This window comes from Eutrigla gurnardus, assembly GCF_963514095.1.
Source record: "Eutrigla gurnardus genome assembly, chromosome: 20".
NCBI lineage: Eukaryota > Metazoa > Chordata > Actinopteri > Perciformes > Triglidae > Eutrigla > Eutrigla gurnardus.
The window spans coordinates 4,676,482-4,748,570 of record NC_139931.1 but is presented as its reverse complement, the minus strand read 5'-3'; the positions used below and the strand labels follow the sequence as shown (position 1 = coordinate 4,748,570).

The 72,089-nt window shown below is 43.5% G+C and overlaps 2 protein-coding genes across 7 annotated transcripts; both read right to left on the bottom strand.

Annotated features, from left to right (window-relative positions):
- Window positions 1-52,300: 52,300 nt before the first annotated feature.
- atf7ip2 (activating transcription factor 7 interacting protein 2) lies at window positions 52,301-57,003 on the bottom strand. 6 transcript variants are annotated; one of them, XM_084037589.1, is made up of 14 exons: window positions 56,692-57,003; window positions 56,450-56,514; window positions 55,847-56,114; window positions 55,255-55,327; window positions 55,007-55,138; window positions 54,394-54,459; window positions 54,282-54,304; window positions 54,170-54,198; window positions 54,035-54,081; window positions 53,753-53,798; window positions 53,450-53,529; window positions 53,252-53,350; window positions 52,946-53,133; window positions 52,301-52,706 (listed from the first exon to the last, which is right to left on the bottom strand). In XM_084037589.1, the coding sequence occupies exons 3-14, from the start codon at window positions 56,080-56,082 to the stop codon at window positions 52,499-52,501; spliced, it is 1,227 nt and encodes a 408-aa protein (XP_083893715.1). In that variant the 5' UTR covers window positions 56,083-56,114; window positions 56,450-56,514; window positions 56,692-57,003; the 3' UTR covers window positions 52,301-52,498. The 6 variants fall into 6 exon arrangements, with proteins under 6 accessions (XP_083893715.1, XP_083893716.1, XP_083893719.1 ...); XM_084037590.1 differs by having other exon boundaries at window positions 56,450-56,511; XM_084037593.1 differs by lacking the exon at window positions 55,847-56,114.
- A 3,589-nt stretch (window positions 57,004-60,592) lies between these two features.
- On the bottom strand, window positions 60,593-69,362 carry emp2 (epithelial membrane protein 2). Its single transcript, XM_084036351.1, has 5 exons — window positions 69,189-69,362; window positions 61,610-61,857; window positions 61,407-61,515; window positions 61,179-61,319; window positions 60,593-61,056 (listed from the first exon to the last, which is right to left on the bottom strand). Exons 2-5 carry the CDS (start codon window positions 61,685-61,687, stop codon window positions 60,887-60,889), a joined length of 498 nt encoding a protein of 165 aa, XP_083892477.1. The 5' UTR covers window positions 61,688-61,857; window positions 69,189-69,362; the 3' UTR covers window positions 60,593-60,886.
- Window positions 69,363-72,089: the final 2,727 nt, after the last annotated feature.

Here is a 72,089-nt window from a genome sequence, read left to right as displayed (position 1 = left end):
GTGTGTGTGTGTGTGTATGCATGTCTGTTTACTTCCTCCCACTGTCTTTAGAGTGAACACAACACTTCTATCTCGCATGCGAGGGCACACACACACACACACACACACACACACACACACACACACACACACACACACACACACACACACACACACACACACACACACACACACACACACACACTGGTCATCGCCACTGATTTGCTGTGACAGGGCTGTAATTTTAGCTGTGCTGACTCTCTGGGCTTCTCCCCCTCACTCCCCCCCTCCCTCCCCTCCTCCTCCCCCTTTGGCTTACGATCACAGAGTGGTGTACATCAACCGCTGCCTCCAGCCATGTCTGTTAGTTTGTGTGTGTGTGTGTGTGTGTGTGTGTGTTTGCCATTTCACCACGCATCCTTTCTCCCAGGGTTAGGTCACAGAGTCAAACTAGGGGGATAAGACTCCTTCACTAATACATTCCAAAATCTCCTGGTAACACACGGACCCGGAGTACTGCAGCGTTGCTGCTGTGAGTGCAAGCGCATTCAAATCTCGCTTTACACAGCTGCACTCTTTAGATACGTTCCCCTTGAGCATTTCTCTCCATTTATCGAAGCTTTTCACCCGAGTTTATTTTTTGCGTTTGCTGCATAAACACAGTTATTTTTTCAGAAATGTTGTTTTGTAGACAGACAAGTCCATGTTAAAACACTTCAAAACTTTTTTGCCGAGTCATTGACAATATAAAATGTGTGAAATAACATTGTTTATTGAGAGATACAAATACCCCTTAACATGATATACACACTTTATAAGCAACTTACTGGTTGACATGAACCTGTTGTAATGATGATGTTCATTTTTTCCAGTAAAGTGAAATACATTGTGAGTGATCTGTAATCCCTGCTTGTTTTTTTTGTTTAGCATTAGAATCGTGTGCTATGGCATCAAAATGAATATTTTCATGATTTACAATTAAAAGGATTCACACATTTGTCATGATGGAGCTACAGTTCAAACAAGCCGCTCTACCCCAGAAATCAATTCCTCCGGTTCAGGGTTAAATACAGTTCTCTCCAATATGGTGCTTAATTATAAGATTATAAGAACCCTGAAGACCCCTTTTGAACATCACAGGAATTACCATACGACGCATGTCAAGGGCATTGGAGGTGTGTGCAATTAGATTTTGTGCAAAGGTGTAAAGGTCCTTTATCTGAAGCCACGTTCTTCTCGTGGGTCATTATAGTGTTTCACGTCTGAAGAGAAGACATCTTAGAGAGCTTTATTATTGATTTGAATGTTCTCTTACACGTGGCCTGAGGGAGCAATTTGCATGCATTTGTACTGCATTGTATGAATACTTAAACCACCTTACTTTGACAGGTAACAGGTAAATCTCGACTGTGAGATAGTAAAGATTCATCTAATGTTTTGGTCAAAGGTCTGTAGGTTTATTTATTATACAAGAAAATAATCTGACTTAATTTATCAGCTTTTGTGATCAGGGAGCAGGAAAACAGGAAAGGGCTGCAGCAGGTAACGTTCCTGATGTTTCTCATGAAAATTCACACACCTCAGGCCTTTGTCGATGTGTGTGTGTGTGTGTGTGTGTGTGTGTGTGTGTGTGTGTGTGTGTGTGTGTGTGCTTGTGCACATTTTGCAGTCGCTGTTAAGTCTACGCCGTCATCTGTGTGTCACTAAATAATGACTCTGTCTGAGCTGCCTGCCCTCTGGGCTCTCCGGCCTGCACACACACACACACACACACACTGGCCATGGCTGGCTGACTCTTAAATGTCAGATGACTTTACTCGTGGAACAATATTTATCGAGCCCAGTTTTTCCCCTCCTTCTGCCTTTCTTTCTGAGTTGCTGAAAGAATCTTAATGAACCACATGTTGCGTCTCACAAGCATGCACGCTTATTAGCTTCTCCTCTCCAGCATCGCAGCTACAAACATTCACACCTGGGAGACGACGGCGGGAACTCTGTTACTTAAAGGGCTGTCGGGTCCCTCGCTCACCTCCCACACACAGTCTCTCTCCCAGCTGCTGCGAGATAACATTATGGCCACTAGATTGCTTTCTTTATGGACCCTCTCAGCTACCGCTGTACCTCGTGCTTTGCCGAGTCAGATAATAACTGTTGATAAATTTCATATGAAGGCTGCACTGGGACACTTCACATCTTGGTGCAGTCATCACACTTGCAGATGATTTATACAAAAGGACAAAAGGAAGGGACGAGAGAAGAAGATCTCATACCCCCAAAAACATAAAAGCTTGATCATTTCCAGCCCGGAAGAGAATTATGTGTCTTTAAAGCTGGTTGGAAGTCGCGGTTTCTGGTCCATTTCAAAATCTCTGGAACAGAATAATATTAAGTTGGCTTTGATGGATTAAAATATAACAACATTTAAGAGAATAGAATTATTCAGCTTCTCTAATTTCAAAGATCTAATTATGGAAACTCAAGAAATGACCTGCAATTCCAGGGATTTATCTTTCCCTTTTACTTTACGGTTTCCAACACATTCCCACACACACACACACACACACACACACACACACACACACACACACACACACACTCACACAGAGGCATTAATGACAATAATCATTCTTAATCATACTTGTGGGTATACGTTGATATTAGTGCTGGTGTGTATAGTTTCCCATCATCTCATCTCGGGAGAAACATTACAGAATTAAAAGTAATTAAATTAAACTAAATGAGACAAAGCAAAGCAATAGAAACGCTAATCATGGACTGACCTAAACTACAGATCTACTACAACTGCTGGCGAGACAGAAAGACTCAAACATATAACTTTCCATTTTCATTAGATTTGAAATGAATACCTCCTCACAGAGTTTTGGCCAAAGCTAAACCCGCTGCCGTGAATTCAACCCGGGACTGATGTGTGTATCTCGACACTCGGCAGCATCACTTGAAAGCATCAGCCTCAGCAAGCTGACAAACCTGCTGACCGTAACAGTAAAGTGCTCATCACTAGCTCATTCATAGCTTAGCATTGATTCCCAAGATCCAAATCTGATTGGTTATTAATTACAGTGAACTGTGGAAGCTAGCGCCGCCTGCAGGAGACGTAAACATCTCAGGTGGAGACCAAAGTTGAGAAACACAGATCAGCACGTTAGGACTTTAAAATCTGTCTCTGCGTGTGTGTGTGTGTGTGTGTGTGTGTGTGTGTGTGTGTGTGTGTGTGTGTGTGGTAAGGGGTAATGTGAAATGTTAAATTCTTCTGTCTGGGACGCCTCGGGTCATTACAACCTCACACCGGAGGACAAGACTGGAGTAAAACTGACAAATGAACCTGCCTATCTGAGCATGCAACGCACACGCACACGCACACGCACACGCACACGCACACACACACACACACACACACACACACACACACACACACACACACGCACACAGATGATGGGACAGTCTCATGTGTCAGCGACCTGATGGTAATCTGGCCTGGGCTAACCAGCTGGAAAAGTGACCCTCCGGTTAATGGAGTGGCCAAGGGAATGAGAGGATGAGAGGGACTGGAAGACGATGAGTGAGCGAAAGTTGCAGAAGCAGAGAGAGTGTGTGTGTGTGAGTGTGTGAGGCAGAGAGAGAGAGAGAGTGTGTGGGGGGAGGAGGGGTGGCATCAAGAGAAAAAAAATGAGAGCAGGTGGAAGATGAATATTGGAAGAGACATTAAAATCTGACGTTAGAGGATAATGGCGGTTTATTGGTGTAAGAGCCATTAATCAATTTGTGTTTATTTGGGTGCAATACACTTTTTGTACACTGGGTGGCAGCTACCTATAATACCCTTTAAATTCAATCCCTGAGAGAGATTTTCTTCATCTTTTTATTACTGTGGCCATGGCGTCTAGTTCAGCTACCTGACTGTGTGATTGATGACGCAGATGCAAGAAACATTGTGAATACCTGTAAACAATACATGAAGGGGCAAAGAGCAACGGTAAACACGTGGACGCTGGAATTGCTTTGTGCTTCAGCCACTACACTCAGGTCTCAGATATGACAGCCGGCAGATGATGACGGATGCATACATGAAATGTCGATAATACTGCACATAATATTCGTATCTGGGTGCAGAGCTATGGTAAGTGCTGCACATCGCAATTCGACCTTGAAGTTGACCATCGAGTTACACAAAAAAAGTGTAAACTCTGCCTTGTCAGACATCTTTATGTAGCTATGCCATTACATTCCTAGGCGTTCATTTATAATAAAAAACATTTGCCTTAAAAAATCTACCTAAACTCCTGGGGCCTCATGTATCAATGTTGCGTACGCACAAAAACATGGCGTACGTAATTTTCCACACCAACGTTCAGATGTATCAAAAGTGAAATGAGCGTGGAAATGTGCGGTGTCCCACGGCAGCTTCATGGCTGGCGTACGCACGTTTCTACAGCTATTGTTCCTTTGGCGACACTCTGAGGTGATGCTGTGAAACTGTTAATTATGTGAAAACAATTAGTCCTCAGAGTAATGTGCACATCAGAGACACATTAATGGACAATTAACACACGTGTTTGCAATCATATGGATGGATATAAAAGCATGCACAAAGTGATGAAAAAATGGCATTAACAATGGCAGCCTTGGCCTTGTTAGAAGACATCGCAAACGGTAACATCAGACGTGAGAGGGTGTTTAGAGAACGGGAGGATATGTTAGCAAATGACGACAACTGAGTCGTTTAAGGTTGCCGAGGCCAGTGTTAGGGCTGCGGCTGGCCCTAGAAAGAAACACAGCCAGGAGCCAGGGGTTGTCCGTGCCCACACAGGTGCTGACCACTCTGGGGTTTCTGGCAACAGGAGCCTTCCAGAGGGAACTGGCCGACCGGTCAGGAGTGTCAGTCCACTCTGAGCCGAGCCATGCCAGCTGTGTGGAACGGGATCATAAGAATGTCATCCAGGTACATCAAATTCCCATACAATGCTGTTGAACAGGCCAACATTAAAGCGCAATTTGCAGCAAGAGCCGGTTTCCCTAATGTAATCGGAGCTATTGACTGCACACATGTTGCTATAAAAGCGCCATCACAGGATGAATTTGTTTTTGTCAACAGGAAACATTTTCATTCAATAAATGTTCAAATAATATGTGATGCGCAAATGCAGCTCACCAACATCGTGGCAAGGTGGCCTGGTTCAACGCATGACTCGTTCATAGCATGGTTGGTAACAGGCTGGAGGCTGGCACGGTGCGCGATGGGTGGCTTCTCGGTGAGTAAATGTATCCGTTTAATTGTGCCCCGAATGTAAACCAGCACAATGCCCATTTGGGCACGTGCATTCAAATATGTGCATTTGTTTTTCCCTGGTGAAAATAGAGCGGCAGAGCTATCTAACAAGCCCTTTATTGTCTCCTTGTGTTCAGTATTTGTGTCGATAAACGCGTGCGTTAAGTTGGAAATGTCACACACTGCAGTAGCCACGGCGCACTTCTGCAGTCATTAATATATATGATAATATAATATATAATATATTAATATCCTCCTGTCCCCCCGCCCGTTGCGGTCACGCTTCGGCGGTGGGCCGAAATCCTCCGCTTCACCTCCACCTTCACGTCGGACCATTTCTTTTTTATTTCAGGGAGTGTGCGCTGCTCCGACCCCACAGTGTTCACTGCCTCACACACACGCTCCCACTCACATTTCTTTTTTTGTGTGTTAATGCCTGATGAGAGGCTACCAAATAATACTGGTCTTCGAGTCTCGACTTCGTTTAAGAGCGTTTCGAGCTCAGACTCGGTGAAGTTGCGCTTCTTCCCTTTTTCATTTTGTAGATCTGATGGTGCAGAGAGGGGAATCCCCGGTGCAGGCCCTATTTATATTCATTTGCATATTTAAATGGAGGCGTGGACAGGGAGGAGTTTAGCACTTCCACATGTGCGCTCAATTCCACGTTGATTGGGATGTACAAAGGAAAAGTGCTTGGATCCATGTGTACGCACACTTTGATACATCTGATTTTTTTTGTGCGTACGACAGTTTCTGGATTCTAGCGTACGCCATGTTTCAGTAGGAAATCCACGCAATTCTTAGTACATGGGGCCCCTGATGTTTATGCATGAGACGCTTTAACAACCAGTCTCTAAGCTCTCTAAGCACACATTTCTATGCTCAACATACTTAACTGTATTAAACTTATTAAAATACTCATTTTATTTTATGTGGATGCTGACAAAAACCTTTTTAATAAAACTTTTTGTCCTAATTCTAATACATTTTAATGGCTACAGTGTTCATAAGTAGCAGCATGAGATAATCTCATGATTAAACCATAGACTGTGCATAAGAAGTGGGCGTAGTCATGCTGACGTCACCCTTCGGTTTGTGCACTAGCCTCCAGTTTGGCATTTTGGGGGCGTTGCCATGTTGGATTCTTTTTTTTTTTTTTACCAGTGAGCAGAAGTGACCATATTTGGACTGCGTTGGAGCGACGTGTGGATCTGATGAATACAAAGAGCAGAGCGGTAACTTTACTGACACCATCTGGTTTCTGGTAACAAGCTGTTAACAAAGTTCAGCAAACTTTCAAAGTCATCTTAGAAGCTAACTGCATTGATAGCATGGTAGCGCCGGTAGCAAGGCCATAGTAGCGACCTGTCAGTCACAAGGTAGCCACACCCTAAATCATACCCTGCTTTATCGTCTATTTTATTCTAATTCAAATTATTTGGAAAATAAACATCATCCTGTATTGATGAAGACTTGAAACTAGTGATTGAGAACATAAACTAAAGTTTACAATGTTTACTGAGATAATAAATCAAGCGAGAAGGTCATTTCTCATAGACTTCCATGCAACCAGAGGAGTCGCCCCCTGATGGCCAGTAGAGAGAGTGCAACTTTAAAGGCACAAGGTGCTACTTGTATATGTGTGTGTGTGAGGGATAGAGGAAGGACGCTGATGAGAAACAGTGGGCAAAGAGAAGAAGGGAGGTGTGAAACGTTTGTCCTGTCAGCACTCCGCCTGCCATCAGCCATCAGCTCTATTCACCACGGAAAACACACACACACACACACACACACACACACACACACACACACACACACACACACACACACACACACACACACACACACACACACACTCTTCATCAGGTCGCTGTTGCTTCACCTGAGCTACAGCGACAGAAAGGCGAATGAAGAACGTCGTATAGGATTCCCAGTAGAAGTAGAAGTTTTTTTTCCATCTTTCCTCTAAATCCTGCAGTAAAAAATAATTTGCGTCTGACAGATTCCCAGTAAAGCGGTCCCAGGTGTTTACCTCTGCACCTCAAGGTCAGACCTTTTCATGAGTTATCTCTCCATGTGTTCGATGGTATCAGCAGCAGGGGGTAAATAGTCTCAATGTGGGCAGTGACGTTGTGCCCCGAGGGCAGCAGAGGGTGGAGGTTCATCTCCTTTAGAGCTGCCAGTGCAAAAACTTCCATCAAAGTCATTCTCAGACAAATTAAAATTGCCATGAATCAACCATCACTTTCCGTTAAACCATTAAGCTATAAATCTGGTGCTACTTTTCCCACTCAGCATGGCATTTTATACATTTTCAAATCAAAGTGGACTGAACATGCTCTTTATTAATCATAGTTGACACATGTTTTGTGTTTGTGCTGCATTACACAACGACTACCTGCAGGTTGTCAAAATAAAATGTGCTTAAATGTTCAATTTCATATTTTGGCTTGAAAACTGCTTCTTATATGCAGTCTATGGATTAAACACAACATGCAAAGTGCACTTTGACAGGCCCAAGCGACATCAGAGAAAAAACAATATCCATATGTATTTCAAAAACCAAATGCCTTCTTTCACTCACAGCAAACAAGGCAAAGTGATCCAAGGGGAACCTTTTGGTTTCGTCCCAAGAGATGCATTTCAATACCACTTTCTTGTGAAATGTTGCACTTGGGGATTTGTGTGCCGCTGTTCTTGGATCAGCATCCATTTCTCTAAATCCAGCTGCACTATTATGTGGAGTGCACATCCATGGAGGAGTTAAGAAGTCTGCAAACAAAAAAAAAACATCGTTTTTGGCATTTCGATTTTTGCCAGACATAAACAAAACCTCGCCCACACACACTTTCTACTCCACAATTAGCTTGGTAAATTCAATCACATGCATGATCGACAGTCACTAGCTAATGTTTAAACATTATTTCCTCCATGGCCCAACTGAAGATCATCCCGAGCTCCACATGAGCACTGATAGGTGTGTTTAATGCATGAGATGCAGGGCTGCAGCTCGCCTTCGCCACGTCGGGAATCAAAAGAGAGCGATGGTTTTATCAGGAAGAGAGAGTTCTGATACTGATACAGAGATAATGTGAAAAGAGAGTGATGGATCGCTAGAAAGAGTAAGAGAAAGACAGATACAGAAAGTGACACCAGTGATTAATAGAACCTTGAAGCAGCTCGGAGCTGAAAAAACATTCATAGGGAGATAGATTTGTCTCTGCTGGAAACTGGATGGGGTCGCGTGTAATCTAATGTTCAGTGCATCCAAAACTTTTTTTCTCCAATTTCTGTTTTCCTCGTTCTCCTCATTCCTCCTCTGCTGTATCTTTCTCTAACTGACACACAGCTACTCACGACATAAGCGATGATACCACAAGGCAAGGAAAGAAAAACGACGCAGAGAAAAGTGGAAAAAAGTCGGGGCAGATGGGGAGGAGGGAACGAGGTATCATGCCTTTTTTTGGGGGCAGGACAGTGAGTATAAATAGGTGGTCACCGTGAACGCAGCTTGTACCCTGCACCCACCTAAATACTATTCTTACACACACACACACACACACACACACACACACACACACACACACACACACACACACACACACACACACACGCACACACACACTGCAGCAGCAGACGGTGGTTATAGGTGAGACACTGTGCGTGATGACCTAGATGGTCAGAAACTAGGTTGGTGTGTTTTTCCCAGCATGTGGTCAGTTCTACTTGTGAGTCTATATTAAAGTGCAGGGTAACAAGGCTCACTTGTAACATTTCTAGTCCATTTTTTTTTAGGATTTGCTGACAAGATAAATTACTGTCAAATTACCAGGCAACTTTTTTAAAAGTGTGAAAATACAACTCTGCTGAGTATGAGGCTAACAAACGTAACAAACTGGAGGTGTGGGGGTTTAAAAGAAGCCCAACTCTCCATCAAAATACATATTTATTAGTGCGGCTTTAATATATGCAGAGGTATCCCCGTCTGTGTGTAAGACACTTGAGAAAGATTATAAAAATCCTTTGGTTGTAGAGTATTATTCAGTAAACCTGAAGACGTGGAAAAAGACTAAATTGCTTTCTGTGTCCTGCAGCCGTCCTCTGGTCCTCGTCTCCCTGGTCTACCTGGCTGTCAGGTCGACTCCGTCCCATTGGATGACCTGCTGTTGATGTGTCAGTCTAGTCGGCGTGGCTGATGAGCCGTTTGCCTGTCGGCTGCCAATTTGTCTATCTAGATCACAGTGTTTGTCTATCACTTCCTGGAAAACTCACACACACACACACACACACACACGTTTTTTTTATTCAGTGTCAATCAGTCTGGTTGGACAGCCGACCTTGAAGGAGCCCTTTGATTTTGACCATGCAAGTGTTTCTGCTCCGCTGGGGATTTGGACTCCAAACCCTCCTGATGCACTGTAGTCACTCTCTCCTCCCTCACTGCAGTGCTTCTCTCCTCCTCAGATACAGCAACACAAACTGCCATCTACTGCTCAGAAAGCAGTACTGCACCCCTGCTATCCACCCCCCCCTCTCTCTCTCTAACCCTCCCACTCCTCAAACCAGTAAACAGTTCACGTTTTTGGAAAGTTGCAGCCAATTTAAAATGCTTAATGGTTGTTGTGTTTCATTCTGCTGCATCCTCATTGATAACAAAGGCCTGGACGGAAAAAACCCGCCGGACCATTTAGTCGACTCTCCCATTCAAATAAAGCTTACTGTGCCAGAAGCAAAATGTACGGGGGAAATCAAACACACCTCGCTGTCTATTCACCTGAGATCCTTTTTCTAGGATTTATTTTTTTTGAGAATTCACCAATTGAAGGCGTTGCAACAAAAGCAAACTTGCTTGAAATCAAACCACATGTTGCCACACAATAAAAACATGGGGTCTTTTATGTCGTCGCTATTAACCAAATGTTTTTTCGGGTGATGTAAACATACTGTGTGCATTTAGCCGGAGAGGGGAATTAGGAACATGCAGAGACGCATAAATGGGATTTACAGATGGGGGAGCAGAGAACAGCTGCATGTCACGGCCACTCCAAACCCTCCATCATTTTCTGACAGGGCAAAGGTCACAGCAGGAACATGAACCTCCATGAATAATGATGAATATTAGGATATTGATCACTCCGCAGAGTGACTCAGCTGCACACGGAGCTGGTAGGGGCGCAGTGTCTTGCTCAAGGACACTTCAGCGGAGCAGATGTTCCCTCTCCTGGGACTGACTTTTACCACACACAAAAAAAAAACAACCCATCGGGTGAAACCATTCCACCCTGCTGCCCGATGAAGAGGAGCGGATTGCTGCCTCCAGCGAAAAGGGGGAACGATACAGCTGTTCCCGTTTGGGATTCGCTCGGCTTCAAAAAGGTTCAAGAGTGGAATATTCTGCCAAACTCGCTCTTCTTACATTCACACGTCTGTGCCTTTCTTTCTCATTCATGAGCCCGCTGGTGGATTAGTGCAATTGAAAAGCGAAACCATTAGCCGTGTCGGAGCGGGATAACTTTGACTGGAAGGGGGTCAGGTAATGTTATTTTCACGGAAGTAACTCATTGATCTTTTTCTTGAATCGTGTGAAGAGATTTCTGCATCGAACACAGCAAATATCTGTTGTATTTTTGCCTCAAGTAGGAGCAGAGCCATGGACATGACTATAGCTTGATTTATTTTTTTTAGCTGAGAGTGGGCGTGGAGTGGAGGGGGGGCTCTGGGACAGCAGAAATGACTGTTGAGCCTTCTGGAGGTGTTGTGAGCCTAATTACATGAAACATCTGTGATGTAAAGGATAACCTCGGTGTCACACCACAACGCTGGCACACTCAACCGCGTAACGTTAAAGGGATAAATAAATGTGCTCAAACATCAATTCATGCAAAAACATGCACTGTATTCAAACAGCTGACAAAACAGTTTTCTATCTTCTGCTGGATTCATTGTGGAAGACTTCACCAAAGAGAACATTCTCAGACTATAAAGGAGACGACAAGGGGAGCAAACATACTGTGCAATATCAAAGCTTCGTACCAACCATGAAATCTGGGCGAAGCAGATGTAACCCACTCACATGTCCATAATGCAACAGTACAGTACTGCAGCTTTACATCAGGATCTGCTGCTTTTTACTGCATGACAAATGAGTTGCATTAGACCCGTCAACATGCAAACAGGATTTTGGTGCAGCCACTGAAACTATGACGAATACGTTTGCATCTTCACACCTATTACACTCTTCCAGAGAGCAACAGCCTTCAGTGGATAATAAAAAAAACTGTTCTCCACTTGGTGATGTAACGGTCCACTTAAGCAGCTAAGAAACACATACAAAACCCCTTCTTTTTTGTCCTTCCTTTTGTATTTTATTCTAAATGATATATGTTGCGTCTTTCGCAGAAGCTTCGGTGATGTTTACGTGTGTAAAGAAAAGAGCTCCATCCCTGGCGTCTCAAGCTGGAGTGAGGAATTCAAAGAATAAACTGCCTTGTTGTCTAATGTGTTTGTTCATGTGCACCTTTGGGTCCTTCGCGATGATGAAGTGCTTCTACTACAAGCCATGCAGAAAGGGAGAAGAAAAAGAAGATGAGGGTAATTCAGGGGATGGAGTTTAACTAACTGAATGCTTATAGCTTGGAGGGACACGCAATAACAGCAAAATGGGCCAAAATGCTGTAAGTCCTTTTTGAAATATGGCGTTTTACTTGCAACAAACGTGTCAAAGCAGACAATAAAATATGATGACATGAATTAAGAATGGATTTAAGGGAGAAAAAAGGCAATTAAAACAGGGATTAAAGACGTGCAAACGATTTAAAAAAGCCGGTTTTATATAGTTTGAGGGTAAAATTTGAAAGACTTCAGACAGGACACAGGAAGTCAGAGAGACTACAAACATGTCTGGATGATCTGTTTTCAACATGAAAACACTCTCACACACACACGGGTAACATACATTCACACACACTGTCCCAAATCTACTTCTGCTTTACAGAACAAACACGTTACACACACATCATGTCTCTGCTCACTGAAACCACTCACTGGTGCAGAAACTCGGCTCTGTCTGTTCCATCTGGTAAAACTAGACAACAAGACTGTTTTTTCTTTGGCTCCGTGCTGCAGAGAAAACACTCAGCTCAAAAAAAAAAAGGGCTGAGGAAGCACAGGAGAAAACAAAAGAGCCGTAATGGCCTCGTGGACTACAAAAATGCTTGATCAACTTCACCACAAAGACGGCCGTGTGGCAGTTTGTGCCTTGAACCGATGTCGGTGCCAAAACCGCTCTGCTCTTCTTGTTGCCACAGGAAACAGCAGCCGTCGGCAACCGAGAAATGTTGTGTCTTTGGAGGAGAAACGATCCGAGTTCAGTTAAATCAGTCGCAGCTGAAGAACGGAGCTACTTTTTCCCCAACAATTAGTAATCCGGACTTTAGCTCCCATGCAAAGATCAATGAAGACACTAGAAGAGATAAAGAAAAGATAAAGTGCAGTACTTGCCAGTTGATAAGGGGTGAAGTATAAAGGTTGTAGTTAAACTGATATTATGATTTGAAAATATACTGCATACCCACATATCGAGGCGGCTGTAATTCCTGAGCTAGTGAGCAAAAGAGTTAATAAAAACAAATTAATAAACAGTTAAAAGTTTGTAATGGATGCTTTGAATAGCTTAAAGTAATGAAAAGTTCTGAATCATGGCTGTTAATGTAACGCTTAACAACCCAGTCACCAGAATAAAATGTTGGCATTGCACATTTCAGCAAATAATGGGATGCTCTGGATGTCGATGTTTCACAACATGACCGACACAGTCTAAACATTGACAATTCTATTGTTTAAATAGCAATATTGCAACAATATCCACATTTTTCTAGAATGAATGAGGTATTTGTAACTTAACGGCTTGCTGCTGATTTCCTCACCTGGCTTAAATTCATTGGCTTAAATTCACATGAAAGTAAAAGTACAATCAATGAATCAGCACATTTCATTGACATAAACACGGTTCAGTCAGTTTAAAATTTCGTGTCTGGATGTAATTTTGGCTGACAGCTCATATCAGCTCTGAGGCAACACGGTTCTGATGGACAGCTGACGGAAATATCATCCCTGTACTTTCCTCTAACAAGCCTAAAAAATAAAAGCACCACAGCTCAACCTCAAATATATGCACATAAAAACACTTTTACAGCGTTGCCTCTCTCAAAAACAAGACGTGTGATTGACTGAAGTCTTAAATGTTTCAACGTAATTTAAATTGGTCTGAATTTAATCTGCTGCTATTGAAAATTGCATTTTTGATTCTCTCGGTTTGAGCATTTCGCAACGCTCCTGGACACATGGATAAAAAAAAGCAGGTCTTCCCAGAAGTCCGGGGACCGGTCATCGGTAAACGAGTTTGCTGTTGGCTCAATCAGCTTTCATCACATCTGACTTTCATCTCATCGCACGTCCGTCTCACTGTGTCACACTCTGAGGCTGAGGGAAAGAGACGAGGGAGCCGGAGACGGAGACAGATAGACAGCAACAACTTCGGCAATTTGGAGAAAGGGTGTGTGTGTGTGTGTGGGGGGGGGGGGGGGGGGGGGGGATGATGAAAGTCAACAGGACGAATAAGTGGTTTTTTTTTCCATTTATAAGTTGAAACGTCATAACCACCATTCAGTAGCCTAAAGCAGATTCAACTAGATAAACTCTGGATGGATGGATGGATAGATAGATAGATAGATAGATAGATAGATAGATGGATAGATGGATAGATGGATAGATGGATAGATAGATAGATAGATAGATAGATAGATAGATAGATAGATAGATAGATAGATAGATAGATAGATGGATAGATGGATAGATAGATAGATAGATAGATAGATAGATAGATAGATAGATAGATAGATAGATAGATAGAGTTCCCGTGGCCTCATTTCAGACTCTCAAACTGCTGGCTTTGCTGTTCAGTCGGAGGTGCAGAAGGTGCAAAAGGACGGAGAACAACTTGGGCCCATCGCTCAGAGAAGCTCGGGGTCGGTCATTTATGATCGCCTCCTCCGCCCCCGCCCCCCCCGTCATTATTACTTCCTCCGTCTGTCAGACACTTTTTAACCCTGCCGGACTAATAAGAAAGCGTGGGAGTTGACGTCAGCCTGAATTTTAAAGTATAGCTGACCGTGTTCAAGCTACTCGATCCCCACAACAAGGCCACCGCTGCAGCACGGACCGACTAATTAGAGATGGGAATAATAAATGTTCACATGTTCACAATATGTTGACGATGAGGCAAAAACACACACATGCACGAACCCGAACACGGTTCGTCTCCGAGGACGAAAAGAGCTAGTACACGCAGAACGGCGTTATTACCAGAAACACTTATTTGAACAAGGAGGAAGAGGGACGGAAAGGAGAGGGAGAGAGATTTTGTGAATGCAATAACACTCCTAATGGCGAGGAGAATATTAACAGGGCGTGGAGGCGCTCTCAAGGGCATATGCAAAATTCAAATCCAAAAAAAAATGCAACGAGGTGGCGAGCCTGTCTGTGCGCGTAGAAGAGCGGAGCTCCCCTCGGAGACGAAGTTAAGCATGATGCACATTAGCCCGCATGCTCGGTCAGGGCTTAAACGCATCACCTTGACAACACTTCATGGGCTATTTCATTTTTCCAGTCTGCTGGCTGTTTATAACCAGTCAAATGAAAAATAAATATACCAGAGCATTAAGTGCACTGTTAAGTGCAGCTCCAAAGTGATTCGGTTTGCGGTGTGTGCGGATTGTCTCCGGCTACTTCGAGGGCCGTTGAATTTTTTCCGACCGGCTTGATGAATCATACGGAAGGCACATTGTAGCCCAAAGCTTACAGCTTCAGAGCTCCACCTCCTAATTTCTTAATTTGCTAAATGTTTTCATGGCCCGGCTCCCAGAACTCATTTGGATTCTGGTCTGAGATATGATTAAGGTGCACATTATGAAACACATCTGAGCAGGTAATTCAGATAATACATTTACGTGAAACTCTGACATCCTGGAGTCCGTCCGTCAGTTTTATCTTCCCCGTTTTCCATTACGTGCCAGAACCTTCACCCCACCTTAAACAAACACTCCTCCACTTGTCAAAAAGAGGAAGTGATGGTTAAACAAATAAATACAACTATGCACTTCAGGTAAATTAATTCTTTTTGGGCAAATGCTGTGTTTTAGAAAATTGCCTCTTTGCGGTTGACGTTTTGAGTGCAATAATATTTGCATGCGCTTGTTGGGATGAAGGTTATACGAGCTCCGGTACAAGATAATGGGACACTTTTTTCTAACGAAGGGAGGAACGGTTTTTGATTGGAGGATTAAACTTTAATGAGCCTTCACATGGGCGCCTCCTCGTGGCCTCGTGATGATCAATAAATATTGATGGAGGGATCATCAATCATTTATTAAAGTCCTGGAATTTAGAAAGTGACAGACAGCACAAAACCCTTGAGAGGATAAAAAGAAAAACCGCATTGTGACTTTTCCCTTCATTGAGGCTGCGGTTTAAGGATGTTATCATGTTTGGGAAAACAGAAGGATGTTTCAAAAAAAGCTAATTTCAAATATTCAAACTACTTTTTGTCACACACACAAATATATTGACCTCTGTTGGGGTTTTGTTTTTTCTATGTATTTTTTTTTAATCCCAAATGCTGATAAGAAGGTACTGACTGGGGAGTCCTTATATCATCCATTTGTTTTTCTCCATTTTTAGTGATATTTAGGTCCTTCAATGAACAACCTTTTCATCAAAAAATATATATCTCCATATGAGGCTGCAGAAACATAAGATAATCTAGTCTGATAATGATGGCGGCAGATCTACGACTTGAAAGTGACCTATAATGCATTTGCTTGGTGATATAACACACCTGATATCACTTTCTTATGCTCTCACTCTGTTGTTTATATACATCATATGAAACCTAATGTAACACCTAAGGTATGAATGATTATACATTTTGAAAAAACAGTCAGTAACCTCATCAGTTCATGACATCACAGCCTGCTCGTTGGCTTGATATCAACAGCAGCAGGTGAGGCAACATGTGGGACACAACAATCTCTGGCTTCTCTATTAATTGTTGGAGTTCGAGGGCTTCAACTTGTGGGAAGGTAAACAATAGAGCACGTCTTCAGGTTGTGGGTATAATAAGGCCTTCTCATAGCCACCGCTTTGACGGGTAAACACGGGTGCAGTTGTTCTATTTATGATGTCGAGGTCATTCCAGTGAGTCGGCATGCAAACCTACCAAGGCCCACCTATGTCGAACCGGGCCATAATTTATGTTATCAATTACACCTGTGTCTATGCAAGGACATGTCAGAATGGCTGCTGTGGAAAAAAAAGGGGGGTCCTACCGCCACTTTTGCACCATTACAAGGTAAGTTATAAAGTCATCTGCAGAAGGTTGACATCATAAACTCCGGGAGCTTGTTTCATGGCGTGGACTGGTGGTGGAGCATTAGTTAACATCTGCAGAGACCAAATCTATCATCCAGGGGTTGTCGGCAATATGTCACTGTGTTTACACCCCGAGGCCCGCAGCCACCACGGGGATTGGACAGATTTGTTTACGTGTGTGTGTGTGTGTGTGTGACTAAGGGAGAGGTCCCATCAAAGCGCCCTCACCTTAAATGACCTTGTATCAAAGTGATGTAATGACACAGAAGATTGATGCCGCAGAGTAACAATGTGGACTTGCCTTGTGCGCCCGCCGTCGTGTACATGCACAACTATCCATCTATAATGAGATGTCTTTGTTTAATGGAAGGATAGGCAGTCCTGCCAACTCTGCTCAGCAGTAGGCGACGTCCCGAGGGGCTGCACTCAGAGGGAAAAAAGTCGCCACTTCAGCAACACGGACGCCGCCATGGATTTATCCATCGGACGTGGAACCGGGTCGGAATCACAATCAGCTCATATTCAACCCCTACTGCTCTCTCTCTCTCTCTCTGCTGCTAAGGGGGCGGCAGGTTAACAAGAAGGTTAATTTTGGTCATTTCGCTAACATGGGGGATGCCACGCCCCCCTCAAATCACCTCCTGCTGCCAAGTCACCCACTAAATGACAGATAACTGCCTTCGAAGACACACAGCAATGCAAAACTACAAGTTTACTTGCAAAGTCAATGATGTCGGGAACGATCTCAAAGCATATGTTGCTGCATTTACCTAAATCAGGACAGTGTCACTCCACCTGAGTCCATACTGGTTTGTTGGGGCACCTGCACAGCGTGGAACGAGGCAGTCGCACGGACCTCCCGTGCTTTACATGGCTGACAACACCATCTGTTGTGGAATAAACCGGATATAATTTGATTAGATTTGGATCAGATGTTCCATACAGCAGGTCGGGTCCAGATGACAGCCGATGTAGACAACCTGCTTCTGTTCACCCTCGTTTGGTCGAAGGGGTGGGGTCACTTTTCAGCAGGTTAAACAGCGGGAGGTGGGACGCTTGTTTTTCACCGGCAGCATAAGCAAGAATAAAGAAATCTAAGGTTAATACAATACAAAACGGATGACGAGAATTTACTGCACTGGAATAAACTTCATGCGTTACCCAGATTCCCCTGACAGGTGTGTGAAGTGTGGCTCTCAAGACTCCCATATGCATTCCTCCTGGCTTTGTACTGAAAGGGGAAAAAGTGTGGGATGAAAAAGAACTACTTGTAAAAACAAAAACTCAACCCTCGGCTGAGCTGTGTGTTTTGCAGAATGCCCTACGGGACGGCAGATTATGTTTTCCTCCCTCGTTTACAAGAAGCTCATTTTAAAAACCCTTGAAAAAAAAAAAACGAGCAGAGGTCCCGACTTTACACATTTGGAAAGAATTGATTAGATATTATTTGACCGTAGAGAAGACATTGTCGGGGAATAACAATAAAAAATGAAGCAATTAAATGAGATGTGGAGTATATTTATGACACTTTAAAGACATTTATGGCACTTTAGGACTTAAAAATTAACTTGTGGCGTGGCTGAAAGGGAGAATAGAGGACACAGAACTCATTTCATGTGTGAGATGAAGGTTATATAATATTTGTTAGTTGGAATTAGATGGTAAGCTAAACCAAATGGTGTAAAGCATGAAATTTAACAATGATTATAATCCAAAAAAAAAGAATAGAATAGAATTTGGGGTGATAAATCATCTTTTGTGTGTGTCTTTCTCTATATCCACTTACTGCATGTCTCGGCCCGAGGTGGCAGAGAAGAAGCCAGAGAACGACAGCTTGGTTTTGAAAATTAAATCAGTTTACTGTAAGCGGCCGACATTTGAGCTTATTCTGCATAACGGCCTGAAAATAGTTGACTCTGAGTAATTCCAGCCGGAGACAGAGAGGCTGGCAGGTCGGCTCGATGAGCACTCGTCCACGGCGCAGCGACACATCTCGCACAGTGAAAACAGGGAGTTAATGAAACCACTGGCGCGCAGACAGACGAGGAGTGATTCACACATTGCTGATAAATGTAATTGTAGGGAAGAGTTCAATTGCTGCTTATAAAATATGAGATTTTGACAAAAGGCCTCCGACACCAGCGGCTTGCATTACACTTGACTTGTTATTAACACCCACCCTTTCCACCCTGTCTCTCTTTAAGCTACAACTCTATCCGCATAGCTGCTTCTTTTTCCTCCTCGTCCACATTTTTTTTTTTTTATCTGCTTTCTCCTTTCTCCTGCTCCCCAGACCTGCCCTTATCCCATTAGATCAAATATAAATCTCTCCGACAACAGTTAATTAAGTAGCTGGTAAGGTTGCAAAAACATGCATAAAGAACCGGGCGGAGTGTCCGGCCATTTAATAATTAGCCCTCAGCGGGCAATTCATTGATAAGAGACCTGAATGTGTTGTATGTGGAGGAGAGACACGGCGTCAGAACGGCGACCTTGGCAATCAAAAAGCCAGCCTCGCTGTCCGTCTCTCCGGTCTGCTCCCAGCATATTCAGCCCTCCCTCCATTGGTTGTCATGGTGATTAATAGAGACCTTAAGTCCGCAGTAGGGTCCAAAAGCTGTGATTAGAGGAGATTGCACCTGTCACACACACACACACACACACGCACACAGAGGTGACCTGAACATGGACCCGGCCATATCTCTACTCAGATAAACACAGAGACCCCGGGTCGTCAATCGAGCATTGACAGCAGCCCCACTGAGGGGTCAGAGCCTCGGTTATAGATTACACAGGAGCTCTGCACACCACACTGTTTTGCTTTGTAAAGCCCGACACAGATGCTGGAGGTTCAATCTCCGAACCATCAACGTATGAGTCCGACTGGCCCGTTCTGCATGGGGTCCCACAGGATGGTGAAATGTTAAAGTAAAAAAAAAAGAAGCAAATTAACATGGAAATATAGGAATCCGCTAAACTGAATATATATATATATATATGTTTCAACTCATAAACGTCGTAGTTAGAAAGAGAATTTGTAAATCAGTGAAAGAAAACTTTTAATTGCTTCCTGAGAAGCAGCCTCCTTCAAAATAAATGATGAAATAAGAAATTAATTAAAGAAAGAAATTTAAAGAAAGTTGAATTTGAGTAAATGTAACTCTGAACAGAAAACATAATGTATTTTTTGTTAATATTGAAGTAAGGCCCTTTCCCCAAGCTTGTCAACCTAAACAGAACTGATGGAGGTGGAACCTCAAACCACACCTGCACTATAATCCACATTTCTGACGTTGACATCCACAGATGTTTGACATGGCATATAAATATGGAAGGATAGGCAGTCAGAGTCAGTGGGTGTGACATGGAAATGGTTTATTTCGCCGTTATGATGTGGAAACTCCACAAACGTGTTTGACACTGCAGGTGAACAACCGAGACGTGGAATATACTGGAGGAAAGGTTTGAATCTATGGACACATTTAGTTTAAGATTCAAATGTAACTGTTATTAATTTAGGACTACAGTTTCTGATACAATAAGAATGTTACAAACCGATCAAAGCACATTTCCAGCCTAAGTGAAGGAGAGCAAAGACAGATTTTCAATAGTGTTCCTTTAAGAAGCTTCTATTTCTCCCGTTGGCTTAGAGGAACAATGTTCATTCTGAAAGTTCAGGAAGTGTAAGCTACTAAATGAACATGAATGGATCAACAGAGCTTTTTAACAATCAATCACTCTTAAAACATATGCTCATGCATCTGTATATGCATTTTTTTCCTATGTGCTTCCATGTGTTTAAGGCCTTACCCTGTTTCTGTTTCTTTATCCACATGTGTATGATTAAGCATGCAGCAAAGCATGGAGATTTTCAGAATAAAACAAAATAGATCTCAACCGCTTCAATGTTAATCTCTGTGAGGTGCAGGACCCTCTAAACTTCCACCATGATGAGCCATCAGCCGCCACGCTCCACAGACAAGAGCTAAGGCGTAGAGTCACCATCAATGTGTGTGTGTGTGTGTGTGTGTGTGTGTGTGTGTGTGTGTGTGTGTGTATGCGGGGTTATTTTATTCATAAACGTACACCACCCTAATTGAAATGAATAAAAAGCCGTCTGAGAGACAAATTGGATGACAAAAGGAACATAAAAGATGAAAACACAGAAGAGGAGGGTGCATGTGTTAGAAGTGATAAAAAAAATAAAAAAAAGTCTGATGTGAACGGACAGGATAAGGAAAATGTTTTTTTAAACAGAGAGAAGAAGAAAAGTGGGGTTCATGCTTTGGTTCTCTGAAAGAAGAGGGAGAGGCGGAAACTCTAATTAAGGATAAGAGACTCTTTCTGTCTCTCCTTTTCTTTTGTGTGCCTCAGCAACTTTTACAGCTTTTTTTTTCTCCCCTCCTCCCTTTTTTTTACTCATTTACTGCAGTGGCAAGCACATTCCCCCACTCTCTGTTCAGCGCCTGCAGCACTGGAGAGTGCTGTACCGCCTCCTCTCAGGGCGCACACACACACACTCACACAATACAGAAAAGCATACAACCCCACACACTTGCATCTATGCATTTTTGGGGCATAAACATGCACATGCTTATTCACGCTAACACAAACAGACAAATATGGTGCCGTGAGGGCCCCCGCTGGGCTGCAGCCCTCAAAGATGACGCGATCGCCTCTCTGATCTCTGCTAATGTGTTCATTTCCACAGAGACTTAGAGCAAATACGAGAGAAGCTGTGGGACGGAGGAGGAAGGGAAGTAGATGCAGAAAGGAGGGATGAGGGTGAGACGTCGGTGGCTGAAACAAAAAAAAAGAGAGAAAAAGGGAAAGGAGGGAGGGAAAGGGGGAGTCAGGCGAGGATAAGAGATAGAGGAGATGGAGATATGCGGTGGATGTCTTGGCGAGGAGACTATTAGCATTCACACCCCGATGCCTCCCCCTCATTCTCCCATCGCACCCTCTATCTTGTCCATCAGTCTCCATCTAAGCCTTTCGGGTGAGAGATTCGGTTACAGGCGTGAACACACAAGCACAGGCAATTCTCTTCACGTAATTTCCTTAATGGTTTGTTTGGATTCATTTCTTCTCTTTTTTGCTTTTCTTGCTGTCACTGTCAACAACTGACCTCTTTCCTGTTTTCTCCCGTTTATCGGACATTTGCATCGTCGCAACATAAATCGCCCGCTGATGAGATCTGTGTCTGCTCTTCTTTCACATCCACTTTATATTTTGCTGTTGTCCTCAAGATCAAGATCTCACATCACACCTCGGAGTGACAGCTTGGGAAAGCTCCGGACACACGCTAACACACACACACAGAATAGAATAGAAGTACCTCTGGCCATATGCCCGTCCATCCCCGACACCCCTGTGAGGATTTGTTTCCTCGTTTGCTCCAGTGAACCATTAGCTCTGCCTGGGTGGAAGAACACGCCGCTCGTTCTAATTTGAGGGGTAAAGAAACCCAGACGCGGTCCACTGATGGCCTCGCTTGTTTATAGTAATTATACCGACAACGAAATATGGAAGCGGTAATTACAGATAGATGTACGTGCAGCTTCTCCTGTACGTTCCGTTTCAATCACAGCTCAGAGACAATATGAGGTGATTCTCACCGTTATGCAGTTTCAAGAAGAGCCAAAGGTCAAAGGTTTACTTCTGAAACTTCCATCGTCCTGTCAAAGTCAGTAGGATCCTGCTTGCTTCCACAAATAGAACCCTTACTAAACCTTTGCATTGATGCCGGGATGAATAATTATGATTTGAAATGTTGGCAGCGTAATATTTCACATTTTTGTTTCTTCGTCACGCCCCCGGGGTGTAAAGGTCTTCACGATGACGGTGAATTCCCCTCACCTTAAGAAAGTAGTCACCCAAACCATCATCTTAACATGAACCCAATGTCTAAACCTTCATACGTTTATATCCTGAATGTATCCCTTCATCACCTGCAGACACTAACCTACGAAGAAAGGCAATGAATGTATGAGAATGGCTGGTTGCTCTTTGAAGGCTCCCTGATTCATTTTAATATTCTACGAATGGTGTCAACATGTTTCATGCTGTTTTGTCATGTTTAAACACACACACACACACACACACACACAGACACACACCTCTCTAAGACGCGTTCACAGCGATAATTGAATAATCAAATCAGTGTAATTATGGAGTGATAACAGGGTTACATATTTATTTGATGATGATTATAATTACCGGCACATTTACAGTCTGATAAACCCATGAGGGGCTCCTTTCATTGGAGTGTGTACGTGCTGCTTTTATAGGTGTGTGTGTTTCGGTGCACATCTTGTACAAGCGAGGGAGCCTAAAAGGGCTGTGAGTGAAAAGGTTAGAGAGAGAGAGAGAGAGAGAGAGAGAGAGAGAGAGAGAGAGAGAGAGAGAGAGATCAAGCCCAAGGAGAAATCAATGAGACCAAATGTTGACATAACCTTCTACTCATCCAATATTAACCACACCCTCGTGGCCTCTAATTCAGAAACACACACAGACACACACTCACAAGGTCATGTGCACTCTGTGATGTATCATCCGAGAGTTCACAAGGGACTGTAGAAGTAAAGGGGGAACATGTGTTGTAGGTTGGTAACACTGTGTGTGTGTGTGTGTGTGTGTGTGTGTGTGTGTGTGTGTGTGTGTGTGTGTGTGTGTGTGTGTGTGTGTGTGTCTCACTACTCCTTCCCCTCTGTGCAATTACTGTAAAACATAAATACTGCTGTAAATACAGTTTCTCCTCCATCACTCCTATTTAACGTTCATATCTCCTTTACTCTGCTTTCCTCCTCCTCTGTTTTTTTCTTCTTATTCAACATGTTTTTCTCCTTCCATCCATCACCAGCCAAGTCGCCAGGAAAAAATGTTGACATTGTTCATTTCTGCAAAACCCTGATACACTGAATATGGACCTTTTTTTCCTTTAATATAGACTATCTGCAAAATGCATGTAGAGAAAGTGACATATTACGAGTCGCCGCTGAAGTAGAATATTGAGCGGGCGTTATTGAAAGAGTGGGTGATGGACGAACACAGTGTTTTTACCCAGTAGACCATTGTTCCTGTCCTGTGAGAAACGCCCAAAAATGTGATACTTTTTATTCTTTGTTACATAACTTTTTATGGTGTTCAGTTACAAACCAGGACATTTTTCCAAACCTAACCATCATTGAACAAGTTTGTGTGCTTTCCTTCTACACATATTTACTAAACCACTTTAAAGCAATTGTTGTATAAAAAACAATTAACACATGGCCTCGTCTTAACCTGAATACCTAATGCCTCGCATATATATAATTAAGCATGCATTTCCACACTACAGATTGCATTAAATCATGCATGTTTTCAGAATTTCCCACTATTCACAGGTGTAGTTGAACACATCCACACACGAGGGTCCCAAATCTCAGCAAACAGTCATTCTACAACCGGCAGGCATTACGCTACACGCCCCAAACGGCGGTATGGGAAGCGTGTGAATCTCAGAGTGCATTCTTAATGCATAAGTGTGTGTTTATAGTATTGTGTGTACGCTCATGAATTTAAGATGGGCGCGAAGGCTGGAAGTGATAAAAGAGCTAAATGTTTTCTGACGGCATGGGACCGTTGCAAAATGCATTCGCCCAACAACCGCGAGCACAGTGCTAAAGTGGGTTAAGAGTCATATAATCAAACTGGCAGGAAGTCGAAAACAAAACGCCCGTTAAATGACACGAGAGCCGACGTGGAGTTCTGACATGAAGTAATGAGTTGCCAGAATTAGAGCATATGAAATTGCACACAAGATGATAATAAATATGAACTAGTATTAACACATTGTACACGTCCATGTCTGTCCAAATTGTCATCATTTCATTATTTAATTAATAAGACATTTGTGTGAAATTTGTAAATAACTGATATGCTAACTAATTCCAAAGCGTTTTGATGTGTTTTGTGAGTTTCTGTGGCGTTTCTCCAAAATTTGAAGAAAGGTGTTCCTGAGACATTTCTTTCTTCACATTCACTGCGATTTTATGTTGTTTAAAAACCGGTCAATCTTGTTACCGATAGCAACAGGATCCTTGGTGCAATATTTGTAAGGAATAAAACCACAAGCATCAACATCCACCTAGCAGCTGTGGGACTTCAGCAGAATCCACCAGGCTTGAGGATTGAGCATCGCTTCAGGGGATTTTGGGCCCAAATACCGTATCTATCTATATATGGTAAGAGCTGCTGTAGCAATTTGAGAGACCAGGACCTCACTATCTGCCAAGTGCAATAAATAAAAGGAATGTGTGTTGGTGACATTGCTGCAGGGAAAAAAAAGATGACATTTCCGACACATTGCAGAGGAACAACAGCACTTAGTGTCCAGCGGATGGGGCAGGCTATAAATATCAACCTACATTTTTACATCCGACATGCTGTCCGCGTGTGCAGACGAGGTGGCAGCTGTCACATCTTAGCACTCTGCAGGTAGAAGACAGGTGAACGGACAAACGTGCTCCATTCGGACGACATCCTGCTTTGGAGATAAAAACTCAACTATTGTAGGTTGATTTGGGTAAAAGGACAAATACATGTGTGGTAATCAAGGCAAGAATTCACATTATTAACTGTATCACACAAGGGTGAGTCATCCCATAGGTGGTGGTTCACATCGGGGAGATCATATAATGGACCAACACGGTGTCAGACGGCTACATCGGGCTGGTGTACGATTTATTATTTAATAGAATAGAACTTTATATCCATGTATGTATATCTTAAAGCTATGGTCATTCTGATAATCAGTTGAGCCTCTGAGACAGATTTGAAAAAAGCATCCCGCCCCCCCCAACCAAACCCCTCCCCTCAGTGTTCCACGATTCGACGAGGCGGGATGACGAGGAGCAGGGGAGACGAGGGGATTGGATGGAGGGTACGAGCCAATGGGAGCCTTCCGGAGCATTAGCTCCCATTGGTCAATTTCTATGCAGGCCTACGGCTGATAAACTGAATGGATTTCTTTTATTCCAAATTGTAGACCATATCGCTTTAAATAATAATAATAATTATTATTATGATAATTTGTTGTACAAAGTTGGGAAAACAAACATAAATAAATAAAATGGATTAAAGCATCTTTGCTTTTAGAATAAAAGTTAAAAGACTAAAATGAGCAGCAGGAAAAAGTGTTACGAATAACATTAATGGTTCTCTCCAGCAGGAATAACACCAGGACCCTGAAAGGAGCTAAATGGAATTCAGCCATTTTATTATTTAGACCTGTGCATTCGCTGCAATGACCCCTCAGAAAATCAGTCCTACGTTACCACCAACACTGTTTGACTCAAAGCGTCTCCTTTATGGCGATGAAAGCCCTGGTGCTTCTGTGTGTGTGTTCCACAGTGACGTCCATGAAAGATCACGGGTGTTGTCCCGCCTCCCGGCGCCGCCTCTGAACCGCATCCGTAGCGGGAGCTGTGTGTTCGGTGACATTACGGCTGCGTGGCACTTTCTGAAAGGCCGCTGCTTCTAAGTACCAACAGCTGCGAGAGCCTTTTATAATGAGGGGGCTCTCTCAGACCTAATTACTCAACTTTACTGTTTTACCGCACATGTATGCTGGCACACACACACACACACACACACACACACACACACACACACACGCACACACACACACACTCCCTACTTCAGACCAATTAAAGATTCAACATTTAGCAGCTCTTTCGATCTATTCGACTCTCTTCCTCTCTGGTATTTTCTTCTAATTGGTCGTCTTGGGTTCTGTGAAAAAAAAAACGACTATTCACTTTGGTTCCTAATGTTGATTTTTTTTTTTTACTTTATCGCTTATTTACTCAGTGCCTTGTGATGCACTGCAGGCTCTAACATTAAGCAGCGTTTTGCATTCATGTCTCACCAAGAATTGGCTTTTTTTTTCACAATAAAAAACTAATTTCACTCATAAGTCCAGACGAGTTCCTGCGGCTGAAGTCTGGGTGCAACGTGAAGGCGTGGGTGTAAATTAATATCTTCTCTGGTCAGCAGTGGGTTCACCACACAACAGGAAGGACTCGCTCTTCCTCCTTGTAGTTTTATCATCCCAAAATGTTTCTAACTGAGCTGATTCTTCATGACTGAAAGGCATTCCATCGATACACATTACATAAACAGTCAAAATGTCATGCAAACATCAATATAAAGCCTTAACAGAGTTAACATTTGCCCATTTCAACTGTTTTACAAAAGCTAGAGTGCCGAGTATTGATTCACACATGATATTGAAGGTCTTGTGTGGACTCAGGCTCTGATATCTGAGGCTGTAATGGACTGTTTGACTCGGTTCTCGGTTCTGCCGGGCTTTTAACTCCCATTAGAAATACAGATACAAGTAGAGAGGGAACACATTGAATAAATGAGACATGAAGTGATAAACGAGCACACACTTGTGGAGCTCCTTCAAAGCCATCTTCAGAGTATTTCCTTTAAGCTATTTAGCCAAACATGGTAAGATACTATCCAACAGGTGGACCACTAATTCACATAAGCACCTTCTTTGCTAATGATCTTTAATTCCATCTGGCAGTCGTACCGCAGCAGAGCTGTACAGCTAATTGATCTACAGCCCACTCTCCCTACAGAATTACACTTTTATTGAAGATTACCTCATGATTTACATCCAGTGCCAATTTAAACGCATTCGCACTATTTCAACTAAAAGTTTAGCATCGCTTAATCACTCCCAATGTTGATCTGAATATCGTCTTTCTCGTCAACATATTGATTGTTGAATCAATATCAAAAGGCACAGTTAATGTCAGAGTGAAGAGTGTCTCTGTCTTGTTAAATATGAAAGGTTTTGTTCAATCTTCAGAACTATTGCAAAGCTTTCAGGAACTATTTGTATTTTCTGGATTTATCAAGACACAGGACTAGACTTTTGTACAGCTTTAATTGGAAATACCATCAGACATATTTATGCCGATAATGTTTAGATGCAGCTTTGTTTGTACCGTTTTCACAGTGTTCATTAATCTGCTCATCAATATCTGGGCTGAAGATAACGATTCAAACATATTCTGTGTTATTATGTTTTTGAGGATTTATAATGCTTTATAGTATGTAGAGGGATGGATTTTCATCTTAATACAGTGCATCAAAGGTATTATGGAAGCATGAAAGGCAACTTTAATAAGCTTCATTTTGGTAACAAAGGGTTCTGCTGCTCCCTCTGACCCATCACACCTTGGAAGAGTCAGCAAAAAAGGTGGCTACTATAATTATAAATGGGTTCTTTTAAGAACTTTCCGTTCACTTAGTGATTCTGGATCTCTCCCAGTTCTCCCCCCCCCCCCCGCCTCCGTTCCACTATTGATTGTCCTTCATCTGCTCCACGCTGCATTTAAGCCACACTAAAGGCACCTAAATGGTTCAGAAAGCTCACTTCTGTGGGTTGTGGTTTTTAAAGCAAAAAGAAAAAGAAATCTGACGCTGCATTCTGCCATAGCCTCAGGAGTGGGATGAGAAATATCCCAATTAATCAGTAAAGGGGGGAGAGAGAAGAATAAACCCTTGAGTCAGGTCCATTCCACGTGCCCTTTAATCAAATCCAAGCCCAACTTCCTTTTAATCGCAGCACTTTTCACTAATGCTAAATAAAGCCTGGAGGGCATGAGGGGCAGAGAAAATCCCCGGGAGCCGGTCAGTCATCGGTGCTACCGGGGCGGAAGATTCACCTCTTCATTCACCGCAGAGCCAGAGGTAGAGATGTAGATACGAAGCCCTACGTCCCGTCATTCAGACGCACTGCAGCTACAGACCTGGTCTCTCTCTTTTGATCCAGTACAGATCATTAAAAAACAGGGTTTTTGAGGTTGTTTTATATTTGTTGATTAGTCAACATCTTGTTCTTGTCTGTATACATTTTGCTTCCATCTCTACATGGTCTCGTCCTTTCTAAGAATTTTGAAAGCGACGGAGGATCTCTGCAAAAAAAAAAAAAAAAAAAAAGGACGCGTGTTAAAACTTCAGATTCTCAAGTCTTTGTTCTCTGTTAGGCTTTACTCCATCTCAATGATGAAAGCTCTGGCAATTGGCTCTTCATAGCGAGACTTTCTCCCTCTCTCACACACACACACACACACACACACACACACACACACACACTTACACTTGCCACCAGCGTCCTCATTAGGGGTTCCTGCCACTTCAGCACTTCGTATCCTGTCTGGTATTAGCAGAGCCAATTTAAATGTCTTGCTTGTAGATGTGAATCATTTATGGGTGAGGTTTGGCATTTTTTGAGCTATTCCAGGATTTTTATTAGATTGTACACACAGTGTATACTTGTTTATATATTGGCTGTCATGTTGTCAGTGCCAAATGTCTTTTATGTTGTGAGCTTGTTTCATGTTTTTTTTTTTTTTTTTTTGTGATGTAAAGCAACGGACTATGGACATATTTTCCCTCTGGGATAATAAAGTTTACTCTACTCTACACAGGGATAAAATGCCTGAATGTTTTCCTGCTATAGTTCTCTCAAAAAGATATATCTGCATCACATAAGAGAGAGGTGTAACGGTTACTTTATGCGATGCTGTATCTCAGCATGCTCACCAGGTTTAACTAGTCAGGCTTTTCTATCCGTGTTCCTACACTGTGGAAATAGTGTGACAAGAGACATCTTCATAAATGGATGGAGATGAACCCCCAGGTACTGCTTTAATTTAATAATACTTGATTTAATGTTCAGGTCTTCAGATTGGAAAACTGCTGATTTGATCTGGAACTGATTGGAAAAACAAACAGACAAGCTGTGATCTTCTCAGAAATCACACTTCCTACCATGATGCTGGGGGTGAAGCAGGTTGGGAAATTTCAAACCAAAGAAGGCAGCAAAACACTGATTTTCAGCCCCGGTGTTGAGTTACTATTTAAACTGCATAATACGAGATGGGGAGCATTTCGATTGCCTCTCGATGGCTCTCACCATGACGATGCTTGAGCGATGCTCGAGCTTTCAATAGCGGATTTATCGGCCGCTTCAGAGCACCTCAAAACAGATCAAGTTCATTCGGTCTCCACCAACTCGCCGATGAAATATTCTGCTCCTTAGCTGCTGATCGCTCCACTATTGTCACCAGTTACTCACTTGATACTCAGCAGATAATATTAGGCCTTCTATACTAAAAAGAGCTGCCTGTTTCAGCTTGAAGAAACAGTGAAGCTGCGATCCGTGAAACCAAAACAATGAGCTGAAAGAAGCTATAAAGCTCATGTGATCCATTCTTGGTAAACACATATTGACTCTAGCAGCTTTAAAGAAGTCGGTTGATGTGTGTATACAATGTAACGTAGCAAATTAGCATATATGTTCAAGGATCAATATTTAAATAACATTAAAAGACAAAAGGGGGCAGATTCAATACCGACTAGCAAACACCTCTCTGAGTCACCTAATGATTTCTCCTCCTCTCCCTATTGCCTTGCTGACTTCATACCATCTCTATGGGATGTGCTTGAAGATCTCAGTTCCCGGGTTGCTTTTCTTCCCATCTCTCTGTCGGGATATGACTCACTGCTAAGATGCTATCTTAGAGCGTACTTAACCTCTTGCCTCAACCATCCGCCACTGTTTTCTATCCCTCTATCTTCACCCTCTCTCTAATTCACACAGAAGACGTGACTCACACACACACACATTTACAGAAATATGCATACTGTACATGCAGACACCAAGTGGAAAACTCGTCTCCTTCCCCCGCTGATACAAATTGCGTTTGGCACGTGTCTCCGTGTGTCCACATCACTCACTTCATGCGGGTCTGAGTTTCTGTGCAAATGTGTGCGATACTGTCATTTACAGGGCTGGGCTCTAATTTTGTCATGCCGTTGTGGACGTGTCGCCTCGGTGTTTCCTGACGTCAGTCGTGCATGTGGGTTTCTGAGTGTGTGTGTGTGTGTGTGTGTGTGTGTGTGTGTGTGTGTGTGTGTGAGAGAGAGAGAGCTAGTTAAATCTGACGGTGCGGATGATGTTTGACGTTAATGAAATGTTTAATGAAGCCGTGGCCGGGGGGCAGGTGCAGGGAGCCACATGCACATAACCACTCACACACACACACACACACACACACACACACACACACACACACCTGTGCGTGCAAGTACACAGGCATATCTGCATATTCACGCACCACCATGTTGGTCACTGTTACATAAGCGCAGCTATTAAAGTCACGTTAAACAAAGGTGACAGAAAAGCATCCCTCCATCCTGAGACTGTCAGACCAACAAAAACACCGGCTGTTTGTCCAAAAGCTTACAATGGCTTGTGTTTAAGGGTTTCAGACCCGTTGAGTTGATTGAAATCATAATTTTTTGGGATGTTTTTAGCTCCAACAAGTTAACATGGTGGTGTTGGCAGAAGTTTGGAAACAGATTTCTAAAAAAAAAACCTGCACACATAAACCCCAAAAGACGGCTAGCTACAATATAAATGCAATTGTGCTTTGGTTCAACTGACGCTTTCATTTGAGTCACAGACCAATTCATGCCCCGAGCCTCTCCCATTCAAAAGATGCTGTATTAGCTCGCAGACACGTGTAGCACTGTTTTTAACCTTTCACACGGCCGGGGCTTTGCCCGATCAGAGTTCTGTGATTTGCGAAAGCCCCGAGCAGCTGGAGAGCAGCTGGAGAGCCGCCAGGGCTCCTCGGGCATGGCACCTTTGGTTTGTCTGAATCACCAGTCCACAAACCGGGTCCTGGAGGGCCACGGTGCTGCTGCTGGATTTATTTTCTGCTCAGTTGTTTTCATTTTGGCTATCTAATCAGGTTCTGGTCAGACCAGGACAACAAGGGATTGCAATCAGCCAACTCGCAAATTAATGAAGCAGCAATTAGATCCTGATGGGCATGTTGGCACCTTGCATGGCACCGCCTCTGCCATCAGTGTATGAACATATACATACATACAAAGAGGGCTCCATGGCGCCCTCTTGCCACCCCATAAGTATTTCTCCAGAGTCTCCACTGTCCATAAGGTGTGATGACTAAGGTAATTGGGACACCCTCGGGGCTTCAATGAAAACAAGCTGTGTGTTTATTAAAAAATAATGCATGTCACCTCAGGCCAGGTTTTTATGCTGAGTGTACATATTTCACAGTGGATCAGCCTGCTTATACTTGATCACTAGCAAGCTTTCAAAATATGTCTTGTAACATAAAAAAATGACACTTAAAAAAACTGCATTCCAATTTGTGAAACAGCAAATTCATGCTCCAAATGAGATCCTGTTCTCAAAACTGCACAATCAGGTTGTTGCCCCGGTTTATATTCCCACAGCTGCACTTCCTACACACTCTGCTTCCATCTGTGTCTTTCTGGGTTTGTTTTCAGACATATTACCCAGTTCAAAGTTGCATATTGTCTCATTCCCCTTCATTAAGAAACAATACGGAGAATATTCTCTGGACTCGCGTTAAATGATGAATCAGAAATCTTTGCATCACTGAGCGTCGCCCATTCTGGCCCAGAAATAAAGGGTTGCCGTAATCAGGTAGTGATTTGAATGCAGCGTTGCAAGTTCAAAGAAAACAGCTACTGGCTAGTCGAAACGTCCCCATTAGTGTCCAGATAAAGTAAGACCCAAAGGAGCGTTTCCTGTCCCTCAGTCGAGGGTCTAAGCTTGTTTTCATGTATTATTTTCATAGTGCGAGCCCTGAGCGTAACAGAGAATAAGCGCTATGTAAACAAAACAAAAATTAAAAAAAAACTGCTGGAGGATTGCCAGTTTGAAAGCAGTGTGTGTGGCGGTGGTGGTGGGCATCCCACCCCGCCCCACGTTGTTTACATGTACCTTTGAGTGAAGCACTTAGCTCTGAATTGCTCCAGCTGAGCTCCTTGTTATTAACAGTGAGGTGTAAGTCCCAGGTGTGACTGTCTGTCGAGGAGTGCGAAAAAAAAATAAAGGAAAACAGGCTCCGACAAAGCCTTACCTGAGTAAATCAAATTTTAGACAAGAAATCTAGAGGGGGAAATGTGTTGCAGGAAAGAAGCAGAAGATAAACGTCTTATTTGCCCTCGCAATCAGCAGCAGCGTGACTGCAGGGTGGTAGGGAAGCAACTGTATGGAGATTTGGCTTTGAGTCACGAGAAAATTACCCATCACGATATCTGCATTTACCATGAGACACATAAAGACGTATACACAAGACAATAGGAGAGAGAGAGAGGCGGTTAGAGCTGGGAGGACGCAAAATGAGCGAGATAGCAAAGTGGAGCAGGTGGGAGGAAAGAGAGGCGATAAGACTCGATAGAACAGAAAAAAAAGGAGTAAAATGCATGTGGAGGGGAGTCATTAATCTCAGAGTTGCCCGTTCCTCTTTTGTTCTAAATTGCCTGCTATTTATAGGCCGTCGTCAGGGGCTGCGCCCGGGTGTCGAGGATCTCCTCATTGGTCCAGAGAGAGGTCAGAGGTCAAGTGATTTAACTCCGACCGCAGACTCGCCGCGTCTCCTGCACGAGCGTGCGAGTGTGTGTGAGCGAGCGAGCGAGCGAGAGGGTGGGAAATGATTTAACTCTGCTCTGAATGCACGTCTCCTGCGGCTTCATTATCCAAGCTGGAGAATCACACACTGAGGCAGCAGAATCGCCTTTTAATGGGACTATTTTCAGCAAAATGGAAAAAAGGAATGAGATAAGGCAACACACAACACGACAACCATTCAGCTAGTTGTGCTGTTAGTGAAGTAACTAGTAGTTTATCCTCATTCATTCAGTGGAAACTTCTGTCAATATAACAGAACTTAACTGATAAAGTGGAAGATCTCATAAAGCGACAGGTTGAAACTGGATTCTCTGCTTTTTATTTACTCAAATTGATAAAGGAGACTCACTAATAGACATACATGTGAGTGGATATGTGAGGACAACCTATTTTATTAAACATAACTGTTCCACCAAGTTGATGCCTGTTTTTGTAATCAGAAAAATAGTCTGTATTTCTTGTCTGTACTTGTTCTCTCTTCTTACTCTCAGGCTCACAGAAATACTCTTAAAGGAATATTCCGCCCCTTAAAATCACAATTTCTAAATCAATTACTCACTGTAGTGCTGTGCGATATGGACAAAAATGTATATCCCGATAACGATGTATATCCCGATAACGATATATATCCCGATATAGTATTTTTTCTTAGAATTATATATATATATATATATATATATATATATATATATATATATATATATATATATAAATATAAATCAATCACATCTCAGCACTATTTTTGATAACCATGTGAATGAAAGGCAAATGAATGGCACTTTCTTCTTTCCTTTTATTCGTGACTTTTTGCAACGAAAACTATTACAAGCTTTTATGTAAATATAAAAAAATAAATATCTTGTTCAGGTTAGGACAGCCAGTAGGCCTCGCAGCTGGACCTATAAAAACAAATATCAAGTGGACAAATACCATTTGACCAGTGACCAGTGCCGTAAACAGGCGACGTTTGCGGGTGACGTAAAAATACTACCACAACGCAGTTAGCGTTGCTGCAGTTACATTCGCCTTCAGAACTTGTTTTGAACTCAAAATTTGGATATCCAACGGTCATTCCGACATTGAGTTGTGCTTTACACGGCGTATTAAATCACAACCGTAGTGTACGTTAACGACGCCCAATTTCCACTGCATGCGTCTCCGCTGCGGTGCGTCTCCGATCCGGCTTCGGTCCGCCGTCCGCCAATCCCCACAGGATGCGTTTGAGTCTGCCATGGCACAGTCCGTCGTTCGCGATAAATACGTAATCGCGCGCTGCAGTTAAAGATATGTGTAAACACAGCAACCAAGCGATACAAACGTCAGTGTTCCCAAGGAAGGAGTACGAGACTTTTTTTTGACGTAGTCAAGTGGTTTTATTAACACAAGTGTTTTATTTTGAAAAGTTTTATTGTTGAGTATGTACCGAACTTCGTGTTTTGCTATATTTGCCCTGTGCTGAATTGCTGCGCCGTGGTCCGGCATCCGCCAGAAATAGAAGTCCGTATTTGTTGCGGAGAGCTGCGGAGCTGAGACGCAGCGGACACGCAGCGCAGCGGACCTGGTGGGGATTGACCCATAGACTAAAGTGAAACGTATCTGCTCCGCTGGCGCGGCGGAGACGCAACGCAGCGGAGACGCATGCAGTGGAAATGCGTGTAGCAACAGTGCTAAACAAGTAGCCTACACGTTAAAATTACGATATAAACGACAGAGGGTTATATCCTACGGTAGACATTTTTATATCGTACTACGATATATATCGTAATATCGCACAGCTCTAACTCACTGCATGTTTAATTCAACAATATATGTCAGAAAAACATCATTTATTTGTATTTTTTATACCGAAATCCTATGTTTTCCTTCCTGGAAAACACAACGTGACGCTTGCTCATACAAATCAATTTCAACCAATGATATCGTGACCTACATCAATCAACCTGCACTACTTAGCGGCACAGAAGGTCGAGGTCTAATCTTTGCAACCCTCAAATCTAATTCCTTCCGGTGTCACGTCCCACCTGCCTCTCCCGCTTCACTCCCAAATACGTCACCGTACGGAAGACAGACGCTGTAGAAATGCCGTGTGCAACATGTTGTGTAATCAAACAACTAACAAACAGACAAAACACGGCTTCTTAGAAAAGAGCAGTCGGCGATACTAAATGGAAATGATGTCTGTACATGACGCAAGCGTTAGACAGATGGGGAATTATACCCGAAGTGGCCCAGCCGTCATTTATTCTGGATGGCGAAACTCTGCTCCGCGGTTTAGCGAGCTTTGATGGGGAGTAACGTGAGTTCAACGGAGCTCGCTGCACAAATAACAATCACAGTCACGCTGTCAGGCCCAAACAGATGCAGCGAAGGCAGGGTGAGGGAGGTGTCAATCAAATACATGGGTTCTCACCAACAAAGAGTAGCGAACCTTTAACTTAACGACACATCTGGATTAAATTTACAAAGAAAGAAACAGCAATATGCCTAAATAAATCATTTAAATTGACATTGTTCTATATCTTCTACGCCTTCATGGTGGATTCTGGAGGACTCTATATCTTTAAATCAGATTGCTCAAGGTTGTCCAATACATTAGAGAGGAGCGTCCAGTTAGTCCGAGGAGCCGGTAGCTCGTCTAGGAGAAAGAGGAAGAAACAGCAGCTGCTACAAATGAATTTCAGGGGAGTGAAATCCATGCGGAGGCTTAAAAAGTTTTGAAGTCCCTCATCAGTGTCATAGCTCGGTTACATGCCAAGCTCAGGCTGCCAGTGTCCTGCAGGGACAGACGTTGTCACGACAACCAGAGTGCATGTGAAGGCCAATCAGATGAAAACCCCCGGCCCACGTCAAGTCCCATGTCGTCTTGCGCTTCACTCGCAGTGTGCGTCTCGCGAATGTGTGTGTGTGTTGGGTAACACAATGCGCCTGCTGGCCGTGGTGTCCATCTTGGCTGTGTCATCGTATGCTGACTTGTCTGTGGTGATGGTATGTGACACCCCTCTCTCTCCTCGGCCCGTGTCTGTTCCTTGTTTTATGTCACATTAACACTTTTCTACACTTGTCGTGCATTAAAACGTCTCTCCGTAGCTAACGGGAAAGTGTGACTTTGTGCAAATGTGAACAATCATATGTCTGTCTGTGTGTGTGTGTGTGTGTGTGTGTGTGTGTGTGTGTGTGTGTGTGTGTGTGTGTGTTACCCAAGCCTGCGGGACGTCTGCACGCTGGCAGCTTGTTTGTTTTGCGGTTGTCATTGATTATGTAGACGATGATGCTGTTTTAATTGCACCAATGAAAATGTATCCTGACAGCATGACTGTGTGTGTGCATGTGTGTGTGTGTGTGTGTGTGTGTGTGTGTGTGTGCGTGCCTGCGGGTATTATTCTTCTTTAGACGATGTGGAAAGTTTGCTCCTTATTTGACCTCAAAGACTGCAAGGCAAAAAAGCTAGGACACCACAGTAAGTACACATTAGCATACGCACACACACACACACGCACACACATACACACACACACACACACACACACACACACTCAGCAGATGGTTAAGATGTGAAATAAGTGCAGTTTGATGTTTGCTGTCGTGTTTGCTGGTGCTTTTGTGAACAGGTTGCTGTTTTTAAAGTGTCGTGTTTTTATTTTTCTGCACAAATTTTGGATAAACATGGTGTTTTAGGCCTAGCAGACACTGATCCTGTATATAGTATGTAAGCAACACACACAAACAGCATGATGCACGTGAAGCCGTGCACATGCATCATGCACACTTTACTATTATTATAGGAGGAATGGCTCCGAATTATGGTCCAGCTCCCTTCTTTACTATTATCCTTTCATCTTTTGTGTCATTATCCAGCCGGTGCTTCCCTGCATGTGTGTGTATGTGTGTATGTGTGTGTGTGTGTGTGTGTGTGTGTGTGTGTGTGTGTATGTGTGTGTGTGTGTGTGTGTGTGTGTGTCAACATGACAACAGACACTCCTCCGGATCAAGATGCGATGTGTTTGTGTCACTTTTTTTTGCTTCATATTTCAAAAATACACATTTGCCTTCCTCTAAGACCGATGACAATTCTGTGAATTTTTTTTTTTATCTTTCCCCAAACTTTTTCCTCTATTTCCGTTCTCTCTCTCTCTCATGCTAGCGAGGGTGAGTCAAAAGGGAAGCAATGGAATTGCACACGCATCACTCCTGTCAGGCTATAGGTGATTGGCTGCATGTTCTCACAGCGGCTGCCGCTGCTCTTGTAGTTGTTGTTGAAGCTGTTATTTTAGCTTTCATTTGGATGGAACCTTCTGGGGATGGTGCGCCGAATCAAATATTCATGATAGCAAAGAAAGGAAACATCAAACTGTACGAGCCGGCTTCCAGCACCACAGTGTATACAGACACGCTAACTGTGTGGTAGGAAAAACAGGAATAAAAATCCTATATGAGGATAATCCCTATATGTCTATATATAAGACTTTTCTAAGTCTTTTGTTTAACGAGAAAATTATCTTGTTTCCTCCTTCCATACATAATACATTTAAAATAATGCGGATTATTCATCCATTTCGTGCTGTCACAGATTGTGTTTACTTAGCAAAACTACAAAATTCAATCACTGGCTTCTCCGCTGTGCATTATCTGTCAGGAAGCCAGGGCTTGACATTTAGATTTCCATGCCCATGTCTCTTTGCTCAGACAAGCTGAAAAAATGATGCTTTTACAGTCAACGTTTTACTTTTGAGAGCTCTCGTCTTGAAATATTAATGCTAAATCTTGTCAAACAAGGATGTTGCATTAACACTCTTAACGGAGTCATTTTCGGGCCTGCTGAAGTGCCCGCTGACGCTCTCTCTCTCCCATGTTTGAGTTTTTTTTTTTTTTCAAAGCAGGTATGTGTACGGCAGGATTAAAATAGGCCGCCGACTTATTCCCTGAAGGCATCTGAAGAGCTCCGTTTCAAAAGTAAGGACACAGAAATAACAACTCAGGAGAGGGGATGCATAGTTTAAAAAATAATAAGGCTCGCTAAATTAAACAACAAAACCCTATAGGTAAGTCAGGAAGTCGGCAAAACTTTAAATCAGAATTTACAGGACCAGTTTTACAGATTTACAGCAGATGTACGTGTGTTGTATCGAGTGTGCTTCGTTGCTCTTGACTCTCTATAGACAGTGTCTTAAATGTGTAGTTCGTCATAGCCAGGACTACAATTCCCTTGACGTTTAACTACACAGGCTCAACCGATTGAGCATTATATTTTGATTGCATTAAAATAGGAACTTCTTTTTGCAGCAGCAGCATAAATGTCTGCAGTCCAGCGAATGTTACCAAAAAATCCATTCCCTCTGCCGCTGACAAGCAGAGCCTCCTGACTCTGTCTTTGTCTTTCACTCTCCGACTGCATGGATGTGTAATGAACCATCACGCGCCTTCATAATTATGAATATGGCCTATATTACATTGTTATGCGGCAGCAACGGAGTAACAGTACTGGAAATCAGATTTGTGGTTCAAATGGCTCACTGGGTGGCTGTAAAAAATGTGCCAGAGAAGCCTGATGCATGCTAATGCTTGAAATAATTACCATTTCCTGTTCCTCACACACACACACACACACACACACACACACACACACACACACACACAAAACAGATTAGGTATGTACAAAACCTCTGTACACTCAATTATTGTTTTTTCCAAAACAAACACATAATTTTCCCAAAACGACCAATGCTTTTTAACAGATTAGATATTTCAAAATAATTACATCCGCCTGTGTTACTCTAAATAGTTCCAGGAGCCGAGTGGAGGGGCTGCAAAGAGTAACACAACAAAAGGAAGATTAAATGGAAATCGGTCGGACGGGAATTACTCAGCAGCTAAATTATGCGTGACGTGTGAAAAAAAATGTGTTGCCAAATTAAAAAAAAAAAAAATGGATGACGAGGAAAGCAAATTTGTTTGTGGAAAAATACTACAAATGTCGTCAGTGAGGAGAAGCAGGAGTGCGCATGCATGTGGAGAGATTGTTACGTGTGCAGGTAAGAAGATGAAATGAGCCTCATGATTCGGGTTTTGCAGATTGGCTCTGTTGTTGATGCGGTTACTGTAAATGTTGTGTTGTGGGCGGTCAGCCCGTCACTCCAAATCATTCGCTCTGGAGCTCACAGGCACATGTTAAAACACACACACACACACACACACACACACACACACACACACACACACACACACACACACACACACACACACACACACACACAGCTCGTCACCTGTCTCCATTCACACGTATAACACATATAAACACAATGGATGCTCCATTAAAAACACATGAAAGCCAACTTCCACTTATAGGCACAAACACAAAACCACAGTTCACCCTCATACAGCCCCCATTTTAAACCAGGAAGGCGGTGTAGAAAGAAGCGTAGCGGCTATTTTGAGTTGGATTAAAGAATCCGTCTTTGCACACGCAAAAGCCAGAGCACTTGTGAAGCGCACTGAGATGAGATGCCAAGAATTTGTCTTCAACTTTAGTTACAACTTTTGGGGAAATACACCTCGTATTTTATTGCCTTATGAGTATACATTTATTCTTCAATCTAGACAAATAGCAATACAGGAAGAAAAGGTGGACTGGCCCTTTAATGGCAAGCTGCTATTCCCACGCTGCTGCCCTGAGATGTCGATCAAATCAATATTTCAAAGTCACCTGACAAAATAAACACGAGTGCAGCTTAATGGCAACACCTCAATGGTGTTATTGACTTTAAGAACCTTTTTTCTATGAGAGAACCTTAAGAGGAAACAGACACCTTCCTCCTCCTCCTCCTCCTCCTCCTCCCGCCTGCCACCCCACTGAAGGTGATACACATTTTTGTCGTTTTTCCGCCCCCACTCCTTCACAGTCATTTCGCTGTTACATTACAGAGGGTTTATCAGGGGACCGTAGATAAGGAAATAAATAATTGGATCCTGACCGATGAAAGTGACGAATGCCAACAGGTAAATACAAAGATGCTGAAGAGTGAAACAGCTGCAGAATAACATTTCTCCACACCTTTGCCGTATGTGTGTCTGGTTTTGTCCAGAGTGACACATCTCAACGACTGATCTTCTGTGAATCCCTGTCCACCTTAGTTACTGTTGCTATGTCTGCCAAGCTTTCCATCCTCTGCATATAACACCGTTTGTTCGCCTCCCAAATATATTTTGTGTAATGAGTGACTCCTAATATTGCTTGTGATAATAATTTCACTGGACCAGATTCAAAAGCTAGGTAGAAAAAAATATATAAATGTAATAGCTGGGGTTTGGTCCTACCGCCATGAAGAGGTCTGCTGTTCTCTGCTCCATTGGATCTTCAAGCCATGAATCCGTCGATGTAGAGCTGTCGGCTGGGACCGTTGATGTCAGCTTGGTCGGCTGCTGTCGGCTGGGTCGGCTGGGTGGGCTTCTGTCGGCTGGGTCGGCTGCTGTCGGCTGGGTGGGCTGCTGTCGGCTGGGTCGGCTGGGTGGGCTTCTGTCGCCTGGGTCGGCTGCTGTCGGCTGGGTGGGCTTCTGTCGGCTGGGTCGGCTGCTGTCGGCTGGGTGGGCTGCCGCCAGCTGGGTTGGCTGCTGTCGGCTGCTGTAGGCTGGGTCGGCTGCTGTCGGGTGGGTCGGCTGCTGTCGGCTGGGTGGGCTGCCGCCAGCTGGGTCGGCTGCTGTCGGCTGGGTCGGCTGCTGTCGGGTGGGTCGGCTGCTGTAGGCTGGGTCGGCTGCCGTAGGCTGGGTCGGCTGCTGTCGGGTGGGTTGGCTGCTGTCCACTGGGTGGGCTGCTGTGCACTGGGTCGACAGGGACTGGTTCTGACAAAAACCAGACCTGCAGTTGTCAACATGGGGATTTGACCATGAACCTACAACACTTTGATAATGTGTCTCAGTCCTTAGACACTACACCACCTGAAACATGAGATAGGAGTAATACGTGTCAAGGTGTCCTGTGCTTGTTTAAAAGTGACGGTTGCTCCAAAAGCGGTGGCTGACTTCACCGAGAAAATGTCTTGGGGGTATGACGGTATAAACAACGCGTCTCTCAGCGTTGCTCTGCGTCACTGCCCCGTGCTGTCGATCAGAAACACCTCTGCATTCCCTTTGCGTTGAGCGACACCTCTGCAGAGGGTACCGTCCGCTAACTCCACGCAGTGTGTCTCCGGCTTGAATGTGGCGCCAAAGCTCTTGTCTGTTTTGTGCACTTGACTTGGTGGGCCTCCGCCCGGTTCGCGCCACAGTCTTCATCACATGATCACTGGACTCGCAGGTTAATTCACTGGACTCGCAGGTTAATTTCTCTACGTCTTCAAAACTACACAGCTTCGTTTTGAATTCTGCAAACGTTATATCATCCTCATTGTTTGCCACATGTATTGCAAATGGTTTGAAACTTTCAGGTAGTCCTTTTAAGATCATAGCAATCAGTAGACCATCTCCTAACGTCTCACCCGCGTTACGTAGCGCCGTAATGGCCGTCTCTGACCCTGATGATGTAGTCTGTAACCGTCTCGCTGCTCGTCTTCTGAAGCGATGTCAGCATGGTGTAAAGGTAAGTGCAAATGTCCCAACACTTTAGTCGCCCACAGTTCATATTTGGTCTCATCTCCGTCGAACATGAGTCGGGGCAGCCTGCTTGTCCCCCGTAGCTCCATGATGCTATGTTAGCCGTTAGCACGCAGTTCGTCGCGACCTTCTATCGGCGGTAAAACACCCACAAAACGTTTCCTGGAGTTGCTCCTGGGCCCATAAACCTGCTGAGCTTTGCCGCTTCACCGGCGCTGAACTCGGGGTAATAAGTTGACGGAAGAATAAACCATCTTTAGCCTCTGCATATTTATTTTAGACAAAGCAGTCTTGGCAGGGAAGATTAACTCTGAACTCAATGACGCTGCATGAGCCCTTGACCTAACAACTTGCGCCACACTGTGGTGAACATAAAATACTGCACCTCAGTTAAACAGCAGTAAAATGACAATCACCTAGTACGCACAATAAAGTGTCCCTTACAACCTCACTCCATTCTTTTTTTTTCTTTTTTTTTACTCCATTCTTTTTTTTTCTTTTTTTTACTCCATTCTTTTTTTCCTTTAGTGAAGTTCCATTCCGATGACACCTCTGTGACATCACGAAATGAATGTGGCTTTGATTCCGTGACATCACGGAATGAAAGTGGCTTTGATCCTGTGACATCACGGAATGAAAGTGGCTTTGACGTTATAAAGCTCTGCTCTATGAGCCAAAATCAGTGAGAAACACTGTGTTGGTTACGTAAGTAAGGTCTGATTTACAGGTCCGATTTACATGTCCGATTTACAGGTAACTCTACTACACAAAGATCCAGTCGACAATCTGCTCCAGTTCACTACAACCAGGGCTATGTCCAAAAGGATCTTCCAAATGAACAGGGGGATAGTTGATTGCAGTCTTGAGGACTGTCAAGCATCCCTGTCTCAAAATAAAATGCCGGGACTCATACAAGACGGAAAGGCCAGCCATCAGAAGTTCACGGACACCGCAAAGCTGTCTAGCAAAGAAGCTGAACTCCTGAAGAGCAACAGAGCATGGCAGGAAATATGCAACGCTCTGGAAGACGAGTTAAGGGAGGCGATGGCTAAAGTCCAATGGATGGAGAATGAGAAAAGGGAACATGAGGACATGTTCAGAAGGGAGCTGTCCAAGAACAAAGAGTTGGAGGAAAAGAATGAAGAGCTGGTCATGAGACAATACTGCTTCGACAAAGAACTACACCTGATTGAGGAAAAAATCATCCAGATGGAGTATGAGGACAAGCTCAAAAACGATCTGGCAGAAGTCCAAAGCCAGGCAACCGAATATGAAGCTTTGGAGAGAATCCACATGGCTCTGGAGGCAAAGTTCATAAAGAAGCAGGCCAAGAACAAGGAGTTGGAGACAAACCTACGAGAGGTGGAGGAAGAGAACAAAAACCTGCTCCGTCATCAACAGAGGTGGGACACAAAGATCAACCTGATTGACAAAAAATTCCACCAGATGGAGGATGAGAAGAACAAGTTGAAAGATGAACTGGCAGAGAAAGACCAAATCCTGCACACCAAAGTTCAAGCTTTAAATACAGTCCACAATGTTCTGGACAAAAAGTTCAAAATGGAGCTGGCCAAAAATAATATGATGGAGATACAGCTACAAAACCTGGAACACGAGAATGAAGACCTCATCAACACACAAGAGTTCTTGGAGGAGGAGGTGAGACAAATGTCTACTAACATCAAAGAAATGGAGGAAAACCTGGCCAAGAAAGCAGAGAACTGTGAGACCAAAGTCCAAGAGTTCCAGGACGACAACAGGGAGCTGGAGAAGCTCTGTCTTCACCTGAAGAAAAGGAGAGGAGTCTTCTCCTGCAGGACGAAGATCCAGGATACGCAGACAGAGCTGCAGAAGATGAAGGATGAGATGCACAAGAAGGAGAAGGAGGAGAAAAAGAAGAAGGGCTTGTTAAGCTGGATGCACCGAAACAGACGGGTCGGCATCCTGCAGGTGGAGGAGGCTGCTAGTTGTTCAGCTCAGGTTGGACAACAGTAGCTCCTCCCTTAACCTTTCCATCCTTCCTCCCTGCTCGTCTACCTCCCCTTCCATCTATCCACGCCTTCTCCATCTCCGTCACCACCCTCCATCTCCCTCATCTCCATCTACCTCAGCTTCATCTACCTCACCTCCATCCACCTCAGCTCCAATCTCAGCTCCATCTACCCCAACTCCAATAACTCCACCTGTCCCTCTGTGTGGAGTTAGGGTTTTTCTCCTGGTGCTCAGGTTTCCCTTAAATCAAAAAAAAATTGCACATTTGCTATAAGGGTTTTTTGCCTGGTGCTTATGTTTCCCTTCAATGAAAAAAAAAATACACATTTGCTATAAGGGTTTTTCGCCTGGTGCTCAGGTTTCCCTTTAATAAAAACAATTTTGCACATTTGCTATAAGGGTTTTTCGCCTGGTGCTCAGGTTTCCCTTTAATAAAAACAATTTTGCACATTTGCTTTAAGGGTTTTTCGCCTTCCAGAATTCACAGTCCAGGAGGGACAAATGAGCCCATACAGTTCAGCTGGCACCGGCTTGGGAAAGACTGAAAAAGAGAATTATTTCCAGAAGCCCGATTCTAGAGCTTGTTGTGTACGAGGGTTGGGCTGCAGTTCTCCGCCATGTCGTGTTTCAATGGGACAAAGCGTCCTGCGTGAACCTGCTTGGCAGGGAGGAGCCCTGCAGCTGGGGAATTGGGTTTTCCAGCCACAGAGGGAAAGTGAAGACGATTAATGATAATTAACAATTATCAATAATAATTAAAAAAAAAAAAAAGTCCTCTCCGGGAACAATCACCTTACCGTGGTGGAGAGGTTTGTGCGTCCTTATGACCCTGAGGGCTGTATTGCCTGTGTTGAGCTTTGTGCTCTTGGTACGGTTTCCCATGGCAAATTGGTCTCAGGTGAGGGGCCAGACTAAGAATGGTTCAAAAGACCCCATGAAAAATCTAGGAAGAAGAGGAGTGACCTGGCCAGGAGGAAGCCCGGGGCCCCCGTCTGGAGCCATGGGTCCTTCACCTCCTTCACCTCCCCCTCCATTTACAGTCACAGAGCTGATACGCAGGTGGTCAAAAACATCTTTTGCCCACTTCATGTTGACTTTAGGCGGTGGGTCTAAGAGGCTTTTTTTAAGATTATTTTTTCCGGCTAGAGCTCCGTTCAAGCCTTTTATAATTTTATACAGACAGTGTGGAAACAGGGAGAGAGAGGGAGAAGACATTGCGGGAAACTGATCCCGGGCCGGGAGTCAAACCCCGGGATCGCCGCATCGAGGACGTTGAGCCTCTGTACATGGGGCAGCTGCCCTAACCACTCCGCCACCGTCTGCCCCGTAAGAGGCTTTTTTGTACATCACCACATGGGCTATAGGAAAAAATAATTTGTGCGTGTACGCCCAACCTAAAGGGGGGGCTGTTACTCAGAAAAAAGGCATAAAATCAGTCACATTTCATGTCGCCATTAGGTGGCGCTCTGACTGTGAGTCAATATTCCAGTGCAGACACATTCAGGACGGGACTCTTATAAAGTATGAATTTTTTGGAGCAGATCGGAGAAGAAACGTAGAAGTCATAACAGCTTTGATGCCTTTGCTGAAGGTTCAAAATAGTGCAGTATTGGCGTACACGCCCCTTAATATTTTGGACATCTTTTGTCCTTGAGGCCTTTTCAACCATATATCAAATTTTGGTATCAATCGGTTCAACGGTATAGTCCAATATAGATCAAGTACAACCCCTGTGAATGGCCAAAAACGGCTGAAATTGCCAAAAATGGCAATTTTTGAATTTTTCAGAAGGGCCCCAGATTGTTAGATCTTAATGAAAATGTACATGTATGTTCTTTGAATCGGGCTGCACGGTGGTGTAGTGGGTAGTGCTCTCGCCTCACAACAAGAGAGTCCCGGGTTTGATTCCCGGGTCGGGCCTGGGTTCCTTCTGTGTGGAGTTTGCATGTTCTCCCCGTGTAAGCGTGGGTTCTCTCCGGGTTCTCCGGCTTCCTTGCAGACATGCAGGATGGGGATAGGTTCATTGATGACTCTAAGTTGCCCGTAAGTGTGAATGGTTGTTTATCTCTACATGTTGGCCCTGTGATAGATTGGGGTCCTGTCCTGGGTGTACCCTGCCTTCGCCCACTGACAGCTGGGATCAGCTCCAGCCCCACACGACCCTGGATACAGGATAAGCGGTAGAAAATGGATGGATGGATGTTCTTTGAATCTTTGACTTGTCTAATACACACGTAATCTGTATGTACTTGCGTTCTGATTGGCTGGCGCACTCATCTTTAACCCTTTGTGGCATGAGAGACAGGTAAAGCAGCCTTTCACCAGCCTGCTGGGAATGCCTTTATTTCTGTTAAGGAATACACACAATTAAGGCGGCAGGTGGCAAAATAAAATGAAAATATAAATCTATAATAGGATATGCAGTAATTGGCTCTCAGGCGTTCTGTATTTCTTCCTAATATTCTCTTGTAGATCCATTTTTCTTATTAAATGCTGTCCCCGCTGAGTCACCACGTCTTCTCTCCACTTTTGTGTCTTTTGTTTGGGAAATTGACCTCTTTAAATGTGCCACCTTTATGATACCTTCATTCATTTTAATTAATTAAAAAAGGAAAACTGGACTATAATGGCTCGTTTGTTTTTCAGCAAAATGTCTGTTCATGCCTGGATGTAGGTAGGGACATGTGTCATGTACTCTCCCTACCAAATTCTACGCCATTCAAAGCAGGCTTCCCATTTCAAGCTGGCAGCCGTCGATGTTGGCAGCTGAAATCACAACTTTTGCTGGCAGATTTTATGAGGCGTAAGTAAATAAGCTAACATCCATGAGTTGGTTACAAACACGGACTCCAGATGATTTTTTTGTTTTCCTGCTGCTGTAATCAGATCCCACACTCATGACTCACGGCTATACGATCGGACGGTCACAACCTCTAGGGACACATACGAACTTGGTCCCCAGATAATCGGAATCATTTTGGCGATCCCACCTTTTTCTTTTCTTTTAAGCTTCTAAAACTGTTGATGCGCCCTGACCTTTACAACATATGGGTAAATCAAGATGAGAAATATGAATAAATAATATGCATAAATAATTTCAAACAGAAGGTGAGTCATGCGTGAAGGGTTTGGTCCTGACTTTTCTAAAAGGGTGCTTAGCGCCATTTATTGTTTCTGTGTGTGTGTGTGTGTGTGTGTGTGTGTGTGTGTGTGTGCACCAATCTCCTTTCACCAGTTCCAAGGCCCTTGTGTCCTTCAGATATTGTTTGATACAAAGTAGGAACATGTTTTTATAATTTGAATAAGCTGCATTCTTTCAGAAAAAAACCCCAGAAACTCTGCTTTCACAGAGGAAACCCTGAAATGGTGGAGTGGATGCAAGGCATTGTGGGTCCATGTGTTTTCTTTTAATCAAGGTAGCCTACAAACATGCAGAGGCTATTGAAATCCTTGAAATGTAAATTTTAGACTTTTTACACACACACACACACACACACACACACACACACACACACACACACACACACACACACACACAGTAACATTAATCCAACATGCCTGCACTATCACTTGGCCCAGCATGCCATATCCTGTTAAGCATCGCCCTCTAGTGGTACTTTATTAGAATGCAGTGTGGAGATGATGTGAAGTGCAGCAACATGAGATCAAGCTGTATTCTTTCATCTGTCTGTCTGTCTGTCTGTCTGTCCGTTTATCTGTCTGTCTGTCTGTCTGTCTGTCTGTCTGTCTGTCCATTTGTTGCCTAATAAAAGTGCTGTCAGATATGCACCTAAAATGTAGAAAGTAGATTTCAGCAAATTCATTATTTTATAAATATAAAACATAAAATTCAACTCACACAACAATTGAAAAGAAAGTTTGCAAACTCAAATTCCCCGGGGACCCCCCCATCCTGGCAGCGACCTGTCAATCAAAGGTAACCAATAGCTTAATGTAGCCTACGGTTGGCTGCATGCATCAGCTGCAGAAATCCACCCTGAAATTTCACTGTTAACATCCTTACAAGCTTGCTTTTACTGCTTTAACTGTAAGGAGAATATTCATTCCCCACTGATATTCCTCTCTATGCTGATGTTTGTACGTGTGAAATGGCATCTTAACTAACCGTTGTCACACTTTGATACCACCTCTAAACCGATTGGACAGCTTACTTTCGGTTTAATTTATTTGCATCCCGAGTGTTCTGCGGGGAACAAAAAATGACAGCTGTGGGATGGAGAAGGTTGGACTGTGGTTATCTAAGCACAATTCATAATAACAACCTTCCCTTTTTATCTCTGACATTCAGTCAGAGTGGGAGTGCTCCGTCTAAGACATTTCGCTGGATTCGCTACACAAAGACAAAATGCTCCTGTACTGGTTTTATTCTGCACCCACAGGCAAGTATATAAATAAAGAGAGAGGACTGATACTCTAGATGCAGGGAAGAAGAGTGTCTTTCTCTGCGTTTCAATTAACATTTCAAACAAGATATCAGGAGTGCAATCGAAAAGATTAGATCAGGAGATCACATTTTACTTCATATTTGGCCTTCATGTGCCACAGTGGCTTACTTTTTGACCTGTTTGTGCTGATAGTTGAACTGACATGATGATAAAAGTCTCAACTGGCAGATGAATACATTCTGGCTTATCAGTGGACACAGTAAGATTAGTAAGGAGTGAACTGTGAAAAGGAATGCAGATCTTTATGAGAGTTGAGTCATACAGTGTGGGAAGAATTAAGCAGACACATCAGCCCTGTACCCGTCTGAAATGTGCTCTGTTTGATGTACTGTCTGGCCACGGTGGTTTCAACTGTTAAATTTTATGTTTCATTTTCCAAATTGCCTTTATTCACTGGGGGAGTGACACGAGAGGGAGGAGCTAAGTACAAATGAATGCTGTGCTGGTCTGCTGTATCAAGAAGAAGAGTTTAAAGGAGGGATTTAGACCATAAACTCATGTTTGTTGAGGTAATAAAACCTGCAGGGTGAATCCTTCTGTATTTCAGTCCACAGCTCCACTCCTTGATCTGCTTTGAATAAAGCCCAGGTCCGGCTCCTTGAGGTCGGACCACAGAGCCGCCGGCGGCGGGGCGGCACATCCATCTTCTGTCACTTTACAGAATCACATCATGCAGGAGTCAAGCAGCTGACATTTTAGGCGTGTGCTACATGCCCTTATCGGCGGCAATTTCCACTTGTTAACATGACACCCACCCCATTTGATTAGTCATTTATAAGGCTCTCCCTTTGGACTTGTTGACATGTGGCAACACACATCACACCAATTGACACGTTGAGACCGGGAGGCAGAGCAGAAGGAGGCGGAGGGAAGCGTTTGTGCCCTTAATACGGCAAAATAGAATTACAGGATCCATGATTGTCGGTAAAATTGTATTAAGGGCGACACTGTCGGGTTGGCAGAATACGGACAAATCAATTCGCAAAGTTAAAGTGATTAGAGCAGTGGGGGGTCTGATGGGCAGGGGTGGGGAAAATAAAATAAAAAGAAGGCCAGCGGCATGCATGGGGCATCATGAAGCATTTCCTAGCATGAATTGCAGCCTTATGGAACTGCATCACGTTTTCCACATTTAAGGGGATCCATTTATGCACTGCATTTCATTTTCTCCACTAGAAAGGCACCTAGAGGGAACTTTATTATATTGTATCTACCACAGGGGCATCCAAGAGGGCACTGTTTTCTCCACTGGAAGCTAGAGGACATCATCATGTTTTAGCAAAAGTAGGGGCATCCAAGAGGACACTGTTTTCTCCACTGGAAGCTAGAGGTCATCATCATGTTTTAGCAAAAGTAGGGGCATCCAAGAGGACACTGTTTTCTCCACTGGAAAGGCATGCTAGAGGGCACTTTAGCATGTTTTCTCTGATGGAAATCATGTTTTATCGACCAGAGGTGCATCCAAGAAGGAACTTTATTATAATTTATCTACCATAGGGGCATCCATGGGGGCACTGATTTCTCCACTAGAAAGGCATGCTAGAGGGCACTTTATAATGTTTTATCTACCAACTGTGCATCCAAGAAGGCACTTTATTGTATTTTATCTACCATAGGGGCATCCAAGAGGGCACTGTTTTCTCCACTAGAAAGGCATGCTAGAGGGCACTTTATAAAGTTTTCGCCACTGGAAATCATGTTTTATCTACCAACTGTGCATCCAAGAAGGCACTTTATTGTATGTTATCTACCATAGGGGCATCCAAGAGGGCACTGTTTTCTCTACTGGAAAGGCATGCTAGAGGGCACTTAAGCATGTTTTCTCCACTGGAAATCATGTTTTATCGACCAGAGGCGCATCCAAGAGGGGCACTGTTTTCTCCACTGAGATCACAAGATATCAGCTCCCAAGGGCACAAGCCGAGGAACAGAAGGGTACACCGCAGCAAAACGTCTTATTTACTTTCCCCGCCGCTCTCACAAAATGAAGATGACAAGTAGACCTGTGTTTTCAAGCCCACATTTATGAAAGGGCTAATTCCATACACATCATCCATTTTACAGGAGGGAAGGGACAGAGGAAGCAGGTCACCATTCTGCCAACACTTCACTTTAAAACTTTAAAGAACGCATTTGCTCCCTAATCACTCTCTCTGCTCCACCTCTGCTTTTTCTATCTGGCTTCTCTGCAGCAGCACCCCCCCCCCCCCCCCCTTTCCTCGCCCTCTTTTCATAAGCTCCCTCTCCTCTGCTGTCAGCTCTAATTAGGCCACTGTGTGTGCCCGTACGTGTGTGTCAGTTTAAGTGGTCTTAGGAGGCCCATCACTCCGCTGTGGTTCCCAACTGGGTCCTGCTGGTCGAGGGGAGACACACACATACACACAGACTATTGCTGATGCCGGGAGCAGGCGTTCGATGTGGCTCTAATGACTCCCTTTACAGCTACACCCCCACTCCTTCAGATACAGCATATTATCAAACTTTGCCCGACCAACAGCACAAGAACAGCAGCAGGCCTTCCCAGAAACCTTAAAATCCTAAACGGTGACAAATGCTGCCGTCTATAGATGCATTACACATAATCTCACCCATGGAGTCCGAAGGATTAGATGATGCAATAATAATGCAGGGGAGACAAAAGTACTACAACTGATATGTTCACTCTATGTTGTGAAGAGCTAAGTACGGACTGTAATAACCACAAATAAACAACACAAGCCAATAGCCGATAGTATATTTCCCTTGCTAATCACCATTTCTCATCATATTTAGTACTTAATTTGTGGTTCTGATGAGCTTGCTTGTAATGAACCATTCCACCTCTTTCACATGAAGCTGGATGGGAAACTCAGAGTTAACCGAACCAGTTAATAGCCGGCTTCATTATTCAGGATTGCTAATGTTAAGCTCAGTGAAGCCTGAATACAGAGCCAGGATATTATCAAGCTGAGGTCAAGACTCAAATCAGATCAGGGCAGAGTGAGACTGGTCCAGTTAGTCAGAGTGTACAATTTACTTACAGCATATACGTGTTCAGGCTGCTAATAACTGGGGCGATTGGCACCTACAAGGCAGATTGTTCAGTGGTCCTGCCTCTGGTCCAGGGGATCAAGCTTGGAGGCTCGAGATCTCTGGATCCTCTACACCGGATCTCTCCCAAACAAAAACACCTGACCTGAATTTAAAAAAAAAGGTAGATATGATATGATTTGGGGGTTGGGGGGGGCTGGCCCTTTAAGGTCGAGCCGGGATCACAAGCGGAGCGCACAAGTCTCCCCAATTGCGGCTGAGTATTCCCAGCCTCTGTTGTGACTGATAGGGATTGTGTCCTGTCTTCTTCACTTACACGTCCTGGATGTAAGACCTCGCGGCGGAGCGAGAGAGCGAGGAGACTGTTGACTGCTGCCAGCTGGCAAGAAAGCAGAGGTCTATCAAGCAGGAAAAAGGAAACATCTGGCGGAGCAAGACGACAGCTTATTGTGTACATTTGGAATAAAAGCACTGCATTCTTTGTAAAAGTTTGTTGTGAGGGCATCTCAGAGGAAAGGCAGCCTCAGCTGTGCTTAACTGGTGCAAAGGCAACACCGCCCTCTATGGGCCGCTTGCCACAACTGTTATAGTTTAGGGTGAAACATCATTATTCCAAAGGTTGCATCTCAAAATATCTCCAATAGCATTGAACAACATTAGCATCTTCCGAGAGCTATTTTAGGTTGGTTTTGGCTTTAGTCAGATCAGCAGCAAAATAATCCAAAGTATTTTAATTAATGATATGAAACAGTGAGAAGTTGTAACATCACACATTTGAGATATTTACTTTATAAACATAAATTGAGCATACACAACATGAAATTTGAACAATTCCAACTTTATTAGCTCATTAAAAATAATCATTATATACAAATTAATAACACTTTTGTGAAATATATTCTTTTCAAAGTGAACGGAATACTGAATGAATTGTGTTTAGGGCTTAACTGATTTCTGCATGAATGGCAGACAACCAAACAGAGAAAGAAGTACCTCAAACATGGCTATGTATACTCCTCCGCTTGGAACTTTCATCACTACTGGAAAGCAGCAGAAACATTTATATTCAATATATAAAGATATTCAATACTGTTATAGAACGATTTAAAAAAATAGAAGTTCATATGAAAATTGGGTAAATCCCTCTTGAAGTAGCTGCATATGACGCCCCTGAGCCCAGATCCAGATCCAGCCCAGCTAGTCCGGTAAGGATGCGGTTACAACTTTACTGTAAGACCCGTGCCGACCAAACTTGTCTTTGCCCACCACAGCGACACACACCTTGCGCCCGGGCTTGTACTTGCTGATCCTCATACACATGGGCAGAGATCTGGCCTCCACGTCGATCACAGTCCAATCTGGGAAGACGTTGCTACCTTTGACCTTCTCCATAGTCACGAAGACGCTGCAGCGTGAACAGAGAGAGAAAGGGAAAAAAAAATGTGAGCAGCTAAAAAAAATAGATTTGACTGGTAAAAAGAACAAAGCTTTGTTGGCTTTCTAAAGGTCAGCAAACCTATGCTGACGTTAAGTACCCTTCTGCCATCTAGTGGCTCTTCTTTTTGTTTTTAATAGACTCAATTGACTGGTGAACTGAGCTATTATTACATTTTAAATAAATTATTTAAATGTTTGTCATCTCACCCGTAACTCTCCATGGGCGGCGCGCAGGGATCTTCCTCTTCTACGTTCCAGAGCACAGAGAGGCTGGCGGGGTTCCTGATGAGAGCCAAGCGTACTTGTGGTGTCTGGGGGATGTTGTACGTGGCCACTTCCATTTTCAGGGAGGAGGGGAAGGTCTTGCAAGGCAGAGGAGGATACAAGAGCTTGTCCTTGGGGGTCAGAAAAGGCAGTACAGGTTTACGTGAGTAGCAAACAAGTCAAGTGTGGGAAAATCCCCCGAGCTGAGTCTGTGTACTTGTTGATATTGCCAAGAAAGAGACATTCTACTTTCATCGTGTCGGCCTTCGGTTCCTCACACTGCCTGGACTCCTCGACCGTGTTCTGTACTTCCTTGGTCTGTTCTGGATCAGTCTTTATGGCCAGATCCTGAATCACACACAACATAACACTGTGAGCAAAGTTACAACGTATGTATGCGTGGCGTGTTTTGAAAAGGACGTATAATCAAATAACACGGCGTCCTACCTGACGCTCCGGAGAGCCACGAGGAGTAAAAACCGAGGGAGGCAGCTTCTCTCTGAAATCTGTTATAGCAGCCTTCAAAGCTTAACACGGATTATGAGCAATGACAAGCAACAGAGGAAGGGACAGGAAAGAGTGTGGTTATTAATTCATGTAGTCACTGACTCATGTTATTTAATTTGGGTCATTAGAACAGCTTATCGTGTCAGTTTTCTTCACTGTGTGGCGAAATAATGTCGCCAGAAGCTGCATTCGATAGTTTTAACTTCGTCTGGTGCTTTATATTATATACATTAAAAATCTTACCGTCATCATCTTCATGGATCATCTTTAGTGCCATTTTTGTAGTTTCCTGCACACAAAAAGGATCAATCACATTAACCTCGGTGTTTACACCCCATTTTTTACATTTTGATGTTACTCCTTTCCTCTGTATACACGGCAGATGTCTTCACCATAAAAGCCCCAACTCTGAATAATTATTGCCTAAACTGCAATTATGTGAAAATATGTTTTGCTGATTAAAGAAGGGGACATTAGTAAGATGTAGTTAACCAATTATTCCAAGACAGATAACGGCAGACTTACGATCACTCTGAAGAGGCCTTCGCTCTTCTCCACGCTCTGTGCGTCAGCTTAAAAATAAAATGGCATAGAATTAATAGTCATGTGACCCACAAGTGCAAAGAGTCATTGGAGCACACGTGTTCGCTGGGCTCTTACTCTGTGAGGCGGTTTCCACGGAGTCGGCCCTGCAAAGTTGGACATCCGATCAAACCAAATAAATCCACAGTACTTCACACTTTTCACAACAAGTAAACCTGGTTCTACATACCTGATGACACCCGGCAGTGGGTTCTGAAAGGAAATTTAACACATTTCAGTTTACACTTTAAACTCAACATAATTATTGCATCACTTCATATGTTTGTTTGTCTGCATCAAACCTTTTTCTGTGCCTTCATGTAGACCATAGCTGCTTCTGCTCTCTTCGTCAGCTTGTCAATTCGGATCTGAGGAAGAGAGGAACATTCAGATTTAATGGGTTTATGGTATTCTTTATGACCAATTCAGCTTTGGGACATACACATGATAAGATTTGTATTCGGTTCTTTGGGTTTAAAGAGAAACGAAATGTCAGAATAACAAAAATGTGGATAAAAAGATGAATGATGTGATGGTAAGTATACATGTATTCAAGATGATTTAATCTAATAGGGTAAAAAAAACTGCAGATGAACAATGAGTGGTGGAGTTAGGCAGCAGAAGAATGGATGCTTACCAGCAGTGGTCAGATTTAGAAAGGGCTGAGGCGACAAGAGACATATTTTAAAATAGCTCAATGAAATTAAGGAATGAAGAAATTGAGTAAGAAAAAACTAACAAAGAAACATGATGTATGGAAGTGAATGTCAAATATGTGCAAGAAAGAAAAAGAAAACCCCACTACCCAACTCTTCGAAGATCCCAAACTCCCATTGAGGGGTTCATTTGTGGTTGAAACATTGTCAGTTCCACAAAGAGTTAGTTAAAAATGTGTAACACACTAATTCCACACACCTCCAGGTTTCGGATGGAGCTTTCATAGTCGACATCACGATCCAGCTCTTTAATAGTTCCGACTAAACCCCTCAGCTTGTTTTCTCTCTTTTCCACTACGGCGTGAACCTCCTGCTCGATCATTGCCTGCACCTGCAGACAAACACACACACACACACAATAGTTAAAATCCAGTAAATGCATTTGCAAACGTAACCATCCCCAGAAAAGAAAACATCTAAGGGTAATAGTAAATTATTGTCTCTTACTTCAGATTGGGAGAATTTCATCTTCTTATCTTTGGGTTCAGAGGAAGACGACGTTGAGGGCACCGTCTTCATTCTGCATACATACAGACAAAACATTAAAATGTCAAGATTCACAGGCAAGAGTAAGCTAGATGTTGCCAGCCCTTTACAATGAAAGTATATGGCTGCACTAGTTTCAAAAGTTGCAAAGTCTAGCGAATCAGGCCTCTCCCCCAAAGCCTGCAATTATCATCACAAATGTAAACATACCTGCTTGGGGCACAGGCAGGTAGCTAGACAAGCAGGTTTCACACCCTAGCTTTAAGTTGTGCCAAGAAGAAAAATGCCCCAGAGCAACAAACTTAACAGCAGAAGCAGTAAAAGAAAAACAATCAGAAACGGCAAGAAAGCAAAGCGCGTAACAGTAAATTTTGTTCTCAATTTAGAATAGTAATTTGTTCATTATAGTCCTTGTTGCAACTAGCTCTCTCTATTGGCTAGGGGAATGTTTTTTCTTGGCTGATCCAGCCGTAGCAAAACAAGCAGCGGGGGCAGGCAATAAATCAACCTGGCAAGCCACAGATATTTATGAAGCTGTTGGAGGTTGACTCACACATCCAGCAGACTCATGGCCACTTCTTCATCAGATCTCAATCCATTGTTTGCTTTCAGTACACGCCACTTTTCAAATGCCAACCCAATGTTCACTCGAAATCTCTGGTTTCTAGCGTTTGTTAGCTTCTGATGGCAATGTCTTAGTTTCTTGGCGTTGGCGGAAGGTCTCGCCCTCTTTTGAGCTGGTCTTTTGATGCCTTTGCGAGCACAAGGTTGATCTCGAGCATCTGCCATATTTTACTGCAGTGTACTGTCAAAGACAAAAGCTGTGTACAGACAGTTTTGTTGAGTGGGGGGGATCGTGTACAAGGTGACATTGTCATTAATCCATCACCTGGCAACAGTGACAACAAATGGTAAAAAGGGAAATTATTTTTACTGAAAGGAATAAAGTGCAAAATGTATTCACTGCACTGGGGTTTTACTTGTACACATATATAACAAACTGCATATCAAAAAGCTGTGAGTGGTATCCTTGTTCTCACACACACACACACACACACACACACACACACACACACACACACACACACACACACACACACACACACACACACACACACACACACACACACACACACACACACACACACACACACACACACGTTGTCTGTTTTGCTGCTAATACTGGACTTTCTTTCTGTGCTGGAATCAAGTCTTTAACTTCTTTGCAACGTTGCAAACAGGAACACGGAGCACAGGGAGAGAAAAGACATTTACTTAGCTCACTTAGCACCAAAAACATATATTTACAAGATCATCAGACAAAAGATAATAACATTCTTCTTTGCAGGCTAACTAACGTTACTTACATATAAACACAGTCGCTCATAGTTTACTCACTTATGATGTCACTTTGCTTGTAAATGTGAGGAAACACAATGACGAGCTAAATCAGTGGCTTCATCGGATGGATGGAGCGACAAGCTAGTCCGCTAACATGCTAACTGGGTTAGCTAACCAGTATGCTAGCTGAGGCTTTTTAGTGAAATATTCCTTTATCGCGCAAAGAGCTACGAAGCAGGTACCTATGAAAGTATCTAACGTTAGCACACGAGACAGCTACCAAACAGCCACTTCGTTCCAAAGCTTTAAATATAATGAAATATACTTTTTAAAGAAGGTAACAATAGAGCTATTCCGGTGCCAACTTCTTCTTCTTCGTCGATTTAAATAGCGGTTGTGCCAAGCAGCTTTCAGGTACATCACCGCCACCCACTCAGCTGGAGGTGTGGACTACTATCTATCCTCTCTCTGATCCGTCACAAAACTAAGAAAATAAATAATTCAACAAATAAAAGAAACTAAATTAAACCAAAAAATTAAATACAAGAAATAAATGAATATATATTTTGTTAATCTGTAATATTCTAGAAGGAGTTTCCAACACATACTGATATTTTCCTCTCCAATCTCTCTCCCAAGCAAGTGTTTATTTTTAGGAAAATATCTTCCTAGATTCCATTTATTGTGCCACATCTTTTTGATTTGTCCCTTAATCGCCACTTTAGCTTCTGACCTACTTATATTTACATTAATGTGACTTCCCTCACTCTTTTTGCTGCTCTTCCCACCGTCTCATTCCCATCAACTCCAACATGGGCGTGATCTACACTCAACAAAAATATAAACGCAACACTTTTGTTTTTGCTCCCATTTTTCATGAGATGGACTTAAAGATCTAAAATTCATTCCAGATACACAATATTACCATTTCTCTCAAACATTGTTCACAAATCTGTCTAAATGTGTGATAGTGAGCACTTCTGCTTTGCTGAGATAATCCATCCCACCTCACAGGTGTGCCACATCAAGATGCTGATCTGACATCATGATTAGTGCACAGGTGTGCCTTATACTGCCCACAATAAAAGGCCACTCTGAAATGTGCAGTTTTGTCTCACAGCAAAATGCCACAGATGCCACAAGCATTGAGGGAGCGTGCAATTGGCATGCTGACAGCTGGGATGTCAACCAGATCTGTTGCTCGTGCATTGAATGTTCATTTCTCCACCATAAGCCGTCTCCAAAGGCGTTTCAGAGAATATGGCAGTACATCCAACCGGCCTCACAACCGCAGACCACGTGTAACCACACCAGCCCAGGACCTCCACATCCAGCAGGTTCACCTCCAAGATCGTCTGAGACCAGCCACTCAGACAGCTGCTGAAACAATTGGTTTGCATAACCAAACAATTTCTGCACAAACTGTCAGAAACCGTCTCAGGGAAGCTCAACTGCATGCTCGTCGTCCTCATCGGGGTCTTGACCTGACTCCAGCTCGTCGCCGTAACAGACTTGAGTGGGCAAATGCTCACATTCGATGGCGTCTGGCACGTTGGAGAGGTGTTCTCTTCACAGATGAATCTCGGTTTACATTGTTCAGGGCAGATGGCAGACAGCGTGTGTGGCGTCGTGTGGGTGAGCGCTTTGCTGATGTCAATGTTGTGGATCGAGTGGCCCATGGTGGTGGTGGGGTTATGGTATGGGCAGGCATCTGTTATGGATGAAGAACACAGGTGCATTTTATTGATGGCATTTTGAATGCACAGAGATACCGTGATGAGATCCTGAGGCCCATTGTTGTGCCATACATCCATGAACATCACCTCATGTTTCAGCAAGATAATGCACGGCCCCATGTTGCAAGGATCTGTACACAATTCTTGGAAGCTGAAAATGTCCCAGTTCTTGCATGGCCAGCATACTCACCGGACATGTCACCCATTGAGCATGTTTGGGATGTGCTTGACCGGCGTATACGACAGCGTGTACCAGTTCCCACTAATATCCAGCAACTTCGCACAGCCATTGAAGAGGAGTGGACCAACATTCCACAGGCCACAATTGACAATCTGATAAACTCTATGCGAAGAAGATGTGTTGCACTGCATGAGGCAAATGGTGGTCACACCAGATACTGACTGGTTCTGAGTCCCCAGACCCCCAATAAAGCAAAAAAATGCACATTTCAGGGTGGCCTTTTATTGTGGACAGTCTAAGGCACACCTGTGCACTAATCATGATGTCAGATCAGCATCTTGATGTGGCACACCTGTGAGGTGGGATGGATTATCTCAGCAAAGCAGAAGTGCTCACTTTCACACATTTAGACAGATTTGTGAACAATGTTTGAGAGAAATGGTAATATTGTGTATCTGGAATGAATTTTAGATCTTTAAGTCCATCTCATGAAAAATGGGAGCAAAAACAAAAGTGTTGCGTTTATATTTTTGTTGAGTGTATTAACTGATTCCGGATTATAGTATTTTTTTTAATGAATCCTCTCTACTCCTAGAGTTGCAAAATTGTAAAAAAAATCATCTATGCTGCACATGAATCACAATTACTGGAGGTGAGGGCAAGCAAGTGCTAAGATGTATACAGAGTATAGATGGATACTTGACTCAGAGTGATTAATTTGTCACACAAAGGAATTTATTCATTGTAAAATACATTTATTGAGATCTACATCTGATGGATCTGGGGAAACAAGGGGGAGGAGAGAGAAAAAGCACTAGTCTCACAGGGCAGATTCTTTGTTCCTCAATCTGCTGGAATTTGCCCAATCTGGTGTTCTGAGATCAGAGCAGCGGATTCACCAAGTACAAACAGGTGTATTCTTTTCAGGAGAGTCTATTCTGGAGCCTGAAACCAGACAACTATCACCCAACGTGTAGTTTCCTATCAGTCCACTAGGTGTCAACAGTAGACAAACATTTAAGTTTGTTGAGGGAGACTTTACAGATAACAGAAGAAGCCGCTGCTGTTACAAAAAAAATGTCAAAATGAATAGCGTGTTGTGATTTAATTTGACTGAAATAGTGAAAGCAACCAGAAGAGGAAACCATTTCAACATTTGCCTGAAGCCAAACTGACCAAACATTGACCATTTCAACATGTCTCCATTATGAAGCAGACTCTCAATCAGTGTGGAATTCATTCTTAAGCATTACAAAAATGTAACCAGCAAAACAAGTTTTTAAAAAAATGATTCACCGTAAATACAGTTTTGGCTTCTACAGATCTCTGGTGCTGTGGTTGTTTCTCTACATGTTGGAGATGTTTCAGTAATGGACCAAACAACCAGCAGCTCGGCCAGAGAGGGAAAAAAAAGATGGACTTACTTCATACATCCTCAGTAACACGATGCTAAACAGTGGTTTTAAACAATAAATAGCTTTTTGTCTTTTTCTCAATGGAGTTGTGAACAATAAAACAAAACAACAAAAAAAAGCTAAATAATAACAACGAAATGTTGGTTCCTGTTTCAAGTTTGCGTGATCCTGTGTCGTCATTTGAAAATATCACAGCACATCATTGGTTCCTTTTTTTTTTCACCATTAAAACACAAGTCAGTAACAGAAGAATACAAACAACAAATTAAAATCCTACATATTATACTCAACTAGTGCCTCACTACACTTCCTATATGGTTAACATATTTTGTTTTTTGTTTGTTTTAGTATTCCAATCATAGAAACACTTTTTTTGGCAAATTACCTGAACTATACATACACAGCAAATATGTACAACTATAGCTTCACAACATGAGTATGGACCCTTTGGTGGAAGTCCAGGAAGGCAAACCTCCCCATCCTTCGTGATCACGTAATTCAGGTTTCCTATGAATGGATTCGGTGGGAAGCAGGAACACAATGAAGCTGTCGAATGATTGTTGGAACAGTGTTCACGTCCTGTGTGACGGCGAAGAGGAAAAGCGAGGGGCGGGGGGGAGGAGGGGTAGTGATGGCACGTTCTCACTAACTGCAGCAAGGAGCTTGGGATCTTTTTGCAAAACTACAGATCGAATATGAACAAATGTGTCTCCGTGCTCCTTTGCCACATTCAGTGAGATTGTGTGACTGTGTGAGATGGACAAACGATTTAGTGGTAAATTGGATTTGCGTTTCTCCTATGTTATAAAATCTAAGGGCTTCAGAGAGAATGTGTTGGAGGGGGGGGGGGTTGTACGTCTTCGATGCGTAATGTGTCCAAGTGTTCCTGTTTGTATCCGCGTCGGAGCATCAAGTCGCATCTATTTGCGCTTCCTGAGCACCAGGTACATGAGGCCGCTGATGAGAGTCATGGGGAAGCTGATCCAGGCCAGGATGTAGGAGGAGCCGTAGGCGCCGTCCTGGAGGCTGGCCACGTGGAAGCTCTTGTTCTGAGCCGTGTAGATGGACGCCGCGACCATCACGCATAGAGCTGGGAGGAAAGAGAGGAGGATGGAGATATATACACCCGATATTTGAAAGGAAAGTTCTGTGTGTGTGTGTGTGTGTGTGTGTGTGTGTGTGTGTGTGTGTGTGTGTGTGCGTGTCACTCACAGGCCAATAGCTGGATGACAGAGGTGAAGATGAATCTGTCTCCCTGTTGGAGCCTGAAGAGCTGAAGGAGGAAGACGAAGAAGCTGACGCAGCATAAAATGGTGGCTAGGATCATGGTGGCCTGGACGGCCTGCAGATAGGCTGAGGAGGGAGGAGAAAGAGGAGGTGTCACACACACACACACATAAACACAACACTTACCACTACAAACACACACACATAGCTTACCTGCATCAGCAGTATGGCTGTTCTCCACGGGGTAGCAGGTGGAGTTACAGGAGTACCACAGGTCGGCGTAGATGCGGTCACGTCCGGCCGGCGACACCACCCACCACGCCTACATCAGGGAGGACACACACAGACCGTTACCATGACGACGACGACTCTGCTCTGCATCACTCTCGAGCGTGTGATTGTGAGTTCATACTCACGTTGTGAATGGTGGCAGCGAAGAGGAGGATGGCCGCAGCCAGATGGAAGAGGATGATTAAGGCTAAGATGATCAACATGGCTGCCCTCGTGTCCCGTCAGGCGGCTCCGGTCGCTGTCGGCTGTCGCTGGCTGATGTTTCAGCTTTTAGGTGGATGGCGGTGCTGCTGGATGTTTGCTGGTCGTCACACAGGCGGGTTTGAAGGCTGATCGTCAGAGAGGCATCAAGGTGCTTCACATGAAAGGGATTCTGTTGGGGGGGGACATACATGTAATACTTTAATAACACAGGAAGGAGCATATATCAAACAGATACATCAAGGTCATACAGGTACGTAAAGTTGGAATATCTTGTTTTCAGACATTGATGCATAACATTTGCAGTATCCATGCAGACTTTATTGAATCGTGTCAAATGTGGGAGGAGAAGGATAACAGCCTAAAGGCCGTTTAAACAGAGCTCATATGCATTTACAACTACTCCATCTGTAACCAGTTACCAGACTACAACATTTCCAAACAACTGTGAGGAATGCAGAGTAAACGCAAAGGTCTTCCCTCAAATTACAGAAAACGCTTCTGAGATGTGAGATTAAACCGTGTGTGTGTGTGTGTGTGTGTGTGTGTGTGTGTGTGTGTGTGTGTGTGTGTGTGTGTGTGTGTGTGTGTGTGTGTGTGTGTGTGTGTGAGTGTACAGTACGTGGGAGTGTAGTGTTTACTCTTCACAGATTGAAGGCTTTAATCCCGACGATGACTTGTTGATCGAAGCGGGGAGTCGACTGTTTACATTTTTGCAACAGGCAGTCTGTGTGCTCTGTTCATTTGACCTGCTGTGTCAGCATAACAGACCATTTCATCCAAAGGACGCTAGAGGTCAAAGGTCACCGTATTAGAACCTAAGACAGGTCAACTGCTTATTCCATTTGTTTTACAGCCGCATTACCTTGGCATTCGTAGCATTATAAGGCTTCAGACAACTCTGTTGACAGTCACAGGTGTGTGTGTGTGTGTGTGTGTGTGTGTGTGTGTGTGTGTGTGTGTGTGTGTGTGTGTGTGTGTGTGTGTGTGTGTGTGTGTGTGTTGAGATATAATCATCTACTGAGGACTTGATTTTGTTTGTACACCTCAGAAATGAGGACTAAATAGACGGCAAATGTTCCTCTTTTCTTTTGGGATAATCCAGTATTTCTGTTTCTTATTGCGTTGCTGTCCTGTTTCTGTTCACATATACTATGAGAAACTGTCACTGAGAAAACCAAATACATCCAGAAACCCATGAGTTTATTTGTCTGGGAAACAGGTTTGCTGAGCATGTAAAAGCGCTGCTCCACATAATCAAACAAGACACGATTCTTAAGTCAAGAATATATTTCTTTCAGCCAAAACACGTTAAAGGTTCCCACATTCAGAGCTGCTTCATGTGAATGTGGAGCAAAGGCCTCGTCTCTCTGTTTACACATCAAACTCAGCCTAACAAGCATGTGGGGATCATGGATGAACTCCCACCAAGGATGTTCAGAAGGCAGAGACACAAACATGTTTAAAAGCACACACACACACACACACACACACACACACACACGGAGCCAGACAGCAGAGGAATTAGCCCTCGCCGCCAAAATGGAGACGCAGTAAAAACAGCCTCTCCCCGCCGACAGGAAGCAGCCCACAGTTTTTGTGTGAGCATGTGGCGGTGGGGTCTGCCAGAGGATATAGGCCCCGTCTGAGTTAGGGGAGTGGAGGGGGGGGGGGGGGGGGGGGGGCAATAGGGTAAATAGTCACTTTACGTCAATTCAAAGTCCCGTTTTGTGAAGTTCCAGCCCAAACCTAAGGAATCCCCTGAAGGAGTTCCTGAGAGAGGTGAGGAGACATCAAGAGTAAGGTTTACACTTTGATCCAGGACACATGGCGGGTCGGGGTTTAGGAGGGAATGTAAACAGCAACTGTTCTTCTACCTTCTGGATCGTAACGCTCTGAGAAGCAAACGGAGGAGCGACCTGCATTCACAATCTGTTTTCCACGTTCACGATGTGCAGCAAGCGAGCGTTCGTCTGGGCGGTTTGCATATGGCAGTTTGGAGCTCCACAAGGAGGCAATATTGAATGTTTCATATTAGGCCTGTCACCATCATACCATATATGGACGTGACCTCGATGACCGCAATGTATTGTTTCCTTTTATTTGTTATTTACTTTGAATGTTTTCCTCCACATTATAAGAATTTAAACTTCATTGCTCTTTGAAAGGGTGTACTTATTATTTTTGTATTAAAATATCATTTATCACAATTATTTCAGGGACAATATATCAACCAGTAAAAGTCATTAACGTGAAAAACATACACAGCTGTCTATTTTAAAGCATTTCCACTGGAATGTAAACGTGAGGTGCATCTTTATTTTTAGGCCTGCGGTCTGACTTTTGCACCTTCGGAGCTCCATAAAATCCCAGAAAAGTGGCCCATTATAACACTTCACAGTCAGCGCGTCTCCACCACGTCAGGTTTGGACTAAAACACGACGACGCTCCTGCAGAGCGAGGAGAACGGAAACAGAGAGATGGAAAAGACACGACATGCCACGGAAAAAAGTCCGACAATTTAATTCACTGCATCCGCTGCAAAGCATCTCTCTGGTATTTGAGTCTAATCTGACCTGCAGGAACATTCTTTGGAGCAGCAATAATCTCCTCGACGTGCACACGCACACACACACACACACACACACACACACACACACACACACACACACACACACACACTAACACACACACACACACACACACACACACACACACACTAACACAGCTGGATCTGATTCCATCTGTAGCTGCTTTCTCGTCTCGTGGAGAGAAGATGAAGAAAGGGAGAGAGAGAGAACCCTGTTGGAGGGAAAGGAGAAAAACAACAACAAGAGCGTAAACGCACACACACACACACACACACACACACACACACCTCTGATGTACACACATACATATAAACTCCACAGAACCACAAATATACAGCCTGCCAAAAAAACTCACAAAACTGAGACACAGTTCAGATCATTAAAGTTAATTCAAACTTGAGTAAACCGCAGACATAAAAGCCTGCTGATGACTGACGGAGCAGACAGTATGACCTCTCACATGCTCCCTGTGTGTGTGTGTGTGTGTGTGTGTGTGTGTGTGTGTGTGTGTGTGTGTGTGTGTGTGTGTGTGTGTGTGTGTGTTTCTGTTCGACGCCCCGAACCGTCGCCGCGTTTCCACTCAATTGTCAAGCGATTGTCTGAAACGTAGCGCCGTGTGTGTTTCCATCAACTGGTTTGCGAGTAAACATGCAGAGTGCTGGAGGCGAGCCCACGGAGGAAGGTGGGGAGCAGGAAACAAACCCAGGTCATCGATCAAGTCAAGCGTTCCCGATGTCAGAATCTATTCAGCAAAGGCGTCTGCATATCACATTAACTCTTTTCCCACATGTACCAAACTCCGATTAGCGTAAACACTTTTTAAAAAGAGGACGTTTTATGGGATTTCAAAATAAAGTTTGTGGAATTATGGCTAATAATGATCAAAAAGAAGGTAATTGTACAAATTATGCTGAGGTGTTATCGTCTACACGTCTAATCTTTAAATCTTTAAAATAAACTTTGATTTCATTGAGCAAACATAATATAATAATCCTGTTAAAATAACAGTATAATATATATATATATATATATATATATATATATAGTCTAATTGTGAAGTGTTTCACCCAAGACACATAGGAGTGTATAGGAGTGTACTGCTGCTATAAAAAGCATGTTTATAAGACGAAAGAAAGACACCGAAACCCGGCGTTACACACACGTTTACTGTCAGCGTATCACCCCGCGTTTTGTTTGTTCTCGATGCTACCGTTGTTTGACTTTCACAAACTCCGTCACGTGGCCAAGTCGACACAAATAGGACTTAAAATTAACAGTTTTGTGTGATAACATGGTAGATTCTGTCAGACCCCAGCCACCTCTCTGACAAACAGGCTGCCATTCCTCCTCTCCACTCAGCCTTATGATAGGAGGCTGGGGGACTCGGTGCAAGTGTGTGTGTGTGTGTGTGTGTGTGTGTGTGTGTGTGTGTGTGTGTGTGTGTGTGTGTGTGTGTGTGTGTGTGTGTGTGCAGGCTCGTCGACTAATTTCCTTGCCTGGTGGAAAATGCTGACTTTTAATGTCCTTTTTTTTTTTTTTTACTCTTTTCATAAAACACAAAGCCACAGACTTAACTGGGCCTCCGAGTCTCGCTCCCCCTGTCTCTCTCTCACTGTCCCACTCTCTCTTTCTCTCTATGTCTCTCTATCTGTCTCTTACCCATGGAAAACTGGACGGGGGTGACGAGAGAGAAAAGGGGCTAAAAAGGGCTTCCAGTGGAGCCCTCTGGGTCCTTATGAGGTCGTACAGTTGAGACTGAATACGCAGCGTTTCCCCTCCAAACCCTCAGACTGGAATCCTGGTTGGGATTCTGCTAGCAGTGGATGGTTCAGCCGTTTTCCTTCACCGCACCAGTTTAAATGCAACATTGTTGAACCGACACCGCGCTTTGTGTTTTGTTCCGTGAGGTCTAAACGGTCGGGGAAACAAAGTCTTAACGGAATTTAGAGAATATAACACAACAGACCATTTTATTTTATTGAATAATGACTTCAAAGTGTTTCAGTTCACGTACTTGTCTTTGCACATGTGACAATATAATCCGTGCTATAACAGTAATAGGAATAATCTGCATTAACAGCTGAGATAAGTGTCAAATCTGCCCCTTTTCAAGATAATCTGCTAGTTTTTAGGTGTGTTGACACTGAGGCAACACAAGCAAACACCATCCACTGAAGAAGTCAGTGACATACGGTCAAAAGCTCTGGTAAAAAAAGGCTAATTTAGCGATTGAGGGAACAACGCTGTGCATCTAAGTGTGCAGGTACACAACAATAGCTAAGATGAGGCTTCTTTGAGAGAAAACACGGGCACATCTTCCCTGGAGAGAAAAGCCAGTGACAAAACAAAGCATTGTTTGGGAAGAGCACACAAAAACATCGCTACAATCTTCATATACACACACAAGTTTGAAATTTGACCCATCCTCAGCGTTTAGGATCAGTTTGCTGCTGAAATGAGTTCTCAAACCTGGAGATGAGGTTTTTTTCTGGTTATTTGCCTGGAATGAGGTCTGTGGTTTACACAAGCTTCAGATATGTGTATGCTTTCTTCTACAATATAAAATACTTCTTCTCTGCTCTCTAAAAAGGGGCATTTTAAAACATCTCATCTCTGACTAATGCTAACAACTAACATGCTAAGTTGCTAGCAGTTAGCACCAAAATGTTCGGGTGGAGGTGAGAACCAAACATCGTGTTTGCCATTATAAAACCCATCCAATGAGAATGAATGGGGATGCTTCGTATTGTGCAGCAATACAATACAACATCTGCATCCTAATGCAACACGGTCACTTCAGTGCACTTTTTGAAACTGAATAAAAAATATGGAAAATGAAGTATGATGCATTCACAGGCCAAATTGACAACAACACTGTCGTTTTAAACTGAATTTTCTTTTTAAAGAGCAATATAATAATGATGATATGAAGCAGGAAATCGTAATGATCGGATGAGGCCAATCCAGAGCAAATAGTGCATTCTGTATTCAGGAGATAACTATTGTAGGTCAGATATGACACGAACGCCACTTATCAGCTGGTGGGAAGATCAGCTGTTTCTGGGATGGCAGCCAGCCAAGCTGTATGTGGAGTTTAGTGGCATATCAGGGGCGACTCATTTGCATGTGAGGGTGTGTGTGTGTGTGTGTTTTCACACACATTCTTAAAGTGACAGCTGACTAATGACTCCCACATGGCGAAGTGAGAGGAGTTGGGTTGTATTTATCTGTCTTTTCGGCCACCTCACACTTGTTCTCTGATAGTTTTCATCTCTCGTCATCTCCCCCCCCCCCCCCCCCCCCCCCTGACTAATCCTCCTCCTGTCAAATATCCCACACCTCCCTCTATAAGTCTGACTGAAAATACTTTCAAATTAACACCGACCCACAAAACACAAAGGGTGCGGCGCCCGGCCCAACACTGAGGGAACTACAGTCGCTTCTTCTGGGTGACTGCACGGATCAAACTACAGCAACAGGCCATTAAGTCTGCCGCAAGGCCGTGCCATCTTGGATCTGGTGGGGGGTAGAGCCACCACATTACATGCTGCAGGGTTTTATTGTCATTCATTGAGCTGGTTCATTTGTGGTCGTTTCACGCGTTACTTCGCGCATTTGTATGTTTGATGACTGCTCATTAAACGGAATGAAAAGCTGGGAGAGACGAGAAGAAAAGAGGGTCTGCTGTGTTATTGAGGCTTTCAAGTCATTCCCCAGTTATATGGTTGTATCCTATAAAAGAAAATGAAAGCTTTTACATGTAGGGCTGGTGTAAGGTAATATGAAAGGATGGGGTTGGGGTGTCTACACCAGCGTCACAAGGACAGCACCGGTTTCCAAGCAACTTGACGGAGTCCAAATTCAGATTTCATATCTCGTGTGCAGCAGTTTTTAAATGCATGTCAAGACATTTAAATATACATACATATACATTCAATCTACAGACTATTGCCATAAGGGGGATCTCCATTTCTGCAGCCCAAGTCTAAAAAAAACCCTCCTCTAACCACGGAAAACCCGGACCAAGTTGTTTTCAACCACAAGAGGGCGCACCCCCGAAGTGAGATTGCAACAGTGATCACCTGCATCATCCAGAGGAAGATGCAAATCAACAACGCTGCGGTATTCATCATTATAGTGCAAATGATATCATGTACTTACAAAGCATCTGAACAGATTTTAAACCTATAATATTTCTGTTATTTAATTGTTTTCGAAATACAATACAAACATTATGATATGAACCAAATACAAAGTTACAAAGTCAAGAAATCAAATGTCCAAACGTTACCATATGGGCAGACTAACAGATACAAAGTAGGCCTTTACCAGTGAGAGGTCTCATATAGACACACTTAAAGTACCCAAGGGACACGCGCACGCGCACATCCTTCCAGTGTCCATTCATAAAAAAAAGAAAAAGAATAGCAGTTTATTTCCCTCACAACACGCCAAGCATTCATTCACAGCACTCAGACAGACAGATGAGTGTAACGCACGCGCGCGCGCACACACACACACGCGCACACTGATGGCTGACAACGCCCCTTTCATTTCCAATGTCTGAAACTTAGAAGCCACTCAGCAGAAACGGAGTTATCATGTTAGCAAAGATAAATTAACAGACTCTTTAAACGTCTCTATGATAAAAACAAAACAACAACTACATCAATATTTTTTTTTAATAATAATAGCAAATTTCGGACACAGTGCACCAATTATTTTAGATTAAATATGCTTAAATATATTAAATGAATTAGGTTCAAAGTCACCAGAAAGACGCTTCGTTTGTATAATAGTCTTATTGTGGTATTAAAGAGGCATTTCGTGGCCACTTAGGATTTGAATAGGACCTGAACGCTCCAAGCAGCATTCAAACAATATGGAAAGTAATAATACAAAGTTTACTCACCGAGTTTGGAGAAAGAAGGAAGTGTTTGGAGTCCCAGATGTGACTGTGCGTCTGTGTGGAAGGGGGGATTAGGGGAGAATAGATGAAGGGGAGGAAATACAGGAAAACAGCCTTCAAACGTGACAAAACGGCAGCTGGAGATCTCACTGGTAGCTCCCGAAAAAAGTTGGAAGCGCACGTTCCTCTGGACCGGCTGTCGTGAGCGCGCGTGGGAGGGCTCGAGGGCTGGAGCTGGGTGTGGTTTAGGGATTTAACATGATGTGTGTGTGTGTGTGTGTGTGTGTGTGTGTGTGTGTGTGTGTGTGTGTGTGTGTGTGTGTGTGTGTGTGTGTGTGTGTGTGTAGCATTTAATTTTTATGCGACAAGTAGCTATAAAAAAGAATAATTCTGGCAGTCAGAGAGGAAGTTTAAATCCTGTGTTTCCTCACATGGCAGACAGACGACAGGAGAAAGGAAAACAAATGGCAGAGGTCAGACGCAAAGGGAGACAAAGGGAAATTAAAAAGGATCAAATGGGATGAAATATGATTGGAAAAAATGGAGGAATGAATATGAGGTTACGCACAGAGTTCTCATCATTTTATAAAAAGGCAAATATCCCTCTTTCCCCAAGTTTTGATTAAAATTGGTCCAAGTGTAGCAGTCATTTTCCTGTTTGACTTCTCTGTTAGCATTTTTGAGGAATTGAGGTTTTCTTTCTTGCCAAGAATTAAATGAGAAGATTGATACCACTCTGGTGTATGTTTGCTAAATACGAGGCTACAGCCAGAAACTGGTTAGCTTAGCTTAGCTTAGCTTAGCTTATCTTAGCTTAGGACAAAGACTGTTTTTTCAACAGAAAAAAAACCTTTAGCATGCGCATGTAACTAACTGGGCTTTCAACTAACTTCAATGTTACTGAGGTGGATGGGTCGAACAAACACAGGACTTTCAGCGAGGAGACCGCTGTCCGTGTCCTGTAAAACCAAAAGTAAACATCAGTTTCTAGTATTGTCAGTCACCTGACTCGTTTATCACTTGAAACTCACACAAGTTGTCAAGTTATCATCAATGACATTTTGTATTCCATGCTTTGGAGAGACCCTATCGGCACGCTGTCCCGGACCGTCCAGAACAAAGAGACGAGACTAGAGGGGTACGTGGAGCATCCTAGTTCATGGGAGCGCTGGAAGCTGCAGTATTTCACACACTGGGGTGAGAATGCGTTGGGAAGTCTGGGCCAAGAATAGTCTAGTGGAGAGTAATTTCTATTAATTTACAGCAGAAGGTGTAAAATGCCGTTGTTAACACAAAGCCACGCCCATCTCTACAGGCCTATCGGCTCCGGAGTCGACAAACAACGCTCCCATCCAGACTCTCCATTTGCAAATAATTGATAACTGAAAAATCCACATGTATCATAAAGCTGCGGTTAGATTAATACCTAAATATGTTTCCATTCTGACCTCCGGACGTCTTTGTCAGTCTGCTGGGCTCGGTGGGCCGATGTTTGTGACGGGGTGGGATTCTTTCGTGGCGTCACAAGGAGACAGTTAGTCAGGACAGGCACGAGGTAATGAAGAGGGCATTGTCGAGGAGTGCCATCACGGCTGGAATCCATCCTGATGAAAACAGCTTGACATTAAAAGTTTAGTAAATATGAGTTTTTCTTCCAATGAATAGAATTCTAAGCATATAGACCTAACATGGACTCTGTTGCACATTAAGCGGTTGGAGGGAGCCAACCAGGTGATCCTCTGATGGAGATCTGCTGATTTATGTCAAACTGTGTGTGAGTGGGAGTGTGAGAGCTGCTGATGACTAAGCAGGTGTTGAAATAACGTCCACGAAGCCAAACGTTCATATGGAAATAAGTTCTAATGATCTTCATCTTTTGCAGTGTAAGCTATTGGATTCGTCCTCCCAACATTTTAATGTTGTTGCTACATAATCAACACTGATGAAAAAAGGGAAACGGAAGCAGGTCTAATAGAAACATACAACAAATTACCTCGGTATCATTAAACAGGGTCGCCCTTGAAGTTGGAATAATAGGCAAATGTCTTGTCTTTTATAGTGCCAAACAAATGTTATGCATGAATTCTCTCGCATTTAAAAAGGAATAAACAGAGGATTGTGTCTGAAAACTTGATATTCCAACTTCATGGGCACCTGTGTATATATTTCCTAACATAAAAAGCGAGGACTATTCAAATTCAGTGTATAAATAGTGTTACTTTAGCTGTAAAAATAGATCATTACTATGATGCCGCCCGGCCCTTCATTGAAGGCTATTACAGCAGACAGCGGGAAGGAAAGCTATTAGGAGGCCTGTGTTGCCGCGTGAGAAATAGTCGGTAACCACGGACAAAAAAATGTGCGACCACAAATGACTGGGAGTGTTTGCACACGAACAAGAACCCGTGTAGAGACAGTGTTGTGCAGGAGAGGAATGGGTCGAGCTGGTGATGCTCATTATGACACTTCATACAATGACTCTCTCACTCATCGGATTCCTCGCTAATAGACCGGCACGCTCACGGAAACACATATTTTCTGTCTCCCTCCCACGTGCTTCTACATATTTACTGATGCTTACTACAGCCACAGACTAGTAAAAGTCCATAAACTGGCACAGGATTGCAATTGTTGTCTATCCGGGGAGGATAAGTATGGAATTAAATCCTGGGTTTTCATTGGCCCGAGAGGTCTTTGCATATCATTACATCTCTGCACTGATGTTTTTTATTTTGTCCGTCACCTGTGTGTCACCTTCCTGCACAATTGTTATTAATTTCAACATCGCATCGCTGCACATAACAGCACACACACACACACACACACACACACACACACACACACACACACACACATACACACACACACACACACACACACACACACACACACACACACAGAAGC

Bases quoted from the DNA above. Each gene is read 5' to 3' on its own strand.
- atf7ip2 (XM_084037589.1), bottom strand. From the start codon at position 56,082: ATGGCAGATGCTCGAGATCAACCTTGTGCTCGCAAAGGCATCAAAAGA. The intron at 54,460-55,006 runs GTGTGTGGAATT...TCTCTTCCTCAG, and splicing joins GCTCCATCCGAAACCTGGAG to ATCCGAATTGACAAGCTGAC. The intron at 52,707-52,945 runs GTGAGATGACAA...TTCACGCTGCAG, and splicing joins CCGCCCATGGAGAGTTACGG to CGTCTTCGTGACTATGGAGA.
- emp2 (XM_084036351.1), bottom strand. From the start codon at position 61,687: ATGTTGATCATCTTAGCCTTAATCATCCTCTTCCATCTGGCTGCGGCC. The intron at 61,516-61,609 runs GTGAGTATGAAC...TCCCTGATGTAG, and splicing joins TCGCTGCCACCATTCACAAC to GCGTGGTGGGTGGTGTCGCC. The intron at 61,057-61,178 runs GTGAGTGACACG...CTTTCCTCCCAG, and splicing joins TGTCATCCAGCTATTGGCCT to CTCTATGCGTGATGGTCGCG.